Consider the following 72089-nt stretch of genomic DNA (forward strand, 5'->3'; position numbering starts at 1 on the left):
TATATTTTTGTAAATATTCGTCCATATCTCCTAAATTGTTATATTTATTGCCATATAATTGGGCAAAATAGTTTTTAATGATTGCCTTAAGCTTGACTTTTATAAAGCTTCCTTGTTATTCTCTCCCCCAGCCATCAAGAACCCACAGAGTTATAACTGTTTCCCTGGCTTTAGTGAATGTCAGTTACTGTTTGTTTACCCCAGCATTGTGTTTACTCTCCCTGTATATCTGCTGTATCTCTTTCATTCCCAACCTATTTCTCCATTCCCCTTGAGTTTCTATTTGTTATTACCCTTTCCCCAAGGTACTGTGGGTGATTTTTTTCTTTTTTCAGTTCCCTTCTAACTCTGAGAATCTATAAATCACAAATCTTTTTTTAAGTACAAAAGCACATATCAATGAAATATGCCCCCTTTTTCACCCACATGTGAAATGTGATGTCTGAAAGTTCTACAGAACAAAAACCTTACACTTAGACAACTTTAGTTAGTCTAAGTGAGTATCACCACAAAACTAATCATAATTTAAAATCATTATTAAGATGAAATTTTACCAAAAGTTGATCATTTGGTATTTTCAATTCACATTGGAATTTTATTTTGTTTTGTTTTTCATTAAAAATAATTGGGTTGGGGGCAGCTGGGTAGCTCAGTGGATTGAGAGTCAGGCCTAGAGATTGGAGGTCCTAGATTCAAATCCGGTCTCAGACACTTCCCAGCTGTGTGACCCTGGGCAAGTCACTTGACCCCCATTGTCCACCCCTTACCACTCTTCCACCTAGGAGCCAATACACAGAAGTTAAGGGTTTAAAAAAAAAAGAGGAAAAAATAATTGGGTTGGTTTTTTTTAATGTGCCATTTGAGGCATATTACCATGTAGTTTCAGGGCACTGATATCTCAAAATTACATATAGCTTACAATTTGATGTAGAGTATTATTTATGATTTCTAGAAATCTACTTTATTATATGATCTTGAGAATATAATCACTAGATATATTTTCATTCCTTTTATCCAGTGATTCATCCACTGGAAGGCATCTTAAAAGCACAATGAATAAAGAGCTGGACCTAGTGTCAGGACCTGAGTTTAAATCTGACCTCAGACACTTACTGGCTATATGACCCTAGGCAACTCACTTACCCTTTTGGTCTAGGGAGAAAAAATACTATTAAGATTTCAGCATTCTCTCTCTTCCAGGGGAATGTCATGAGCCCTGGTGTAAATAAGTTTCTAACTCAAAAAGACCCTTAAGATTCTTTATACAAAATGCATAATAAACCCTTCAATATGTATTATTAATGACTTATCAACTTATATTAAAAACATCTTATTAGGATCAAACCCTGAATTATCACAACCAATCACAGCAAGTCAAACTGTTGACTTTTTACCTGAAAGATCTGAAATCACTCCAAACCTGGAACATGACATGTTAAAAAAATTAGCACTCGATTTCAAATAGTTTGCCCTTTTACGAACTCAGTTTTATTATTCAATTTTGCTAATGAAGTTGTTAAATTATATACTTGAAATGCTATGAATGACAAAATATATTCTGGGATTCTGGGATAGTGCCTGTGAAAATGACATGAACTACCATGATACACAATTCTCAGTTTATATAAATTTCTGTTACACAAATCAACATAAAGAAATCCACATTAAAAAAATATGAAAATTCCTTACACAAAGCCAACAAGCTGTATGATTCTGGCAGCATAAATGGTGGTGGGAAGCTGAGAAGCATCTCTAAGTCAGTTCCCCTGTGTCTCCAGTCAGTGAGTGATTCTGCGCCTCTCCCTGGGTTCAACAGTCATCCTTTTCACCATGACTGACAGCAAAAATGTGTTCTTGAGAGGGAAAATGAACCATCTCATAACCATAAGCCAAAAGATTTAGAAATGAAAATAATTAGAAAATATGAAGAAAGACAAAAATTGTCATCAATAACACATGACCTGTGAGCCTTGTGGTTTCAACTGTGAACAACATAGTAAAGGATGCCGTATGGATAAAGGAACATGTACGAAGACATCTTATCTGTGGGAACAAAGAGAAGGGACTATTTTAGAGATGGAGAAGCTATTAACTATGCAGATAGAAGACTAGATTCAGAAGAATATTCCTTTAAGCTTATAGACAATCCAAGCCAAGGCTCAAAGCTTCTTGGAAGATTTCAAAGTAAAGCCCCTCAAAGAACAAAGGCATTTATAGCAAACGGGTTGGTTTGCACTATTTAAAAACCAAGCCCAATTTCACAATGTGCAAATGTCAGGAAGAGACTGCTAGTACAGAGACGGAAACAGCAAAGAAATCCCCATATTTCTTACAAAAAAAGAATAGATGAAGGGTGGTACTTGCCATAACAAATCTTTAATGTAGATGAAACCCGCCTATTTTATCAAAGAATGCCATCTGGAACCTACATCTCAGAGGAGGAAAAAACTCTGCTGGCATAAAGCTTTGAAGAAAAGAGTTACTCTTCTGCTTATAGAGAATGTATCTAAGACTTGAAAATTAAAACCCAGCCTTGTGAACCACTCAGAAAATATTGAAAGGAATCAGCAGGATTATTTGAGGATAGCTAGGTAGCTCAATGGATATAGTGCCAGACCTGGAGGCAGGAGGTCCTGGGTTCAAATGTGACCTCAGATACTTCCTAGGGGTATGACCCTGCACAAGTCACTTAACCCCAATGCCTAGCCTTTACCACCCTTCTCCCTTGGAACTGATATATAAATTCTAAGAGAGAATACAAAGGTTTAAAAAAAACCTTTTTTAGTTGTGTCTGATTCTTCATGACTTCATGGACCACAACATGCCAATTCTGTCTATGGTGTTTTCTTGGCAAAGATACTGGAGTGGTTTGCCCTTTCCTTCTCCAGCTGATTAAGGCAAATAGAGGTTAAGTCAGGTCTTCCTGACTGCAGGCCCAGCAATCTATATTGAGCCACCTAGCAGCTTCCAAGGCAACACTACCAGTGCATTATTTTACCAACCCTAAAGCTTGGATAACTCTTATCATCTTATATCTTAAGATCTTATCATTATCAATAATGATTTATGCATTGCTTCATTCCCTATTAAGAGAAGTTTTATAATGCTAATGGAAATCCTTTTGACCTTGAACCCTACTGCATTATTACTACTTGAGAATCAAAAAGAGATTGTGAATATTAAGGCATGCTCTACAGTGGACTTGGAGAGATTTCTAGAAATCTTATAATGTTTACCATGCAATCTGGAATCATGCTGAGGCATGGGAAGATGTAACAAAAACATGGATGAAGAGAGTTTGGAAAAAAGTATGTCCACAGTTTGTTCCAATTTTCATATATTTGACAAAGACTTCTTTAGAAGAAATGGGTAACAAGATTGTAAAATTAGCAGAAGAAATGGAGCAAGTGGATGAGAATGATGTAAAGAAGTTGATTGAGCTTCATGGAGAAGAACTATCCAATTAGGATCTAATTGAGCTGCTAGTTGCATAGGTTACAGAAGAAGAAAAGGAAGCTTTGGAACTAAAGGTCAAAAGAAAAAGGTCCACGAAAAAACAATGTAAATATTTCATCATTTGAGTGAATTTTTTCCTTATATTGAAAAGATGGATCTGAATATTTCAAAATTTTTTTAAAGTTCAAAGACTAGTTAAGGATAATATTTCTTGCTGCCCTCTGATATATAAGAAGAAAAAAATAGAGAGAATCACTGTCCAAACATCTTTCTGTAGCTTCATTTAAAAAGTTGTGCAGCTGACCCTGTGATAAAGGCTTGATGCAATGAATAGAGAAGGAATAACATAAGGCATACATATGTATTAACTTTACATGTGTTAACTTTACTGTACAGTACTGTGGATACTTTATAATTACCTTCAATTCCATAATTGCATTTATTATCATGGTACAGTGCTTAGTATATCTGTGTTTTACAGTATATATTTAAAACCATTAGCAAGCATCAGGTGAAATGGGGATAAATTAGAAGCCTTCCCAATAAGATCAGGCGTGAAACAAGGATGCCTCTCACCCCTATTATTTAACATTGTACTAGAAATGCTTTTAGAGAATTGAGTAGCAGTTAGAGAAGAAAAAAGAATTGAAGGGATTAAAGTAGGCAATAAGGAGACTAAACTATCACTCTCTGCAGATGATATGATGGTCTACTTAAAGAATGCTAGAGAATCAATTAAAAAGCTAATGGAAACAATCAACAACTTTTAACAAAGTTGCAGGGTACAAAAAAAAATCATTAGCATTCCTATATGTTTCCAACACAACTCAGCAGCAAGAGTTAGAAAGAGAAATTCCATTTAAATCCCCACAATATAAAATGTTTAGGAATCTATTTACCAAGACAAACACAAGAATTATATGAACCAAGCTACAAAACACTTTTCACACAATTAAAATTAGATCTAAAGAATTGGAAAAACATTAGTTGCTCATGGGTAGGATGAGCTAATATAATAAAAATGACAATCCTACCCAAATTAATCTATTTTGTGCCATACCTATCAAACTACCAAGAAACTTTTTTACTGAATTAGAAAAAGCTATAACAAAGTTCATTTGGAAGAACAAAAGATCAAGAATATCAAGGGAAATACTGAAAAAAATTTGTGAAGGATGGGTGTCTAGCAGTACCAGATCTTAAACTGTACTATAAAGCAGTAGACATCTGGCTAAGAGACAGAAGGGAGGATCAGTAGAATAGATTTGGGGTAAATGACCTCAGCAAGATAGTATATGATAAACCCAAAGAGCCCAACTTTTGTGACAAAAATCCACTATTTGACAAAAACTGTTGGGAAAATTGGAAAACAAAGAGACTAGGTTTAGATCAACATCTCACACCTAATGCCAACATAAATTCAGAATGGGTGAATGACTTAAATATAATAAAGGAAATTATAAGTAAATTAGGTGAACATAGAATAGTATACCTATCAGATCTATGGGAAAGAAAAGATTTTAAGACCAAGCAAGAGATAGAGAACATTACAAAATGTAAAATAAATAATTTTGATTACATTAAATTAGAAAGGTTTTGTGCAAACAAAACCAATACAACCAAAATTAGAAGGGAAGCAACAAATTGGGAAAAAATCATTATGACAAAAACCTCTGACAAAGGTCTAATTTCTCAGATTTATAAGGAGCTAAATCAATTGTACAAAAAAATCAAGCCATTTCCCAACTGATAAATGGTCAAGGGACATGAATTGGCAATTTTCAAATAAAGAAATTAAAACTATCAATAAGCACATGAAAAAGTGTTCTACATCTCTCATAATTAGAGAAATGCAAATCAAAACAACTCTGATGCACCACTTCACACCTAGCAGATTAGCCAATATGACAGCAAGAAAAGTCATAAATGTGGAGGTTGGGACATTAATGCATTACTGATGGAGTTGTGAATTGATCCAACCTTTCTGGAAGACAATTTGGAACTATGTCCAAAAGGGTGTTAAAAGACTATCTGCCCTTTGATCCACTGCTGGGTTTATACCTGAAAGAGATAATAAGGAAAAAGACTTGTACAAAAACATTTATAGCCGCGCTCTTTATGGTGGCAAAAAATTGGAAAATGAGGGAATGTCCTTCGATTGGGGAATGGCTGAACAAATTGTGGTATCTGTTGGTGATGGAATACTATTGTGCTCAAAGGAATAATAAACTGGAGGAATTCCATGTGAACTGGAAAGACCTCCAGGAATTGATGCAGAGTGAAAAGAGCAGAACCAGGAGAACATTGTACATAGAGACTGATACACTGTGGCACAGTCGAATGTAATGGACTTCTGAACTAGTAATAATGTAAGGATCCTGGAAAACTATGAGGATCTTTGAGAAAGAACACTATCCACATCCAGAGAAAGAACTGTGAGAGAAGAAATACAGAAGAAAAACAACTGTTTGATCACGTGGTTCAATGGGGATATGATTGGGGATATAGACTCTAAACAATCACCCTAGTGCAAATACTAATAATATGGAAATAGGTCTGATCAATAACACATGTAAAACCCAGTGGAATTGCTTGTTGGCTACGGGAAGGGGTGGGAGGAGTGGAGGGAAAGAACATGATTCAGATAACTATGAGAAAATATTCTTAATTAATTAATTAATTAAAAGTTTAAAAGATATGTTTGCATTTTCATACATTTTTGACTCATGTAAAGATATTATTTTGTATATGCCTTTTGTTATATATAGGCTAAGCGAAGGGGATGAAAATTATTAAAGGTTAGTGGAAAGGTCCGCTTATCTAAAGCAAGAATTGTCTATATAATGAAAAGCTCAATGGGATCAAATCCTTCTGCTGATTATTGCCTGTGAAACCTTTAAAAAATCATTTAATGCCCCTGGTATTCAGTTTCGGTAAATGAAAAATGAGGGTTAAACCAAGTAATCCTCAAGCTCCTTTCCAATTCTAAATTTATGATCCTATGGCTAGTGGCATAATACTAGTAAGCCTTAATTAAGACAGTGAGTCAGATGAATGCAAAACTTCCCAGAAGCCACAAGTCCTACATTTTCACCTGAACGTGTAACCCTCTTTATGAGGTTCATTGAATCTTGATTCCACAACACATCCCTGAGAATACATTCATATATATTATATTTCTACTTAAGTTCTCAGCACCCAGGAGGAGCTTAAAAGTCATAATTTGTTGAAAGATGTATATTATGTTTCATAAAAGAGGACTATATCAAAGGCAATAGAATATTTGGGCATTGTGTGCAGGCTACCCAAAGTGAAGAAAGAATCACTGAATTTTAAAGTTGAAAGAGACCTCAGCAGCTATGTAGTCCCACCTATACCCAAAAGGAATCCACAGGTTAACTATAGAAAAAAAAGATCATCCAGCCTCTGCTTTAAAGGCTTCAACTAAAGGGGAGCCAACCATTTCCAGAGGTAGGCCATTCCATTCTAATAATTAAGGAGTTTTTTTTTTCTTACATCCCACCTTAATTTGCTTGTTTAATGAATCCTACCCAGTATTCTAGATCCTGCTCTACAGGATAAATCTTCCATATGATAGTCCTTTAACTGTTTAAAGACTAGGGCTTTCTCCCCATAAGTCTTCTCTTTCTCCCGCTAAATATCCCTAGTTCCTTCAACTAAGCCTCATAATACCATGGAATCCAAACCCTTTGCCATCCTGCTTGTCTTGTGGACACTACCCAGCCAACCAATATTCTTTTTAAACCACGGTACCCAGACCAAACACAGTACTTGAAATGCGCTCTAACCAGGGCAGAATACAGAAGGATTATCACCTCCTTAATTCCAGAAAATATGCCTCAATGCATTCCAAGGTCCCGTTAGGGTTTCTTTGTTTTTTGACTGCCATATGATGCAGACTAATCATAGAGTTTGTGGTTCAGTAAAACCCTAAGATCCTTTTTAGACAATTTTCAGCCTCCTCAGTTCTTAATGCTAAAGACAATTTTCTTGAACCCATGTAGGAATTTCATCATATTAGATTATGCCCAACATTTTAGCTTGTCAGGAGCTTTTTACATTTTAATTTTGTAATTCAATGCCTAACCTATCTTTCCCATCACCAAATCATCTGCAAACTTGATGAGAACGCCATCTATCCTTGTATCCACGTCAGGTTAAAAATGTTAAAAGTGTAACATGATTAAGCACAGATCTCTGGGACATTCCACTGCAGACCTCCTGCCAAGCTTGAACTCTTAATAATTACTCTTTGATTACAGCCTTTCAACCAGTTCTGAATCCATCTCATTGTAGTATCATCTAGTCCAGAAATATCAAATATACCACAGAACATGTTATACTCTGAGTAGGGTTGAACCAGATTAAAATGTAATTGGAAAATATTAACAAAATAAATAAAAACACAATAAATTATGCAGCCCACAAGGATCCTTATGTATGATTTAATCTCCTCCATTTCTTTTTTAACTTAACTCTACTGCCAAGAGAGATGTTTCTTGTTCATGTCTCTCCATCTTTTCCATATAATTGTATTAAATACTTGATTGAATATTTTGCTAAAAATCTAAGTAAACTATATTCACAGCTCTTCTTTAATCCTCTATAACCTTCGTGAGAATTTATTTTTTTTCTACTGTATTAAATCTTATATCAGTTTCTGTGTTTATTATCATTTGTTGTATATATAGATGCAACATATTGAATGAAATATTTATACAAAGAAAAAAAAGAGTAGAAACTAGAGTAGAAACACCCAAGTTCCTGTATATTAGGGATAATTACCAGGTATTCTTGTGTCTGGGATTTGGGTCAGAGATTATACTCGGTCTACTGCTTTATGCATTTTATTGGTCCTTAGGAATCTCAAAGAACTTCCTCCTTTTTAAAAGAATTTGGTTGATAATTGAAGGGAACAAGGATTCTTTCCCAGCATACATGCAAATCTTCACCTTCCCACCTGTCAGTGAGGGTTTGGTGGATCACATCCTTCTTAGCAAGTTTCCAATTATAAATGTCTTGGGATATTCAAGGGATAGGCTGAATAATAAACTCCTAAAATTCTATTTATTGAGTTACCTGACCTAAGTACAAGGTTGGTGGTCATTCAAGAGGGTCATCGACCTATATGTCACTTTATTGGTTATGATGCTAGCCTAACCAATAAACATATATTTAATAAATTGATATTTCTTACCCAAAATCAGTCTTTTGAGATAGTTTTAATCATAATACCTTCCTGTTTTCCATAGTTTTTCAAAATATCACTGACAGTGGCTCAGCAATTATATCTACAAGTTCCTTCAGTACCCAAGTAACTCAAGTTCCTTGAATTCATCTAGTCACAAAGTAGTCTCTAATTATCTCTTTATTCATGAGGATATCAATTTCTTATTAGCTATGTTTGTTCTGTCATGACAGATCCTTTTCCTTGGCAGAGAAAGCAGAAGCAAGATGAGAATTGAGCAGCACTGTGTTGTCTCTGTTAGCAGTTATCATTGGCCCATCCACCCCAATCATCAATTCTATCTATCCCTACTTCAATCTTTCTCTTTCCCATAAAACAGCCTCTCTCAATAGCCTCAGCTCATTTTGAACTTTAGTACTCCCTAGGATAGTCTTATGAAACTGTGCTTTACTAAGGTGATTTTGGTGAGTTCCCTATGCCTCTACCCTGGTCTCCTCAGACAACTCCCATTTTTTCATTTCTCCAGAATTATTCCTTTATGTCTTTAGAATTTCATTCTAAAGCATTTCTTATCCCTTGTAGAACTAATCTGTGGCATCCTACCTATCGTTTTTCTGACACCTTTGAAATCTACTCCTCAAAAATCCCAGGTGCATATTAGACTCCCAAATGTCCACTTTTTTCTCTGCCCTACCACAAACCCTAGAAAGGAGTAGTTACTTTCCCCCAAAGTTCCTATCATTTCCACCTTAAGAACCAGTTCCTCCTTGTTAATGATAATAGTATTCAATATTGAATTTTCCCTTGCTGGTTTCTCCACCTTTGGAAGGATGAAATTATAATTAAGGCATGTGAAGTGGTTATTAGATTCTTAGCTCTTGGCAGAGGGAACACCCTCCAGCAGATGTACAAATAATTGATGTTACACAATCCTACTTTATTATGCCTCTGTGTGAAGCTTGTGATCAATTTCCCAAACTTCTTTTCTATTTCCTCTTTTCTTCAGATATGTATCAGCTCTGTAGTATGCTGATGGCAAAATTTATTTTGTTTCTCCACTTCTTTGATCTTCACTGCAATGTTCTCCACTGTATTTCTCCACTCTGGTTCCTGGTTTTCCTCATCTGTACCTTCTTAATATATACTTTTTTCCTACCTTCTCTTTTACCTATGCCATTTCTTTTGAATAAAGTATTCTTATGCAGAGTAATATTCTAGTCATGGGTTTCATCCCACCAAATCTTAATGATGAGTATAAAATCAAACTTGCTTCCTTGATTGAGACTTCTCCAAGGGTGGTTAATTGGCAATCTCTTTAAAAAAAATTTTAATATTTGCTTTATTTTTTTCTCAATTGCATGTAAACAAAAAAAATCTTTAATTTGTTTTTTAAATTTTAACTTCCAAATTATCTCTCTCCCTTTCCTCCCTCCCCACTCTTTGAGAGGGCAAAATACTTGATATAGATTATACATGTGCAATCATATAAAATATTTCCATATTCACCACATTGCAAAATACAAACAAAAAAAAACACAATAAAATTAAGTTTTTAAAAGTATGTTTCCATTTGCATTTGGACTCCATTAGTTCTTTCTGTGGGGGTAGATAGTAGCTTTTATCATAAGACTTTTGAAATAATTTAGAATCATTGTATTGCTGAGAACAGCTAAGTAATTCACAGTTGATTTTCATACAATATTGCTCTTACTTCGTGCAGTATTGCCCTGGTTCTGTTCACTTGACTTTGCATTAGTTCTCCCACATTTTTCTAAAGCCATACTACTCATCACTTTTTATAGCACAATAGTATTCCAACACAATTATATACCACAAGTTTTTCAAACTGTCATTCTCTTATAGACACCTTCTCCATTGCAATTAACTGTCCAAGTCTCTTCAGGAATGAAGTTTTGCTAGTTACTTTTCTATGGTTCACACAGTCTCTACCAAAAATGCCAGTTATAGAAGCTCACAATAGCAAATATATGGTTCAGACTCCAAGAACAAAGCTGGGTCTTTTTTTTTATCTTCTAGATCAGCTTAAAGCCTGCAGCAAAATAACCAGGGTAAGATTACCAGACCAAATGGGAGCCTAAGACGCTGTCATGATAAACCACCAGAGCTTTTCAGCTGGCTAATAGTACCTGAGACTAGGAACAATGTACTAGAATTCCACCTGGATAAGCCCACAGACTCAACCAAATTCAGGGTAAGTTCACACCAAAAGGGCAGAATCAGACTTTGCCCTAGATCAGACCACTTTAGGGGTACTAAAAGTGTGCAAGTCCACAGTAATAGCTGATTCTGAGATCTTGATATAATAGCCATTACCCCAAGAAAGCAGCAGGAACATTCTTAGTATTCCCTATAGAAATATGGTGAGGCCAGCAGACTGGAAGATTGAACAAAACAACAAAAAAAGAATCCCACCATTAAAAAGCTCTTATGGTGACAGAGACACTCAAAGCACAACCTAGAAGAAAAGAATCACCCTAAAACATCTACAAGTAAAACTCCATAGGAAAACAGAGCTTGGGCACAAGTTCTGCTTGAATTCTTGGAAGAGATTAAGCAAAAGGGTTTTTGTTGTTGTTTAAGGTTTAAAATATTTTTATAAATAAATGAAAGCATCATAGGAAAAATTTTTTCAAAAATAATGAATTATGGAACAAAGAATCAGAAAGAGAATTAACAGCTTGGCATTAAGAGATCTTGCCTGAGCAACAAACTCCTTGAAAATTAGAATGGACCATATAGAAGCCAATTACTTCATAAGACAATGAGAAATAAACATTAAAATGAAGTCAAAAGGCTGGGAAAAAAATAGAAAAAAACAAAACAATTGACCTGGAAATAGATCAAGAAGAAAAAAATTAAGACTACCTCAATACATGACCAAAAAAAAAAAACCAAAGTTTAAATATCATACTTCATGAAAATAAACACGAAAACTTCACGAAAACAAAATTGACTAATTCTCTTAGAAACAGAAGGCAAAATAGAAGGAGCATCCACTTATAAAAGAAAACCCAAAATGAAAAATCCTAGGAACAGGATAGCCAAAATCCTGTTTCTAGGTCAAGGGAAAATATTGCAAGCAAGCAGAAAGAAAGAACTTAAATTAAGAAGCTATAATCACAATCACAAACAATTTAGCAGTCACTACTATAAAAGAATAGAGAATTTATAATACAACTATCCAGAGGGCAATGAATAACCAAGAATAACTTATCAACCAAAACTGATTATAATCCTACAAGGGAAAAAATTGATCTTTAATGATAAAGAGGACTTTCAATCATTTCTGATTAAAAAGATTGGAGCTTCATAAAAACTTTGATGTTCAAACATAAGAGTAAAGAAAAATAAAAATGTAAATATTAAAGGAGAATTATAAGGAAATAAACAAGGGCAAACTGTTTATATTTTATATGGGGAGATGATACATGTGTCCCCTCAGAACCCTATCACTAGGAATCATAGAAAAAGTCTAATTAGACACAAAGGGTATGGAAGTTGTTCTGTTATATCTTAATGGTCTTAAAAGAAAAATGGAAAGAGAAGGAAAGAATTATGGAGGAAGAGGTGAAGGGAGGAGAGAAGGATGGGAGAAAGTATAATAAATAATTTGGGTTCACAAAGTATACACAAGCTAGGAGTAAGGAGTGGGGAGAGAAGATATGTTTGAACCTCATTCTCATCTGAACTGGTCAAATGAAGAAAGAGTACCCACAGAGCGATACATTTTCCAAGGTGGGAAACAAGAGGAAAAGGGGAAAGGGGAAGGGGTGGGGGGTGGGGGAGCAGAAGGAAGATAGATCAAGAAAGGAATTAGTCTTAAACAAAATAAATTCTAACTAAAGATGTACCCCACCCCCTATCACAAAAAAGCAGGATTTTTTTGGTTGTAAAGATTTGAAAACTGAGGGGAATAAATATGATGGAATATTGTGCGGTCAAAAATTATGGAAGGGATAGTTTCTGAGAAACCTGGAAGACTTGTATAAACTAATACAGGGTGCAGTAGCAACTCTAATCATCATAATGACCAACTCCAATTCCAGAGGACTCATGATGAAACATGTTATCCATACTCCTAATAGAGAAATGATTGAAACAGGGTGCAAAATTTGAAATGTAATAATTAAAATTAATTAAATTTAAATAATGTAAAAATTAAAATTGGTTGGCCAAATGTAATAATTAAAAATTTGATTTGATAATGATAATAATTTTTTTTAATTGGTGTAGTTTGTGAACTGGAATGACCTCCAGGAATTGATGCAAAGTGAAAGGAGCAGAACCAGGAGAACATTATACACAGAGGCTGATACACCGTGGTACAATTGAACATCACAGACTTCTCTACTAGCAGCAATGCAAAAATCCAGAGCAAGGCTGAGGGACTTATGAGAAAGAAAACTAGCCACAGAGGAAGAACTGTGGGAGGAGAAACACAGAAGAAAAACAACTGCTTGAGCACGTGGGCTGATGGGGATATTATTAAGGATGAAGACACTAAACGATAACTCAATAATATGGAATTAGGTCTTAATCAATGATACATGTAAAAGCCAGTGGAATTGTGCGTCAGCTAAGGGAGGTTTAGGGGGGTTTGGGGAGAGGGAAAGAACATTAAACATGTAACTTAGGGGACTTAGGGGGGTTTGGGGAGAGGGAAAGAACATTAAACATGTAACTATGGGAAAATATTCAAAATGAAAATAAAAATATAAGTAAAATTGTTGTGGTTGCCATTTATAATAATTACAAATTAAACTATGAGTATATTAGTAGCTTTAGTAGCTTTATCACAGCAAAATCGTGATACTAAGAGAGGGATGTAGGAAGGAGAAAAGGAATTTTCTAGCCTACCACTCTAAGTCTGCTCGGAAGAAATCTAGCTTGCTCCCTCCAACAAGAGCCAAAGACATTGAAAAACCTCCGAGAACCTTCAGCTCACACTCTGCCAAAACTTAAGAGCCAAGAATCCAAGAATGAAGACCCTGAATCTCTCTCACGATCCCACTTATATACAGTTTTCTCCAACCATCAATTCTCCTCAGCACATTTCAGGACTCAATCACAGCCTTTCAATTTGCCTAGCACTGGGGTAGGGGAGGTGGTGGGGGGTAGTGCTTATGTCTGTTAGGGCATGAACTTTCTTTGTTAGTGACTAAGTGTTAAGTAGGGATACTTTGAGTTCTTGATTGGTTAGTTTAAAATAGACAAAGGGAATAAAAATTCCCTTTCACAGATACATCTTTTTTTGGAGAGTGCCAACACAGGAATTTATTTTGCTTAACTATAAATATTTGTGATCAAGATTTTGTTTTTCTCAATTGAAGGAAAAGAAAATTGGGAGGGAGAAGGCAGACTTTTGCAGACTGAAAAAAATGTAATTAAAAAAGATGACCAATGTCAGTCTATCAAGATTCTTTATGGTTTCTTAAAGGCACAATTAACAGTATTTAAAGTTTCTGCGAGTAGGCCTATTTAATCTGAGATATGAAAAATTGCAAATTTTCAATTCTTGGTTCAGAGTGCTTATATTGCAGGAATATTTGGGCTAGATTTCCTAGCATTGTCAGAGCAAAAATTTTTAAGGCCTATCCCAATATTTCAATTATTTTTCTACAGCCTTGAAGATTTACAAAACACTTTATTCACAACAATTATGTGAGATAGATAATGTAAGGTGCATTATCTCAGTTTTACAGATGTTCTAGGCCAAAGAGATCAATGACTAGGTTAGTCAACTAATTAGTGGAAGAGCTAACACTCAAACACAAGGCTCTGCTGACACACATGACCCCCTAATTCTTACTCTAGGATAAAATGATTTTGCAACAATTCTTGGAGATATTTGCTCCTTTCCCACTTATATGTTACCCCCTCGCCCCCCATTATTATTATTAATTTTTTGTTTTGTTTTGAACTTAATCTTAGTGACTTTTTAACTCTCTCCCCTTTGGAGTCTGATGCGGTATCAAAAAACTAAGTCCCACTTCCCTTCTTCCCAATCCCTTTCTACTTCCCCAAAATAACAGCTCTTGAACAATCCTTCGGGGTTTGCAAAGCATTCAATATAAATCATTTTATTTGAACCTCCCAAAAACGTCATGGGAGGTGCTATTATTCCCATTTAACAGATAGGGAACCTGAGGCTGCGAGATTAAGAATCATGTCTAGTCATAAATGTCTTCAACAGGATTTGCAACCATGCAGTTCTCATTCTAGGTCGAACATCATCTCCACAATTCCAGGGCGCCCTCTCCTGCCTCCGTCTGAGCTTCATTTTCAGGCTTTGCTCCCCTCCCTTTCAACCTTGCTTTCAGGATTCCTCCTTCCTCCCTCCTCCCTACTACAGGGCGCAGGCGCTCTTTACCCCGCGAGCACGCGCTCCGTGGGTCACATGATTGTCTCGTGGGAACCGCCTCCCGCGCCTCACGTGACTATGCTAGAGGAGAAAACGCCTGCGCTGAGCTGAGACTGAGTTGCAGCGTCTTTCTTTCTCTTTCTCTGTGGCTTCTCGGCAGGGGTCTGCCCCCGAATCTTCACCTCCCAATCCCTCTTACTTCTCTCCAGCTAGCCCCGGCGATGCCGCTCGTGGCTGCTCATGCCTCAGGCCGCCTTCGGCGGGGCTGCTTCCTCCGGAGCCCGACCCCGCTAGGGTTGTGGCTGCTGTTGCTGGGCTCATGTCTGTGCGGCTGGCTGCAGGTTTCCGAAGCGGCGGGCTCCCGGAGGCCCAATGTGGTCCTGATTCTCACCGACGACCAGGATGACCTGCTCGGAGGCATGGTAACTGTCCCCCGCACACCTCTCACCCTGGAGCTCCCCAAACCTCTCCCTGGCCCCGGACTGGAAGGGTCGGTGTAGCCCCGGGCGCGAGCGGAGAAGCCTCCCCGCCCCTTCTCCCTAGGCCTGAGCATCTCTTCCACCCCGGGCCGCCTCCATCTCAGCATCCTTATAGCCACTGGCATCTCCTCTCCTCCTTGATCCAAATCTAAATTCCGCTGGTTCTGCCTTTGCAGCAACAGCTGCGGGGACTGAGTTCATGTTTTCCAAGGGTGACTGGTAAGCAAAGTGCTTCCCAGGGAAGAAGTTAATCTGATGAGCTTTAGAGAAGCAGGTGCTGGTCGGGCGGTAGCTGTGCTCTTGCTTTGATTTTTTTTTTAAACTTATTTTCTGGGGGCAACTAAGTGGCTCTTTAGATTGAGAGCCAGGCCTAGAGATAGGAGGTCCTACGTTCAAATGTGGTTTCAAATACTTTCTAACTATGTGACCCCCTTGGAATTAAGACACAGTATTGATCCTAAAATGGAAGGTAAGAGGGTTTTTTGGTTGTTTTTTTTTTTTTTTTTTTAGTTAAAAAAAAAAAAACTTTTCCTATCTTTTATTCACCAGTCATTGTCTGTGTCATCCCACTCTTTGGCCTTGATGTTTGTGTCAGATGTTTATTAAATAGGGAAGTATAATTAGACTATGTAGTCTCAGGAGAAGACTTGTTGGATTTAGCAATAATAATAGCAGCAAGTATTTATATAGTGCTTTAGTATTTGCAAAGTGATTTATAAATATTTCATTTGATGCTCACAACCCTGGCAACTTCATGTTATTATCTACATTTTATATTTGAGGAAATCAAGGCAAAACCACTTGACCAAGATCAGGTAGCTAGAAAGTGTCAGAGGTGTTCCTGAGCATTTGTCTATTTTAGTTTCCTTATCTGTAAAATGGACATAACTATAGGACCTATCTCCTTGGCGGTTGTGAGGATAAAATAATTGTAAAGAGTTATGTAAGATAGAATTCAAAATTGTCCATCACTTTTTCCCCTTCACCACCCTAGCTGCTGTCCTCTTCTCTCCCAGTAAAAACTAATTATCCAGTTTTACTGAGAACTTAATAGTGCTGGGCCCTGGCCAGGCATTCCCATTAATATTATTGAAGGCTTCTTATTTCTCAGAATACTTTTTTTGCTGGTTTATAGTAAGATTTTAAACTTTTGGAAATCGTCTATCTACCCCGATGTCTTCCTTTGACAAAGGAAATAAAGTATAGAGAAATGATGAATTGCCCACATTCCCAAAAATAGGATTAGAACCCACTGCTTTTACTAAGCTTATATTATTGTTGTTTAACATTATCCCAGAATTTGAAGAGACCTGGCAGGCCAGCTAATACAACCTCTACTTGAGTTCTGAGCAAGAATTTCCTCTAAAACTTAACTAATAAGTGGTGGTTTGGCCTTTGCATGAAGGCCTCTGGGAAGTCTACCACGGCAGGCCATTGTACTTTTGGATAGCTCTAATTATAAATCTCTGCTTCTACAACTCACACCTGGTGCTCCAGGTTCTACTCTAAGGAGCTGAGCAGCACAAATCTAATCCCTCTCAAATACTTGAAGGCAGCCATCACATACTACTCCTTAAGTCTTTAACTTAACTCCAGTTCCTTTTAACTGACATTGACACCCTTTACCATCCTTTCAGGTTTCCTTTTATTTTCTATTTCATTCTAGATGTATGAAAATATTATAGGCTTTTCATGCTAAAAATATTTTTGTGCCATACTTAGTACTACTGTAGTTACAGTAGTCATACACTCTGTAATCCCTTAGTTTTCTTACCCTTACTCCCCCTCCCTGCCCCAAACAAGACCTGACTTTTAATTAGGAAACAGTTTCTTTCATTTTTCTCTGAGCATATACAGTGGAAACCTATTAGAATTTCTGTTTGAGAGTTACTTTTTTTGGCTGTCATTCTTTAAGTTCCACCAACATTTATCATTCTAGCTCTCTGATTCTCAGGAAAATAGGCATGCTTTCTCACAGAGTTATTAGGACCATTGAGATTATAACATGTAAAAGAGTTTTACAAACTTTTATTTTTTAAAGGTTTATCATATAATCCATGATCACCTCTTAAAACTAGAATTTGACCTTTACACTAAAATTCAGACTTCTTGCTTATACCTTCATACTCTGTTCTTTCACCATTTCCCTCCCTTTTTTTCTGGGTATTTTTCTGGACAGGTTACCCTCTGCAGTGTATGACACTTTGCTTGTGGAGGGTTTCCACTGACTTTTAGTCTCATCATTGGACAGTAAAGGAGAATTACTTCTGGATTCCCCAAGAGTCTATTCAATCAAATTATTATTTCACAGCAGTAATTTTCATATGTCTTTATTTTTTCCATTTATATTGCTGTAGTTTGTGTGTATTGTTTTCCAGATTCTATTTAACATGATTTTGCATCAATTCATTATGTCTTCCATGCTTCTCTATCTCTATCAGCATCATGGTCTTGGTATGGACGGACACTATAGTCATCTTTTAAGTATAATTCCAGTGCCTTCCCCCCCCTCCCCCCTTTGTTCCTCTGTTAAAGTTATGCTAAATTCAGATTGAGGAGTTTACGGATAATAGGGTCCAGCACATTCACATTGTTTCCTGATAGTGTGGGAAGAAGGCAATTGGTTTAGTCTTGGATCCAGAGCCAAACTGCAAAATGGCAGGAATCTGTCAGGAGTACCAAAACTATTGGCATTGTAGAACTGGGACTGTCACTGCCAATGAAGCTTGACTTTTTTACATTTTTACTAGCTCTTGGCGCAATCCACTCTTGGTGCAATCTGGACCATAACCAGTCTTGCTTGGGTAACATTTCTCCAGAATTTTGTGATATTTACAATGGGATATTAGAAGAAAATGAGTACAAAAAACATAGTCTCAAAGAAATAAATATAAAGAGCTCTTTTTAAATTTAATTTAAAAGCTTATGTTGAAAGGATCTTTAATGAATAATTTTTTCTCTTATAGACACCACTGAAGAAAACCAAGGCCCTCATTGCAGACATGGGAATGAGTTTCTCTAGTGCTGTAAGTTTTGAAGCTAATTTCATTTTTCTTTTTAACTAAAAGAAAAATTTTTTTATTTTGCTGTGCCCTCATTGAGAGAGGAGGACGGTTTTTGTTCATTTACTCACTTAAATATTGGATCTAGTCATAGTTGTTAGAACAATGGTATTGTATTTTGTTAGTGACTCTAGGTTTGAAAAGTTTTACTGACTGGATAAAACTGTATCTTCTAAATCCCTTATTAAAGTGCACAACCCAAAAATAAAGTGTAAATTGGATATTGACCTGATTTTCTTGAAGATCTAACTAAATTTGAGGTTGTTACAATGTAGCATTTTCCTGTTCCTTAATCTAGTAATGCTGTTAAACTAACCTCTCTCTTTCAAACAAAATAAAATTCTAGACTTTTCATTTCCTGCATTTGTCATTTCATGTACCTTCAACTGTCCTACCTTAGGCAACTGGCATCTGAATCATCTTCTTGGCTTGTTCAATGATGGGATTTTCTGTTCTTCCACTAGAAAACCATTCTGGCAGACTTTACAAGAAATTTCCATTGCTTGTTGAATTTGTGTCTTTTATAGTTGTAGCTTCTCATCTGCCTAGTAAACAAGTGACCTAGCTACTTCTGTGTCAAATTAGTTAACTTATTTTTTGGTTTGGAAAAACAAATCTTTCACTTAGTTGTGATACTTATCCTATTCCTTTAAAATTAAATTGGCCTTAGGTACTGAGCATTGTTTTTAGGAATGGTCTCCTTGATCATATAACGAAGAATTATCTTCTAAACATTCTAAAATCTCAGTTTTCTAAGAGCTAGGCCTGGTAAAAGCTCATTTTTGTCTAGAAGTAGAAACATCAAAAACCAACTTCCCTATATTCTATTCTGATTGATATTTTGCATATCTCAGGGGATGGGGAAGCATTGGTGTCCCTTAAGTGAATATTTAGAAGGAAATTTTGAATAAAAATCTTTGACCATTGTATATAAGAATGGGACCATAAATCATAATTTCTGGGGGGGGGGGGAACTGCAATTAAGCAAGTATGTGCACAATTTATAGTTTGCATGTAAGTTTTTTATATTGTTATTTCAAATGAATTTTGAAATTTTGAATTCAGGATGCTTTCTTTGACTTAGTTTCTCCTAGATCCTGTGTAGAGCTACAAATATGATCGTCTATTCATTTTTTTCCTTTTACTTAAAATTGTAGTTTCTTGGACAGTAGTAGAAAATTTAGTGAAAGGGCCATCTACTTTATTTTCCTCAGCTTAGTAATTAGAGTGATTCTGAAGTACCTTATTATTGAAAGATTATCCTTTTTAAAAATATGCTACACTGATATAGCTTCAGAGTGAAATCTCCTTCTTTGATTTGATCTTTTCTCTTCTCTCTGTAGTATGTTCCAAGCCCCCTCTGCTGCCCCAGCAGAGCCAGCATTCTGACAGGGAAATACCCGCACAATCATCATGTTGTTAACAACACTTTGGAAGGAAACTGTAGCAGTAAGCTATGGCAGAAGATTCAAGAACCAAGCACCTTCCCAGCAATCCTCAGGTCCATGTGTGGCTATCAGACATTTTTTGCTGGGAAGTACTTAAATGAGGTATGGAATATTAGTATGTTGTCATAGGATGTACTGTAACCTCCATAGTTTCTGATGTCTAACCCTAAACAAGCATTTACCTACTTGCCATAGAAACACAAGATCTAGTAAGTTCTTTCTTTCTCTTTATAGTTGCTTCTATTTCTCCATATATTCTTTGAAACTTTTTTCCCCACTAGAAAACCTGACTCTGAAGTGACTTCTGGACACCCCCTCTCTTTCCCTCATGACCACCTGCCCCTCACCGCCACAGATTGTATGAGGGCGTGACTGCTAGCTATATCAGTCTCTTTTCTCCTTGTTCTCTCTGGTTCCATTTCCCTTTTCTTTTCCCATACTCATATACTGTTAGGATTGTGCTATTTTTAACTTATTCTAAACTGTGAAATTAACTTAAGCCAGCTAGATAACATTGTTCTTCTAAAAATCTGGGCCAAACATAAGCATGTGATAAACTAGTCACCTAGACTTTTGAAGCTTAAGACAACTAAGCTATTAAAAGACTTTTTGTATCAAGTTGAGCCTAGTTTGGAAAGCATTTAATTTTCCCATAATTTGACTCGACTTTCAGGGTCACCCTCGAACTAGTTTTTTCTAACCCATTTTAACTTTTAGCCTGAAGACTAGATCGAGATATAGGATATGGAGAAGAAAGGGTATTTGGGGAGGTATTAGAGCTAAGTCACAAGTGGAAAGTTAGAGAAGGAAAGATATTCCTTTATCCATCCTAATTATAATTGGCCCATGGTAGGTAGAAAATCTTTAAGGGTGTGAAGATTCTATTTCTAGTTCTAAACTCTATTGTACCAAAACTTGTCTTAGGTGAAAACTGTTTAAATTTCTAATACAGTTTTTGGCAATCTTATCACTTTTACATAAAAATTTAGCATAAAGAAATTAATTATACCATCATTTTTATCTAATTAGGGACAACTGAAGTAATGACTAATTGTCCATATGCTTGAATGATAGGCTCCACACATCCTTTAGGTGGCTCTGCAGATGAAGTCATGTAGATATTGTTTGTAATAGGACTAAATTTTCTTGGGTTACTTGTTGAGTGCCAAATACTTATTTTTTCTTTTTTTAAAACCCTTATCTTCTGTCTTAGTAACAGTGCTTAAGACAAGCAAATAGAGGTTATTGACTTACCTTGGGGTCACATACTGTTAAGAGGAGAAACTAGATATTTAAGGTATGGTCGCCAGGAATCTGATCAACTCGATTCCAAATTAAAATAGACCCAAGTCAGGATGGCTTTTATGGAAGTTTATTTACAATTAGGAAGGTTGAAGGTAGGGAAATAGAGAGAGAGAGAGAGACTCTGGCCTGGACCAGAGGTCTGGACCAGATGAGAATTTAGAGGCCCCAGCAGGGGAGCACAGAGGTTAATTAAACAAGGCTACTAGCCACAAGGCCTTTTACAATTAGAGAGGCAAGAGAGGCCTCCTTGAGGGTAGAGACTCCAGAAACACCAAAGGAGGAGAAAGGAAGTCAGCCTAACTTACCCATGTGACAATTCAGAGGGAAGCGGTTTGAGGTCTCTCCAGAGATCCTTCAGCACCAAGTTCAAAGCACCAACTGCCACCACAGGAAGTTACCATCATATTTAAAAGACAGCAGCTTTCCTCACTTCCTGCATCCACTTTCAATTTCAAGTGGACAAATGGCAGCCTCAACACTGTTTTGGACTGCCCCTTGTTCTTGATTTGTTACACGTGGGTAACTGATCTTCCCCTCCCCACTAAGTTGGGTGGGGTGACATTATTTCTGATGGCTAGAGTCTAACAATGAATGAGGATGAGCTAATTCCATTTACACAATACCTAGGGAATATCTGAGGCTAGATTTGAATCCAGGTTCTCCCAACTCCAGGCCTGGTGCTCTAACCACTGTGCTACTTAACTGCCCTGCTCCTTCACTTTTTTTTTTCCAAGTACTTATTTTTGGTAGTTATTTATAACTGAGTGCTCTCTTAATTTTTCTGTTTTCTTTTTAGTATGGAGCCCAGGATGCTGGTGGAGTGGAGCATGTGCCTCCAGGGTGGAGTTACTGGTATGCATTGGTAAGTAACTTGAATAGTCACAATCCTAAATTACCCTACAAGGAGAAATATCTCCAAAATGTCTTTTAAGAAATTTTGTAATTGTATTCCTATGTCTCTAGATTTATTTTTATTTTGCTGGGGCATAGGCTAACTTTTCGCATGATTGGTTGCCTCTATGTTCCCGTTATCTATATTTCTTTCCCAATTGTCCTGTTCTCCCCTAATCCTGTCCAAAAATCAGTCTTTTTCTTTTCAGGATTTATTTCTCTAAAACATCAAGAATGACTCTATGAATAACAATTTCAAAAATATACCTACAGTATTGACTTGAGTAATTGCCTATCCTTTTAACCAGTAATAATAATTTTCCAGCTTAGTTTCAGAAGGCTTTTTATTTCTTTGCAAATCCCACAACAAAATTTTGTTATTGTTTTTGACCCTTTCCCAGGAGAAGAATTCAAAGTACTACAATTATACTCTTTCAGTCAATGGAAAGGCATGGAGGCACGGTGAAAACTATAGTCTGGACTACCTGACAGATGTGTTGGTGAGACATTTCACTTATTCCCCATTGTAGCTGTTGTCCATGATTCAGAACTCTGTTGGTAACTCAGGACAAATAATATTCTAGCTATAATAATTTTTTTTCTAATGTATAAATGAGACTTCTAGAGGAAATGTAAAGCCTCTTTTAGTATTTTAAAATGTAAAAAGAGCTTTCTATCTTAGCCAAAATTATTGCATTCAGAATTCTGGTTCTGAATTCTTTTAAATTTAAAAAAAAAATTGTTTTGATGCAATAGACACTTCCTCTAAAATAATTAAGCAGAATTATTGGTGATGATGGTGATGGTATAGGTAACTTTATACTTTTGTGGCATATTCATTGTTGGAAAGAACGATGGTGTACCAACCTGACTTCCATATAATCTTTAATCCTCATATCCTTGTCCTTATCAGATATGTTTACCCCTGCTGTCTTACCTAATAAATTTTGCCTTATTTTCTCTAAATTCTTCATATTCCTAACTCCTTATACAGTAATTGTTGCATTCATATGCCAGTTTCTTCAGCAATTTTGAGGATGGCTGTGACCAATCCATGAACTTTTTCTAAAGAAGGTTAGATTCCTTCTTAAGGTATTAAAATAATTCATTTCACTTTCTATGTCGGAGGTATTTTACCTTTTGGGGGGGGGGCGGTATAGATCAGTGATGGGCAAACTATGGTCTGCAGACACCTGAAATGTTCTATCCAGCCACTTGACATTATTCCTAATCTGATGAATATACTGAGTAGGATACAATACAATGAAACTTCGAAAGAGTTGCCTTAGAAACAGACTGACAGATGAGCATTTCCTTTCCTTTGGCCCCCTCTTTAAAAAGTTTGCCCATCACTGGTATAGATCTATTCTAAGAATAATGCTTTTTAATTATAAAATACGTGGGATGACAAAGTAAACCAAATGTATTGAAATAGTTATCAAAATATTTAAACTAGTTTATGGGCCTCCCAGGGGTTCTATGGACTGCTGGTATAGAGCCTGATATAGTGTCCTGTTTTTTATTGAGCTTTCATTCCATTTCTATACCTCAGCCCCTTTTTTTTCCCCTATGCCTTTGACATAGTCCAGACTTCTCACCAGGTTACCGCAAGGTCATGATGATGAACTACTAGTAAGTTGTATTGGAGTTTGTTTTAATTAGTGATGGTCATACTTACAAAAGTGAAATCATAGATTGCCATAAGTTCTCCAGTCCATCAAGGGTCCAATCCAGTGACCCACTACATTTGAGACTTCTAACTTACCCCAAAAATATGAAATGTTTCCAATCTTCTCTACCCCTAGACCCAACTTGATGGAGGAAGAGAAATCTTGGACTGTATCACGTTGTACAAAACATTGGAAGAAAAGTCATCTAGCTAGTAAGATCAGGAAAAGTAACATCTACTTGGTAAAGGAGAACATAACCTGTTTTCTACCCTTTTGTCATGTGATTGACAAAATATATGTCTATGTGTCAGTAAAACCTGGAAAACTGGAGGCAGCCATTTCATTTTGTAAAAAAGGAAACTTCAGAAAGAATACCACTTTATTTCAAACTTCCACTTTTCACATTGAGAGTTTGGGTAGTACTTAAGAATAAATCACATCAGGGAACAGCTAGGTGACTCAGTGGATAGAGAGCCAGGTCAAAATGGGAGGTTCTGGGGTTCAAATCTGGCCTCAGACACTCTCTAGCTTTGTAACTCTGGGCAAGTCACTTAATTCCGTTTTTCTAGCTCTTCTATCTTGCAATCAATACGTAGTATTATTTCCAAGATTGACAGTAAGGGTTTAAAAAGAAAAAGAATAGACTATATCACACTTACCCACTAACTATTGATGTGTCCCAAAACTTTGTCATAAACCCCCTTATCTCTAGACTACCTGATCAGTTTTCATGGGTTTAGTTAGCATCTCTATACTGACTTCTAAACCCAGTCCAGTGCTCTCTGTTCTAGTCCCTCAGGTTCCTATTGGACATTTCTAATTGGATGGCTCATAGGCATTTCAAATTCAATATGCTCAAAACCTAACTTGTCTTTTCTATAAATGCACCCTCTCTTCCTAACTTTCTTTAATGCTTCTGAGAGCACCACCATTCACCCAGGGGAGCAACCTCTGAGGCATCTTATACTTCTCCATTCTTCCTTATTTTCCATATCTAATCCTTTGGCAAGTCTTACCTCTCTATCTCCATAAATTCTACCTCCTGTCCTTACGCATGGTCACCATCTTCATCCAGACTCTCAATACTTCTTGCCTAGATTGTCGTATTGGTCTCCTAATTGGTCTTCTAGCCTCAGGTCTCTTACCTCTCTAGCTTATCTTCATACAGTCGCCAGAATGATATTCCTGAACTGTGGGTCTGACCATGGTCACTCCCGTGGTCCAAAATCCATATACTGTTATCTATAATATAAAATGTAGGCATCGCTGTAAGTAATTTCAAAGCTCTTCACTCTGGCTGCAGCCTGCCTTTCCACACTGATTATACGTCAGTCCCCTTCACACATTGTGGTCCAACCACACCAGCCTACTTACTGCCAACCACACTTGATGCTCCATCTCTGTTCCTGGAATGTTCTTTCTTTATACTCCAGCTTCTTGCAATCTCGGGGTTCTCTCAAGATTCAGTTCAATTTCTATCATCTATGTGAATGTTGTTTTTTTTTTAATTCTCCACCCCCAACTACCTTGAATTCACAGATTTATATTGCTCCTTAGATAGAATGGAAATTCCTCAAGGGTACACAGACTGTCTCACCTTCATCTTTGTGTGTCTAGCACTTAGCAGAGTGCCTGGCACATAGTGGGTGCTGCTTACTAAGTGTTTGTTGATTCATTGTATCCACAGTATGCTTTTATTTCCAGGCGTGTGCCCTTTAGATGCTAAACTCCTTGAAGGTGAGATTTGTGGACTATCCATAGTCTCTGAATTCTTCTAGTACTATTCATCCTACGCTTGTGCAGTGGATAGATGATTAACCTGAGAGATGTCGCATTTTGTTTTTCAGGCTAACATCTCTCTGGATTTCCTGGACTACAAGTCAAACTCTGAGCCCTTCTTCATGATGATCTCTACTCCAGCCCCTCATTCCCCTTGGATAGCTGCTCCTCAGTATCAGAAGAGCTTTCAAAATGTCAGCGCACCCAGAAATAGTAACTTTAACATCCATGGGAAGGTGAGGGCTCACCAGGGCTTTCCTTAAAATTCTATTCATTGTTGAACAGAGATTGTAGCATATTTATTAACACAGTTATTTTCCTTTTAGGTCTTAGAAGGTTAGAATAACTGTTGTAGATGGATTTGGTTCAGAAGCCTAGATCAGGTGTTAATGATTGCTCAGCCTGCCACTAATGAGCTAGCTTTGTTCCTGGGAGCATATGAGTCTGGTTGGTAAGAGATGGAGGCAGACAGGAAGAAGAGACAGAAGGGTGAAAAGAGGGGAAGTGAGTGGGCATCTGAAGAGGAGTCATACTTTTGATGCTGTTTACTCCCTTACCTTGAAGTAAGTTGGCCAAGATGACTCCAGAGATTCCCAAGTTAGCCAACTCACCTGCTCCTTAAACTTAATTATGTGGCAAAATGAATTCCTGACCTTCTATCAAGTAAAGGGAACATGAACACAAATAAGACAAAGCTATGGATAAGTAAAAACTTAATTTCAGCTATTTGTTGTAGTACTTTTTCACCGAAAAATATTTCCTATCCGACTCAAGATTATTATGAAGAATATAAATAGTATTTTTTTAAAAATAAAAAACATTTTTGGGCAGTCACCCTAGTGATCCTGAATGAAGTGTCCAAGGAGTTTGTAACTTTGGTTAAAATGCAAAAATTGTTGACATTCCTGCTGCTCTCTGCTATTGTTTGCCATCAGTGGCACTTTGGTGTTAACTCTTTTTCTTACTTTTAGAACAAGCATTGGCTAATTAGGCAAGCCAAGACCCCAATGACTAATTCTTCAATACAGTTTTTAGATGAAGCATTTAGGAAAAGGTAGGCATTCCTACTTTATCTCTACTCCCAAAGTATTACTCCCTGCATAGTAACCACTGAAGCTCCTCTGGGTGGTACTGGGACAGATGGGCATGATCCAGTCAAAACTCATCAATGGGTACTAAAGGCATCTCAGAAAATGGTCCACTGTTCAGGCAAATTGGCTATTGAACCCTTCCTTGGGCTGACTCGGGGATGATGAAGAATTATGGGACTATAGAACTTGTTAAATGGTCAATTTTATGATTTCTAGGTCAGGAGTAATATACCATAACCATGTAGTAATGATAAACTTGTCCCTGTCTTGAAGGAAAGCCACTTATTACAAAATCTAAGTAGTAGAGACTCCTTATCCAATATCAGGAGAAAATGTTTGTCATTAGGATTTTGAATTTTTCTATGATAACTCAAGCAGAAGGATGGCTGTAAAGAATACCAATTTTTTAAAATTCCAGGACTGTCTTCAAGTATAGCATGATATAACATAATCAGAATGTTATAATTTTGTGTTCATCTGCTTTATTGAATATGTATCTATATCCTTTTAACACCCCCCCCCTTCTAAGCAATGAGGCCATCTGATTGAAAAAAGTCTGTTTTAAATTTAAAAAATTCATGATCTAATAAACCTTATGAAATCAAGCAAAGCATTTAAAATTAGGATTAACTGATTTAGAAAAATCATACAAAACAGCAATCTTTTAAAAATTTTAGTTAAAATATTGATACACTTAAATTGGTAATAACTAAAAATTTCACCTCATTAATTATCTTCATATTTCAGGTGGCAAACTCTACTGTCAGTGGATGACTTAGTAGAGAAATTGATAAAGAGACTGGACTTAAATGGGGAGCTAGATGACACCTTCATCTTTTATACATCAGACAATGGCTATCATACCGGTAAGGGGCTGTTTTGGTGTTTATTTAATTATTGTGAAGATGCTAGATCAAATCTCCAGCCCTAAAGAGGCCTGCTCTGCCTTTAAAGGTAGAAAGATAAGAGAAACACATAAAGAAATAATCAATGAGAGTTAATTATATTAAGTGCCATAGCAACTCTGAGGAAGAAGGGTTCTTTGTAGAACTAGTCAAGGGAAACTTTGAAGAGGACATTCAGAGGATAGTTAGCAATTTAGGGCATTCTGAGCAGGAGGCTCAGGGGGAAGAAGATCTTACCAGAAACTCCCTTCCTATAAAACTTGAGTTGAATCACTGAAATAAGAAAATCTTGATACTGAATCAGCATGAATCAGCTTCTGTCTTTTCCTCTTCTTAGCCCTTCCCCTGCTTGAACTTTTCCATAGATCAGAAGAAAGGAGGCAAATCTGTTCATCTAATGATTTCTCTTTGAACAGCTACTATCTGAGGCTTGCTTTGCTGCTGTTGTGTGCATGTGAGACATCCATTTGGATGGATAAAGGAAATGGGCCATGCTGTGAAACTTGAATTTAGGGTGTCCATCATTTATGTTTTCTTAACCAAACTCTAAAACAAATCTGTAAAATAAGAGTTGTGGTGAGGTTCAGTGAGAGGAAACCTATTAAGCACCTGGCACAGAGTAAGCATTATATAAATGTTAACTCTTGTTATTGTTACCATGAAAATGCAGTGAGAACATGTCTGTTCAGTTTAATGCAGAAGACCCAAACTCAGTTTATCCCCTTTCTATCAATCACTATTGATCTAAAGTAGATTGAAGGAGGGGCGCTTTCTTTTTTCCTAAATTGATGACATCCAGTGCAGGCTGAGTTGGTTGGGGAGTCCATCTTCATGTGTGTTTCTGTGTTTCAGGGCAGTTCTCCTTGCCTATAGACAAACGACAATTGTATGAATTTGACATCAAAGTGCCGCTGCTGGTTCGAGGGCCTGGTATCAAAGCAAATCAGACAAGTCAGGTGAGAAGATGAGAAAAGGGGGTCATGTTGGCAGCCTCCCCCACAGCTCCTGCCGCACAAACAGGCAGTGAGTCTTCGAGAGTCCATGTTTATGGTAGACACGTTTTGTTCCCCCCTTCAGAGGTTTTACTTTGTCTTAAGCCTGAGCATTCTCGGGAGCTCCCCAGCGAGTCTTCCTAGCTGAAGCCTCATCCCCTCCAAGTGTGGCATCTTCCAGCTCACACTCATGCTCTTTGGATGGGGAAAGGCAGACGAATTCTCAGAAAATGAGCCACCTGGGCTTTGCAGGTCAGCCCTCCCTGGTAGCTGACGTGGTAGAGCAGTCTATAGCTCACAGCCTCTGACTGTTTCAGGAATTTCTCTTAGTAATTCCAAGATGTGAAGCTGAAAGGAAGCAAAAGAGTTTGACCCAAATGGACTCCAAAGCAGCAGCCTGAGTGTGAGGCAGCAGCGCTGGCTCTGTGTCTGCCCCTCTCCACCAGAGCTGCCCCACGGAAGCACAGATCCGGCTTGTCACTGCTGCAGGCCCATAGGACATCGGGACTTTCGCTTCCGGCTCTCCAGGCTGGGCCGTTCCCTGAGGGACAGTTTGGTTGATTGCCTTAGAGGCCCAGCCAGCCTCTTCTGTCGTCAGCGAGTGTCAGCCATGCAGGGTGGAGGGGGCTCAGGGAGAGATCTTCGGCCAGGCGCACTCCTCCTCTTACCAGATCTCCTAAGCTGGCAACATCGGAGGAATTCTAGAATTCTTTGAGGCAAATAAATGTCGGTGACGCAGCGCAATGAAGCAGACCCCAGCCTTTAAGCATGTCTTCCATGTGGTGAAGGGAGGCTTCCTGGAGGCAGCCTCGCCCAAGTTAAGCCTTTAGCGGGAGCAGTTTGAAGAAGGGAGAAGAACGTGTTCCACTTATGAGGAAGGCTGAAAAGTAAAGACGGGGCAGCCGGGTGGCTCAGTGGCTAAAGAGCCAGGGCCTGGCTTCCAGTATGGCCTCTGACACTTCCTAGCTGTGTGACCCTGGGCATGTCCCTTAACCGCATTGCCTAGGTCTTACCATTCTTCTGCCTTGGAGCCAATGCATAATTCTAAGATGGAAGGTGAGGGTTAAAAAATGGTCATTGGTGAACTTGGGTAGGATCTTCAGTCAAGTTTTTCAGAATTAACTAAGACTTGCACCTTGGATACTTTCTAAGCACAAGGGCAGCTTTGCAGTCTGCTCTCTGGGGTGGCTCCCAGTGTGAGAGTTGGGCATCTCCCATGAGGGAGAGACACCTAGAAATCCTGCACATGGCCCAAAGCCGCAGCGTCCCTCGATCCTGGGCAGTTCTGGCGCGATTTGCCCAGCAGGCCTGGGAGGATGGGACAGAGCTTGGATAGTTGTGCTGGGATTTGGCGGTATCGAGTGAGAATTTCCTGGGCGCCAGCAACTGCCGAGGCCAAGACGAGCCGTCAAGGGACACTCAGGAGGCCTGAACTGCCCACCGGCTCTCCGTGTGGCCGCCCCCGTGAGGGCCTCCTCGGTGCTGGTGGGGAAAGGGCCCCCTCTCAGCCCAGAGAGCAGCGGGGCTCCTTGGGCCATGGTGGGCTGGGGCAGGAGCTCTGGTGCGTGATGGCACATTGCAAGTCCAGGTGCTCTGGAGCCACGTCCTTTCTCTTGTCTCAAGTGACTTCTTGTAAGGGTTTATTGTTCAATGTTAACTGGTGGCAGCGTGAGGTCAGGATGAGGTTTGACAGGTCTGACACATGCACACACGTGCTTGCTGAATGGCCTCCAGCCTGCAGTTCCCTTGGGAGCTGGGTGGGGAGAGCTCTGACCTTAAGATTGATGGGCCAAGTACCGCAGAGCTTGAGGGGGGGTGCTGGGGGCCTTGGCAAGAGGGTCTCTTCCAAGGAGGAAATGCAGCAGAGATGAGGCCCTGAAACGGGAAAGGCACTGATGAGTTAAACAAAAATGCGTTTCCTGCTTTCCCCATTCACTTGAATTCTCAGCAGCAGGGACGAAGTGGCCCTATCTGGGAACTCGAGGTGGCCCTGTTCCCATTCCCTCGATTTCCTTGTTTCTTCAGCAAATATTGAACTCTTTTTCTCTCAGAATAACCACTTCCATAGGGCTGCACTCATGTCTCAGTTTTGCAAGACCCTTTATTTCCTCAACTCTGTACTTCAACGCTTAGGGTTTTCTCATTCTTCCAACTATTTGTCAATGCATGATTTATGGAGGGGAAATTTTCCTTTTCTTTAGAACCTTTTCTTATCCTAACCAGTAGAAAATGGTTAAATTCATACTTCACACATACTTTCTGGAGTTTGGAGGGGTTTATTTCCTCTTTGTTTTTCTCAGGCTATTAATTAAAATACAGTGGGTTCTGCTCACAGAGTGCAGACCCCCTAACCCCCATCTACCTGTGTCTCTAAATCCAGTGGGAGAAGGGGCAGCAATGGGAGGTGCTCTGCTCCTGTCCTCAGGATCCAGGAGGGCCCCTCGTCTCCCTGGTCCCCACTCCTTGCAGTTTTCTCTCTCACACATTTATTAAAATGAAACTCGAATGAAGCTACAAGTTTAATATGACCAAAAAAGGCAGCAGCCCTTGAGGTCTTTACCTTAGTAGTAGAGGAGCTAACATCTGTGATTTAGATTCCCCCCACCCCCACCCCCAAAATGTGGATGAGCAATTTGACATTGGTAACATTAGCTCCTAAATAAAAGAGTTAAGACCCAAACCCAGTCATGAGTGATCCCTACGACCTCATGTAGTTCAGAATCCTCTGATCTCGTGGCTCCTACTCTTGGCCTCTTTGTGCCCCATTTGTTTCCATTGTGGTTATGCGGGAGAGGGGGTGGGGGGGGGATGTTCAGTTTCTTTGGTAGTCTGATTTGGCATACTTTTTTTTTTTTAGATTCAACATTGTGTATTGGTTCTAAGACAGCAGTAAAGGCCAGGCAATGGGGACTTAAGAGATTTGCTCAGGGTCACACAGCTAGGAAGTGTCTGAGATCACATTTGAACCCAGGACCTTCCATCTCTGGGCCTGGCTCTCAATCCACTGAACCACCTTGCTGTCCCCTGGCATACATTAATGAGTTTCTGCCCAACCAGTTATATTTAAGAAAAGTTGTAAACAAATTGGCACACTCTTATGTGCTTAATTGTGACTTTCCATTTCCCAGGCCTCCTTTTCGTAAAGTGTCTTATCAAATATCAAGCACCCAGCTTTCTTACTCTGCACCATTGATACTTGTCAGCTTTGATTACATAGCTCCCTGGGAGAATGGGGGTGGCAGAGCAAAAAGTCAAGAAGTTCTCCATCTGCTGGAGATCTTCCTGTTTTTCTCCTTCCTCCCCTTCTCCCATTTCTTCCTTTTTTAATAGTATACCCACAGAAAGAACTTGTAGCTCAGCTACACTAGTGTTGCTGATTCCATTGAGAGAAAGCCATTACTGTTGAGATCTTAACTTGCTTCCTGCAACACTTAGAGGCCTTCTAAAAAGACTGATTGGACATTGGGACTAATTCTGTGGTTTGCCTCTTAAATTCAGTAGTCATTGCCCTTCCTTCTCCCTGCCTCAAATCGCATGAAGTTATGCCCTATTTAATTTCACAGAGTTGTCATGTATATATACTATTCTACTTGTCTAAGTGTGGGATTTACATGTGAAAACTGGCTATTAATGCTTGTTGAGTGATACCATTGTGAGTGTGTCTAAAAAAAAAAAGAATGAAAGTAAACAAAATCGAAAGAACTTGAAGCTGTTTTTAAAAGCAAAAGCAGAAGGTAGTGGTGAACTGTGGTAACTTAAATCCTGGGGATATTGCCCAGTAGGGAAAGGAGATAAACTCTGTTTCTACTCTCACTTCTCTATGCTAACTGAACTTTTGTCATTAACTATCAGGTTTGCCAACCCTTAAAGCTGCTGGGTTTTTTTCAAATTATTTTTTAGGATCTCAGGTGCCTTGAATATTATCTCCCTTTTGTTTTGTGCAGACTAGTAGACACTAATTTCCAGTGCATTCTGAGTTATGCTAGGATTTGTACCAATGAAATGGAGCTCCAAGGGTAGAATATCACTTTGGTTCTAGAAAACATTACAGCTGTCAGAGTGAAAATTTGATCCTAGGTGGATCTGTGCCTGATAAATAGACGAATAGAACAGTAGTCTTTGTTTAAGTCTTTGCCTTTGTTCCCTTAAATATAGAAAATAAAAGTGATAGGGAAGCCAGATGTTTCCCCCAAACTCTCATATTTTCTAGCAACAGCTCTGGCTTCTCCCTCGAGTTAGAAAACTATTCTTTCCTTTGTGAGATGAATAATCTATTTACTTTGATCAAGCTCTTTTTGATTTAACATTTGTTAACAACTTTGCTCATATTCTTGAAGAGTTTACAAAGTTAGCTAGGGCAAGAACTAAGAATGAAGTAGCAAAGCTTATGTGTGCAAATGAGTGTTGTTCCTTCATGAAGCTTTTGCACACATTCTAATGAAATTATAATTCAGCTATTTTTTGAACTCCTTTACTCATTTTTGGTTCACTTCAAATCTTCTGTTACATTCGTTTCAGTAGCCTTAATTCTGGTAGATATTTCCTTTTAGAGTTATAGATTTTTTGTTTTAAAACAATGTAGTTTGCAGGCCTAAAGACAGGAGGTCCTAGGTTCAAATCTGGCCTCAGACACTTCCTAGCTATGTGACCCCCATTGCCTAGCCCTGTAACAAATAAAATTAATATAGAATTATATATATATATATATAAAAGATATTAGGGTTTAAAAATTTTAAAAAAGAAAAAAAGATAATTAATTTTAAAAAAAATGGGGCGCTGGGTAGCTCAGTGGATTGAGAACCAGGCCTAGAGACGGGAGGTCCTAGGTTCAAATCTGGCCTCAGACACTTCCCAGCTGTGTGTCCCTGGGCAAGTAACTTGACCCCCATTGCCTACCCTTACCACTCTTCTGCCTTGGAGCCAATACACAGTATTGACTCTAAGACGGAAGGTAAGGGTTTAAAAAAAAAAAACAATGTAGTTTGGAACCAACTGCATTTGATGCCGGATCCATACAAAGTATGGCTTTGACTGGCAATATATTTCCTTCCTGCCCCAACTTATCACTCATAAGTTGGTTCTAGGAATATTGTGAGCAAGGATGGCCTTAGAATGTTAGTCTTCCAAGATGATCACTTTTGGAAAAAGTGAGCTGTATAACATTTCTATGCAGTCGTCTTTTTATCCCCTCCCCTCTTTTAAAATAATTAGCACAAAAGCATAATATAAGCAGTGTGCAAGGAGTACTTTTTGTGAATCAGTCAACAAACATTTGGAAACAACCAGCTTTGTCCTACCCTTAAATTTTCTCTTTTCATACCTGTAGATGCTCATTGCTAACATTGACTTGGGTCCCACTATTTTGGACATCGCAGGCTATGACTTGAACAAGACCCAAATGGATGGAAGATCCTTGTTGCCCCTCTTGGTAAGTTTATCATTTCCATGAGAGTGATGGAGCCCATTTTTTCCCTGCCTGCATTTTCTCTCCTAGAGGTTATTATAGTCAAAGTGCACAGATAATTTTAACTTGCATCTCTTTACAACAAATAGAAAAGCTCTAAAGCCAGGTGTGTCCCCTAACTAATGAGAGCTGGATGGGTACTTACTCCAGAACCCAGTGGTGGCCACCCTTCTGGAGAAGAACTTTTCTGAACTTTATCAGTTTGGACTTTCAACAAGAAGACTGCCAAGTCTCTAGACAGTATTTAGCTTCCATGCCATAACTAGCCATTGACATCGAGTTTGGAGACTCTCTTTATCTCAAGTGTTAGAGAGGCCTCGAGAGGAGCGTAGCGTTTATAATCACTGAATACAAGAGCTGGTGGTTATATAGTGCTGTAATATTTACAAATCACTTGACAAATACTGCCTCATTTGAGCCTCACAACTGCCCCAGTGAGTAGGTACTGCTATTTTCTCAAATACACACACACACACACACACACATCCCCCCCCCCCCAAATAGTTGAAGAAACTGAGGCAGACTTGCCCAGGGTCACCCAGCAGCTCTCTCCACTGGACTTTTCAGCTCCCTCCAGAAAGCTCAGTATATGGATTTTTTAAAGACTCATTCCTATAGCTGTGCTCTCCAGCACTCTCCAGGGACTTTTTCATTTTTGTTCTGGTTTCCCTGTCACATAGCACTGTGCCAAGCATGTGGTGAGTCCTTAATGCTTGGGTTGTCTTTTTTGTTTTATGGTTTTCTTTTTTCCTAAAGATGACTTCAAATTTAGTCATTAGAAATTGAGACCAAATAGTGTGGGAGCCAAAAGTAATTTTCTGCAGTTGGATAAGTAGATTTGTGTTTCTTTTCCACAATAGACATTGATTCCTTAACAGAAAACAACGGTTTCCTTTTCAGAAAGGAGCCAGTAATTTGACTTGGAGATCGGATGTCCTGGTGGAATATCAAGGAGAAGGATATAATGCCACCGACCCAACTTGTCCTGCTTTAGGCCCTGGAGTCAGTGTAAGCAGTCACCTTGGTTTTCTCTCACTGTGCAAAAGCATCCCTTGCTGAAGCCTTTGATTTCCCGGTCCCCTTGGGAAGGAGTGCGGCCTGTTGGGCCTTTGTCACTGGAACGAATGGTCTTCATTGTTTTTATTTTTAATCTTCTGACAGCAATGTTTTCCAGACTGTGTGTGTGAAGATGCTTATAACAACACATATGCTTGCGTGAGGACGATGTCAAAGTCGTGGAACTTGCAGTATTGTGAATTTGATGACCAGGAGGTGAGAGGCTTCTCCACAAGCCCAGTTTCTTTTTGCCAGGGCATTGTTTGTTGAGTGTCCCCCCTGCATCTGCTCTAGGATGATAGCCTGGGGGACCTCTCTGTGATAGCATAAGCAGAAAGATCACGTAGATGGACTTTCAGAGAGGTGCCCGCAGCTGAGCTTTCCATGACAAGGTCTTCTGCCCCCAGCCTAATTCTTGTTGGGAGCTGAGGGGAGACCTCATTCTAAGGGAACGAGCCCCCCGCCCCCTCCAGAGTGGTGACAGCAGAATGCAAAAGAGAACCAGCCTCAGACCCAGGTGGTCCATGTGTGTCTCCGAACTTCTTGGCACCCCAGGTAGCTCTCTAAAATGTGCATGTGGAGAAGGTGCCAGCTTGCATTGGGAAGAGAATTAATGCGTCAGGGAGTTCCCTTTCACTCGTGAAGTCACAGATCCATCCCCTACCCTTTTCTCCAACTGCTGAAACCTCCCAGAGTTTGACTCTAGAACTGTTCCCTGCCAGGATATCATTGTCGTGCCATCATTAGGGCGAAGGTGGCAGGCTTCAGCTCCATTCTTGGGGATGAAGGGATGATCTCTGTGACAGACAGGAATTGGTACGAATCCTGGAAGAGCCATTGGTTGGTGGTGCTAGTCAGGGTCAGAGGCTGCTCTAGGATTCGAGCTCTTTATCATGGCATACATTGATGGGGCATCTTTCTACATAAAGTTGGGCTTCAGCCAGTAGCCATCACACGCCTTTTGACTGTCGTTCCGTCTACAGACCTGTTGGGAATTATGCTGGCTGCACGTAGGCTGCATTCTTAAGATATGTGAAAGAAAACCACACAGCCAGAGAGCAAAGTAACTGAACAAAATATTTACTACAGAAATTGGGTGATTCTATAGCAAGGTGAGAAGTGATGATCCATCCAGTCTAGATTAAGTACATAACCCTGATGGATTCTCCAGCTACATCCCAATAGGGGTAGACAGTATGTTAACCAGTGCCTGTACAAGGCAGTCCGAAGTAGAGTGAACACAATCCCGCCTGAGCATGAAAAGCCAGACAGGGAGCTCCCTGGTAAGCAGAGACTCCCCCCCCCCCCCCCCCCCGCATAGGTGGTGGTGGGGGAACCCAGAGCCCTCTCTGTGGGCAACGTACACTGTCGCCCCAGCACAGAATTCACCAGAGCTATTACTAATGGGGGCTGGGCTGCTCCCCTCCCCATCTCCACGGACCTGAAGACATTTTGCACGTCACCCGCCCCAGGTTATTGCTTTAATCTGGTAGTGCTGAGGAAGGCCAACATAGATTTAGTTGCCACGACATCAAACATTAGTTAGCCTCAGGCTGGAGGAACTGGGATTTTCATTTCTGTTTTTTTCCTTACTCCAAATTTTGAATATACATGTATTATTTTTCATCATTATGAGTAATTTTAGAAATGATCAGCCTGAATATGTTGATAATTATAATTCACATAAAGTAGTGTCTTCTCCAAATTAGCCAGGATAAGCCATCCTATCTGAACAGTTCTGGTAATTTTCTATTTATTCTATTTGTGAATAGGACTGATCTACTTTTAATACCTTTAAATTTTTTTTTCAAATTCTCTCTTTTCTAATCTTATAGGTATTTGTAGAAGTCTATAATCTGACTGCTGACCCACATCAGATTGACAACATTGCTAAAACAATAGATCCAGATTTCTTAGGGAAAATGAATTATCGACTAATGATGTTACAGTCTTGTTCTGGACCAACATGCCGTACACCAGGAGTTTTTGATCCAGGGTAAGTTGTTTTTCTTCTTGCAGTTGATTATAAAATAAATCCTTGGTAAGCATGGTGGCCTACCAAAGGGACACTTGGTTGTTCACCACTTTTGCCACAAATGGAACTATCCAAAAAATTATAAACTGTGAAATACTGCATTTCTGATTGTTATGCCATTAGTAGAATTACACATGTATCTTCTCCCATTTAGCAAAATAAGCTATTTTACCATCTTTTTTTCTTTCCTAATGCCACACTTCATTTAGTTAGAGCTTAGAGACCTTTCTTAAACATTGAGAGGAGCCTAGGGATGGCCAATTCCTGGATCATTGCACGGTTAGATAGGGAGATGCTATGGAAAAATGAGTGGGCTTTTTTATAGAATTGCTTGGGGTTCTGAATGCTCCTCACCTGCAACCTGACCTAAACCTCTCTTTTCAGCACATTCTCGGAGCAAAGGGCTTGTGCCGAAAGTCAGGGTCACCATCTCCAAAGAGCACTGGAGAGGCTTATGGTGGACACATGTAGACTGTAGCATTTTACAAACTGATCATATACAGTAATTGGCATTAGAAAAATCAGAGAAATAACATGAACTAAAAAGGGAATGGGCTGGTCATATAGTTTAGAGGGATAGGCCAGCCCTAGAGGTACCTGTATTGATAAAGAACTTGGCTGAAGATATTCAGGTGGCACAATGGCTATAGCCTTGGATTTGAGTCGGGCAGCTCTGAATCCAAATCTCCCATAGACATTCCGTAGTGAGGTGACCCCAGTCAAGTCACTTAACCCTCTTTGCCTCAATTTCCTCAGCTGTAAAATAGGAATAATTGCACCTTCCTCCTGGAGTCACTGAGCCTCAAATAAGATCCCCTTTGTAAAGTGCTTTGGGAACTTAAAAAAGCTATATAAATGCTGGGTGTTGTTCGATAGATACTGTATAGATACAAGAACCTCACAGAATAAAAAGGCATTTGTCCTTTGTTCTTTATACTGTACTAATGGAGGAAGCACTTATTTTGGTGGAGTGCATCTATCAATGATATTCTCTAGAGCAGAGGTTCTTACTTTGGGGTCCATGGATTGATATGGGTGCCAACTGGGGGAGGAGGAATGGATCTCTTTCACTAACTTTTAACGGAAACTTAGCATCGCCTTCAGTTATAAATGTAGACCCCAAACCATTATTCTGAGAATCAGTTTCACCAAACCCCACAAAAATATGGAGAGCTCTTGCTCTAGAAATAAGAGTGATTTGGCCTTTCAGGTTAGGTTGATCTTACAGCTGCTCTAAGTTGACAGCCTGGGGATGTCACTGAGAGAGGCCTCTACAGTGCAGCGTGAAGGTATTTCAGCTTTTGGCTCCGCATTCTTTCTAAGTCTTAGACCTGCCACCATTAGCCCTGGAGCCCCCCATGCCCATAAATGGAATCAGACTGCTGGCCTCGTCGGATCATTCCCTGGGACGCTTCTTCCTCTTACCCCCTCCTTAAACATTTCATGTCTAGAAATACATAGTATAGCTCCCAGAGTTAAGCCATAATCAAATTTAAAACTTAACGTTAGCTAACCCTGAACTTCTTATTCCATATTTCCTATCTTGGATACATGGATAACAAACCAAAAGTCCTTGTGAGCTAAAACTCTGCTTTATGAACATAGGCCATTCTTTCTCTAGGATTTTTTCTTTCTTTTTTTAAAAATTATTTTAAATTTTATTTTAAAAATTTTTTCCGTGGTTACATGATTCACGTTGTATCCCTCCCCCCTCCCCTCTTTCTTCCCACCTCCCAGAGTTGATAAAGAATTCCACAGAGTAATACATATATTATCACTCAAAAACCTATTTCCATTGATTCATTTCTAGGATTTTTTTCAAGTTAATGTGAACTAACTTAGATCCTGCAAAATCAGAAAAATAAAACTTGTATTCCATATTTGCTGTAAAAGTATATTGAGCCCAATGCCCTTTGTCATAAAAACATGGTTTTTAAACTTGACTCAATTTGAAAGTATCATCCCTCTAACATCCCCTATATGTGTGCCTAACAGAAGAGTCATGATTACAGATACTTCATGATATCGAGTTCTTATTCTTCCTTTGTGGCTTGTTGAAATAGTATATAAACCTCTAAGACACCAAGAACTAGATAAAACGGAGGCCTCCCCGAGTATTTTCTGATCTGTTGTGGATAACGATGCTCCCCTGATGAACTCGCATCTCTTAGCTTGGGCAGATCGTGCTCTGATCTCTGGGCCTTCAGTCAGCGGTGCCTGATCCATAGACAGTGGGGTCTGAGAGACACTCTGCCTCCCCTTTTTTCCCCTTAGTAACGTGGAGTTCAGAAACTGGGTGCTTTTTAGAACTTACTTTTCTTCAAACAAGTGTCTGTTGGCCAGGGAGCTTCACCAGCCCTGCCTTGGATCAGGAGCCGTTAAGATTCCTAGAGTCAGAAGAGCAGAGCTTCCGAACTGATCTCATCCAGCATCCTCATTTTGTAGTGAGGAAATATTCAGCAGTAGCCAAGCCACTTACCTGAGATCATCCAAGCTCATGACAGAACAAGGCCTGGAAGCCGGCCTGAGCTGTAGGGGAGGCTGGTACTGTAAAATGGTGTAGGAAGAACTACACGAGCTCACTAAAAGACTGCTTCAAATTTCAGGTTAACTCGTGTTTTATTTACTGTTACAAGATTTACAGAAGATTGCAAAATATCAGAAAAGGAGTGTTACATTTCTGCACATAATAGGAGAAAAATAAGATAAAATATTACTGGAATAAGTTTTTTAAAAATAAGGTTTGCAGAAAAACAGTTTTGTTTGACTTGGTGACTTTAAAACCAAAAGTCTCTCACTGCTTTTAAAGAATAGCAAGTGTGAGGGATAAGATAGGCCAAGTTATACCCTGGCAATCCCTGAGGTAATGAAAGAGCCTGCAAAGAAGAAGGCCTCCGAAGGGTGGGCGAAGGAGGTAGGAGAAGTCGCAGAGGGCTGTGATCCAGAGCCCAGGAGGGAACGCTGCCCGCCAGAGAGACGACCCAAATCCAGCATATATTGTCTTTTATCACACGGGCGTTGGACCGTCCGTGGTTTCACTTTACTCCGGGATGCTCCAATTCTTCCTGATGGATTGTGACAGTTCAGACACGGAACAGTCACCAGGGATGGGGTGCAGCCCTTCTCTCCTTCTCTGTTCCTGCCCCTCTGTGCTCGGCCCAGGCCAGAGGAAGCGCAGCTAAGGGAGTTGTTGGCTTCGTAGGAAGCCAGACCTGCAGAGTCAGTGGATCCACTGACTCAGCTGCTTCTGCCCTGTTTTCACTCCGAGTAGCGGCCATTTATCAGCCTCAAACACAGCCGCGTTATCTACAGCAGCTCACGCTTTGGAAAGGAGTTTTTCCTGGCCCCTCACCACTCCAGCCATTGCATGACTAGACCTCAAGATGGCTCCAGTGGGCGCTTCCCGGCCTCTGCCAAATAGCATCATCTTTGGGGAACGCAGTCCCTCGGCTAGGCCCCAGCTCCTGGGACTCTCCAAGGCTTTATTTTGTGTCTCAAAGAAGGCAGCAGGTGTGCAGACGGACAACAGAGTGTTGGGGTGTCCAGCCCGACTCTTATTTGACGGGCAAAGAAATGAGACACAAAGTGGGTCTCCTGACTCTTTTAAGAGAACACATGAGTGTCTCCTCACTGGTCCAGATGTCTGACGTGGTGGTGCTGTTAGTGTGAAGCACAGAGTTGGGTCTGAAATTTTTCAAGGATCTGATTTTTTTTCATTTCACAGAATGGACTTGCAGGATTTCTTGAAAAAAGTTTGAAAACTAATATCCCCAAAGCATTTCTTATGTATGCCTTCTGTCTTACATGGCTTCTCCTCACATTTATTCTATTCCAGTTTGTGCTTCCCCTCCTGAAAAACCCACCTCGGGCTTCCCGTTGTGTCTCTCATCCACATCCTGCCAGTGCCCTACGTTAGATCGTCCTGTGTGTCCGGAGGGTCAGTCCTCTTAGATGCGTTCCCTTCCCAGGTCTGGGCTGTTCCTCTCGTGCCTTCTTCCAATGGCACTTGTTATTGTCGCCTCAGAGGAGGAAGTGGTTCTTCAGGGTGACTGACTAGATATTTTTTCCCTCTGTCTTCATTCAGGTATCGGTTTGACCCACGGCTCATGTTCAGCAATCACGGGGGCAGTATCAGGACTCGAAGGTTTTTAAAACCGTCTCTGTAGTAACCTTACCTAGCCCATGCAGTGGGATTCCTGCATTTCTCTCTGGAGTGACTATCGTGGGTCTCTCTCCAAATCATCGAGAGCATGCCTGGACAAGATTCTGGACTGGCTTCTCATTTTAAATCCAATTTGGGAAAAAACCTAATCAGCTGACCTCCTTGCGCAATATGTTTTTAAAACTGTGAACTCCAGTTCCCACCACAGTGAGAGGTGGCCAGTCTGTGATCGATCCATTTACTCAGCATTTTGAGGTTTTTGTATACCTTTCTGAACCCAGAGTTCCTGGTGATCACCCGTGGTTCAGGATCTGAATAACAACCGAAGAATGAGTTTACAAATGAATTATATAGAGAAATATTTCACTTTTTTGCCCTTGTTGGTACAAAAGTTAATCTACACATCTCTCTGATATCATTTCAGATTTTTAGTGTTTTTGTAGCAGAAATACCAGCCCAGAATTCTAATCGCCATAATATCACTCATGATCTGAATTGAACAAGTGCCATAGTCTTTGGACTATAAGCAATATCACTAACTCTCATGAGTGTGGCAGCATCCCAGACCTCATAGACTAATTAGTCTTTTCCTGTTTTTTGGGTGGTGTTTTTTTTTCTTTCTTTTAAATCCTGGACTAATGCTTTTAGACATATTCCCTAGAAAAACAGGCTATCTCAATTCAGCAGCAAGCTTTCATTAACAATAATAATAATTCCACATAGCTGGTATTTTAAAGGTGACCTCTTGAGCTGTTGGTAAGTAAAACAAGTGCTGCTATGTAGTTAGGATTACCAGTCCCTGATTGTGCCCAGAAATGGCTGTTTTCCCAAGAAAGCAACAAGTGCGCCCCTTCTCCCTGCGCTACTGAGAAGTGGCACATAGCCGGGCACTGATGAGAGCGCCAAGGCAAGAGCCTGCCAGAAGAAGCTAGTCTTAGGCTGACGTATTCGAATACTACACTTTTGACTACCTGTCGAGTAGTTGGTTCTTTAGTCTGCCTTGACTTGTCGTTTGACTCCTCTGTGCCAATTTATCGGCAAACCTGTTTTTCACAACTTTCCCATTTCCCACCCCCTCTTCTTCCCTCAGTGATTGCCTAGAAGTATAAAAATTCTGCCCCTTTCCTGTCTGAAATCATTAAGTAATTTAGAAGTGTTAGAATCTCCTGTGGTTTAACCCTGGTTCTCACTGTGGAGAAAAACTAACCATTGTCATGCTTCCCACCCTGAGAGATCTTAACACCATGCAGTATTGATGTTTAACTTATATCTACTTTTTAAAAGCGAGAACCAATTTATAGGAGAGTAGGCAGAAGGAATATGTGGTTCGCAATGGACTGACTTGTCTCAGGCAAAAAAAAAAAAAAAAAAAAAAAAGATTTTTAGCTTTATTTAGGGTTGTACATGAAGCTTTAAATGTCTTGTTTTTCATCCTTAGTTAGATAGCAATTCTGGGTTAATAGCCATAGGATTTATCCCTTTACATGATTCCCATTTCATGTGGGATTCCCGATTTATATATGTAATTCAGATTAACCTCTGCATGTTATCCCTGTGGAAAAACTCTTTAAGAGGAGGAGATGTCTAGTTAGTGTTTTTTGAAAAGCCATTCTTAAAGCTGAAATGACATAAGACAGACCAGGAGGTCACACTAGAATGGGGGATGACTTTTTGTTCTTTACATTTGATTCTTTACAAGAGTGAAAAAAACATATAAGCAAACTGATTCTCATCTAACACAGTATACAGTACTTACTAATAAAAATAAATACTACCATTTTTCCAGAGTAAAAAGAAATATATTTTCCCATTCAGTCATTGAGAGTATCACTCCCCTATTCCAGTTTCAAAATATAGGAACCTATCACACAAAACATTAAAATCCAACTAAAGCGGACTGCCTACGATGTTGCTGCCCCATTCCTCGCAATATCCAAGGGATGAAAGAAGCTCCATGGCTTCTTTCCCTGCCATCTCCCAAGTTGTGTTCATTGGTTCTCCATCCTTTGTAAAAGCGTGCAAAGGAACTAATGGTGTTTTTGGAGGGGAGGAGGGAGTAGTATTGACGATCCTAAAACCTGGTGCCGTATCCAGGGGAAATCAGATTTGATCCTCCCAGGAGGTTTTTCTCCACCACCGGTATTGATCATCCATGTTGTGGCTGGATTTCGTGCTCCTTTTTCTCGAGATGACTATGCCCTGTGTGCACCTTTTATTACCAATGAGCCATGTAACTCAACACAAATAGAGACCTTGCCTTACGACCCTTCCCTTAGGAAGCTGTTTCTCAGTCAGTAATGGGACAGATTCAGACACTTCACCAGTTTACTCTGGTCTGCAAAACAACAGATTTTGTTGGACTAGCAAGAGAATGTGGGCAGCATGCGTGTGTTCCTGGCCTGGCAAATACACACATGTAACTTCTTTCAATGGTATGTTATAACTTATCTCATTTCTGGGGAGATGTCATCCCAGGTGTCCGTGAGGAGAAAACGAAGGCTTTACTTGACCAGGATGTACACTGGAAGGCGGACTCAGTCGACCAAACAACCAAAGCAGATGCTCCTTTTCAGTCCTTTGGTTATGCTGCTGAGGTCCAGCCATCGTGTCGTTTGACTCTGTCTTGTTAACCTTGCCCCTCCTTTGTTGTGTTATTTCATATGGTTTAGAAGTGCCCTTCCGAGGACCCTGTTCACTGCTGCACTTTTCAATGAATTAAACTATCTAATGGAAAAGGTCACTTTGGTTTCTGTGCTTTATTCTGTGGCTTCTGCTAGAACCATGTCCTAGTTTAGGCGAGGAGGGTCCTCCTTATGGTGACCTCCCCTTTGTAGTGGAGGCTTTCTAGGAAATCCTCTCAGAAGGCAACACCCACCCCATATTGACCAATTTTCCCTGTAACGTCTCTGAGGCTTCTGTTATCAATAGCGACGAGTGTAGCCGAGGAACGTGGCCAAGAGCAGAGAGAAGGTCATGCTTGCTCTCCAGATGTCAACACGAACCCTGGACAGGAAAAGAAGGCCTCGTGGGCAACGTGAGGCTGGGAGATCCACCAGGAGCCAGAAAGGGAGCCAAGATCCTGGGACTTCTCAGTGCGAATTCTGCTGCTCGCTGGGACCTCCGTGGTGAGTGGGGAAACTCGGGCCAAGAAGCTGTGACTTGCTTGCGGTCCACACTTTTGAGGTTTCTGGCCTTCCTCCTAGGCCTGCCGTCTCCCCTGTGCCGCCCAGTGGCCTACGGAGCAAACGGTTCCGTTGTACATCTTGATCTTAGTGTCTCCTCCAGGCCCCAATGATCTTGCCCAGTTTGGTGTCTGATCAGATCGGTAGAAACAAACATCTCCAATGACGGCCCCTCTAGGACGATGGTCACAGAAGTAGCATTTCCAATGACTTGTCGTTTTCGCACTCAGAAGTACCATCGTTAGGATACGGGGCTCCACGCAGGGCTCCCAAGGGGAATGGGTGTGGGGGAGGCCCATTCCAGGCTCTTCCTCCCCCTTTGGGGGCCACCTTTCACCCAGCTCGCCCGTAGCTCCAAGAAGCTATATAACACGTCCAGACGTCCTGGGATGCCCACTTTAAATGGAGAACAAACGCGACTTCCCAAGCATTGGAAATACAGATGATGAGGATTTAGAGCCAAAGAGCCAAAAAAAAAAAAATTTTTTTTAACCCTTAATTTTTGGTGTATTGTCTTATAGGTGGAAGAGTGGTAAGGGTGGGCAATGGGGGTCAAGTGACTTGCCCAGGGTCACACAGCTGGGAAGTGGCTGAGGCCGGATTTGAACCTAGGACCTCCTGTCTCTAGGCCTGACTCTCACTCCACTGAGCTACCCAGCTGCCCCCTAAAAAATTTTTTTAAAAATGAGAATCAATATGTTGAAAAAGTCCAAAAATGCTTGCAATATGCAACACTCGTGGACTGCCCTGCTCTGCCAATGGCTCTCTCTCCTTCGAGCCATGCTAACTTCTTTTTTTAGCCCCTTACCTTGTGTTCTTAGAATCAATACTGTCTTTAATTCCAAGGGGAAAGAGTGGTATGTCTTAGGCAATAGCGGTTAAATGAAGTGTCTGGGGCTAGATTTGAACCCAGGACCTTCTGTATAGTCCTGAGCCACTCAGCTGCCCCCATGCTAATGCTTTATCATTTTGAAATTTTGATTTATATGTCTGGTTCTTTACATTGTTATAGTCAGGTCCATTGTGTTCTAGGCTTGCCTCTACCACCATTCATGCAGCTCTTTCCAGGTTTCTCAGCGGGCATCCTAGATCTCCTGCTTATAACAGTTCTATTCCATTCTATTCATGTGCCTTTGTGTTTATTCATCCCCCAGTTGTTTGCTACCATAAAAAGGGTTGCTGTAAATATCTCGGTGCGTTTGGGGATACATGGCTCTGTTTTGTCAGTGCAGGAGGAAGCTCGCTTCCTAGCCCAGGAGAGGCGTGGGACACTGGGGAGGAAGGAGATTGGAAGTCACGAGCTCTGCCGGGAAGGAAGCCGGAGAGCGCCGTGCTGCTGGGACGGGAGGCTGATGAGAAGAGCTGTCTGCCCAGTCCAGGTGGCTGTGAGACGTCCTCCAGGGGCTTGTGAGTAGGAGGAGAGAAGGCAGATAGATGGTGGAAGTCATTTAGGGCCAAAGTTTGGTAAGAGGACACGGGGGCAAGGGATTGGAGAGCCAAGGACGGTGCCTGGCCCTGGACCGAGAGGAGAGCAAGTGGATGCACCCAAGAGAAGGCACCTCTTCAAGGAGTTTAACTAAGAGGAGGTGATAGTGGGTCTATCAAAGGTTAGTGATAAGTTTTTGATTTGTTTTAAAGATGGAGGAGACTTGAGCTTGTTTCTGTGTAGGCAGTGGGGAAGGATCCAAGAGAGTTTAAGAATTATAAAGGTTGGAAGCAGTTGCTGCAGACAGGACAAGACAGGATTAAAAGTTCTTGGGGAAGGGCTGACTTCGCTAAGGAGAAGGGAAGGGTCAGCACTTCATAAAAGACTAAAAGAAGAAAGAATGAGAGTTGATATCTGGAGTGTTAAGATATAGAGAAGGCATCTGGATGGCTCAGTAGATTGAGAGCCAAGGTGGTCCTGGGTTCAAAGGTGGACTCAGACACTTCCTAACTGTGTGTCCCTGAGCAAGTCACTTAACCCCCATTGTCTGGCTCTTACCACTCTTCTGCCTTGGAACCAATACACTAAGGGTGTAAAAGAAAAAGTTCATGTAGAAGGATTGACCTTGGTAAGAAGAGTCACCTCCTCATCAGAAACTAGAATAAATGAAGCAAGAATGAGGGTGGATATCCTGGTGTTAAGATATAGAGGCGTGGTGAGGAAACAATTCAAAGCAAATAATTTCTGTTCTTTCAGTAAAATAAAGAGTTCTGGTCCTAGGAGGCTTCATGGCAGAAGAGAAAAGGTGGAAGAATTGATTAGGAAAGTAGGACAATTGCCTTGTAGCTGTGAGGACCCAGTGGAAATTAGATAACAAAGTTGTAAGTGATGCAATCCATATATAATATATATATTATGTTACATAATATAATCAGATGATTATATACCTTTTTTTTGCCACTACATAAATAGGAACAGAGGACAAGTGCGTTTTAGCTGGGCACACATTGCCATAGGACAGGAGGAAAGGAGTTTTAAAGCAGAAAATAGCGTAAAGTTGAATTATTTATAAGAGTCAAAAATAGGAAGGAAAAAAATGTGAAGTCAGCAGAGGTGATATCCTAGGAGAGGTGGAGGGACTAGAGGCCATTGCGAAAAGAATTGGTTTAAGAAGACTGAGGAGATAAATGGAATGATGGTCAGTTATTGTCATATAGCAGAATTTCAGAATTCTTGACCAAGCTAGTGGAGTCCTTCTGAGGAATGCTAAGATGAAGGGTGTGACCATCGCAGAGTATTGCTGAAGTAGAGTCAAGGTATTGGTCATGAGAGTTGAGAATGCTGATGGCTGGTCTTTGAGAAAACACGTATAAAGGAGAGACAAAATATGGTATATTCCAGGCAAATCAAACCTTCACCACTTCTGATGGAGAAAAGCCAGAATCCTGAGTTCTAAAGCTCAGAGAATATCAGTGCTGGATACCACTTTGGCCCTGCTTCCAGCCTGGCTCAGCCCCAACCGACCCCCAAGCCATCACCTAGGGAATCAGTTCTGGTGGAGGTGTCACCTAGCCACTGAATATCCCGAAATGAAAGTCCTCAACCACCAAAATCCTTGGTCAAATGGTTCAAAATCAGAAATGGTCGTGGTTGTAGCAATTAAAATAACATTAGAGGGGGGCAGCTGGGTAGCTCAGTGGATTGAGAGTCAGGCCTAGAAACAGGAAGTCCTGGGATCAAATCTGACCTCAGACACTTCTCAGCTGTGTGACCCTGGGCAAGTCACTTGACCCCCATTGCCTACCCTTACCACTCTTCTGCCTTGGAGCCAAGACAAAAGGTAAGGGTTTAAAAAAAATAAATAAAATTTTTAAAGATAACATTAGAGAAGATATGTTCTTGCCTCCTAACTCCCTTGGGGTCTTGCCTTCTAATTTATAGCTGAAACTTATATGTATTGTCTTCCTCAATAGAATGTGAGTCTCTTGGAGCAGAAGCTGTCTTGCTTTGTGGTCCTTATTTCTTAGCACAGTACTTTTCGTATAATAAGTCTTTGTCAAAGTTTTTTTTAATATTCATAATGGCAAGAGTTGGGGTGATAAGAAGGACTTTGAGTCAGGCACTGAACCCCTTGGGAAAGAAAGGAGAAAGACGTGGCAACTGCTGTGAGGATTTGGGGTAGGTGATAATATCTGAACTGGATGAACCTCAAAAGGAATAGAAGTTACCAAGGAAAGACTGGAAGTAGCAAAGGAGAGCAAGACAGACGCCTGCTCTTCCTTCTGAACAAATAGTTTAGGGGGCAGAAGAGAAGGTCCAACTAGGACTGGACATGGCGGCCAGAAGATACAAGGAATAAGAAGGAAGCTAGGATAGAGGGAAGTGTGTTAACAAGCAAACAGGGCATGCAAGGTATGGGATGGCTCCTCATAGGATGGGAGAAGGAAGAGGGTCTGCAACAGCTGCCAAGAGTAATATATATTTGGAGGAACAAACTCATTGCTAAGCAACGAGGGTTTCTCTAAAGATAGAAAGATCGTTACTGTCAGCTGTTAATAGTAGGTGATTATGTTGAGCCACCACAAGATGGGGAGGGAGGTCAAGTCAAGAATAGTTGTTGGGGGCCAACTTGAAATGAATACTAGGAGTCTAAATCCCAACCAGGATTCTCTGCAAAAGTGTGTGGGAATGCGAGGAGCTAGAAAAACTGCCTTGCATATTTCTGATGTTGAACCATTTGACAGTCATCTCAGTAGGTGGAGGGAAGAGATTCTCCCCCAACAAAACAGGTCATCTAGCCTTTTGGAAGCAGGTTGACCCATTAAATGTATGACAAAAGACATTTTACAATTTAGCAAGCATTCAGTAAGCACCTGGTAAATGCTGGACAATCATTCAAAATTCTGGTGATACAAAGTCAAAAATTGGAAGAGAGCCAGGAGAGAGCAAGGGCATGAAAACCCAGAGAAGAGAGCATCCAGGAAGAAAAGATGGCTAACATTCTGCAGAGAGGTCAAGAAGAATGGAAATTGGGAAAAGGTCTCATTGGATTTGGCGACTAAGATGGGACCAGCAAGTGTCATTGTGGAGGTGCTGCAGAAAGAAATACTTCTGCACTGTTGTGAGCAGCAGTGTCAGAGATCAATTTTATTCATTTTCATTAGCTGAATCTATTCCTTCTGTCAGAGTGACAGAATCTCCTTCAATATGCCTTTGACAGATTTCTTCTCACAAACCATTTTGAAGAAACATTTTCAGGATTCTTGAACAAGGAAATTTCAGAATTTGGGGGAAAAGATACTTGCATAACCCTACTGGTAAGATAAAATTTCACATCATATTTTGTTTCTCCAGTCCTGAACAGTGGTCAGTCAGTCTTGGAGAAGCATTTTCCTAAAGCCTCAATCCCTCTCTGACCACCCCCTGCCCCCACCCAAAAAAAAAAGCTGGTAACTGAAGTAATCAAGGGAACCTGGAAATTATTTTAAGTAGGCATGAAATATTTCTGGTTTTAAATCCAGTTATACCTCTTAATCAATTTTCTGGGGACTTAACTTTCATTCTTGACCTGCTACAAATTTTTCCAAAAGAAATTAGGTGGACAGATGGATGGATAGAGACAGACAGACAGCTAGATATAGAGATGATAGTTACATACATATGTATACATACACACACACACAAAGCATTTATTAAGTACTAGCTACCAGGCACTAAGAGAAAGGGGGGAAAGGATTTTAGTGGATGGCATTATTTCCTGAGAAGTTTAAGTATTGCTCAAGATTCCTTCCTTCAGGCAAATGTAGAAATGACTTTAGACTAAAAAACATTTTTCTTAATATTTACAGTTGAGCAAAAAAGGGAGATTTTAATATGCTTCCACAGATGGCTAAATAAGACTTCTCCCAAATGAAAAGAGGAAAAGCTTCTTCTCCAGACCACACCTGCCTCCTTCCATCCAGTGGACTTAGAGGCAGAAACTTGCCCTTGATCACCATCCCCTCTCCTTCACTCTTTCCATCAGATGGTGGAGTGTGCTATAGCTCCCACATTTATGGTGTCCCAGTGCTACTAGGTAAAAAGAGCTTATGCAGCTTTAACCTAGGGCCAGTGGCTTGGACCAAACATGGATTCCTTCTTTTGCTAGCTTAAAGAACTTAAGAATAGAGGTTATTTTAAAAAATTCAAAACCAAATTCACAATTAGGGAAACCCCAATAATGTTTGACTGGTGATCTTATAGTATAATCAAGTTCAAAGGAAACACGGAGGTCCAACCTTTCCCATGAATGGGAAAGATGAGGCCCAGTGGAAGTTAAGTGACTTACCCAAGGCTATACATCTAAGTGCCTGAGGCAGAATTTGAATTCGAGTCTTCCTGACTCCAGACCTAGTACTCTGTACCACCTAGCTGCCTCCCAAATTTAAATAAAAAATAGCCAGCATTTATATAATTTACTATGTGCCAGTCATTGTGCTAAAGCTATAGTTTTCTCTTTTGATCCTCACAAAAACCCTAGGAGACAGATGCTGATATTATCTCCATTTTTATAGATGAGGAAATGGAGGCAAACAGGGTTAGGTGACTTACCCAGGCTCACACAGCTAGTAAGTATTTGAGGCCAGATATGAACTCAGATCTTCCAGGCCTACCACTCTATCCACCACACCACATAACTGTCCTAGTTGCAATGCAATGACTTTAATACAAAAAAAGCTTTTCAATTTCATGACTTCATAATCAAAATTATTGTAATTGCCTCTTTGATGGATAATTCCCTTTAGAAGATAACCATGAGACAACTTTATCAGTTCTCTTCTATTAAGTTGCTTATCTGTTGCTTTGACATTCTTTATTAGCTGTTCTGTGTGTGTCTTATGGACCCAGAGTTTTAAATTTAGGGCTGTGCTGGGAGATCCGCTGCACCAAGAAAGCTTGCTTTGGACCCCAGTGTGATGTAGTCTTTTGAGCAGTGGTCAAGGCAGGATGGTATCCAGAACACTGCACTCAAGAGGGTTGGTTTCTGTGTCCATCTTTGACTAGTGACTCAGTAGACCTTGGGTGAGTCACCGCTCCACCACTCTAGCCTTCTGTTCCCTCCTGTAAAATTATCCATGATTTCTTACTTTGATGGCGCCATGATCTCATTCCACTGGTCCTTTGAAGAGTGTGAGCTTCTAGAGGACAAGGACAGTCATTTCCCTTTCTCTATGGCCCTAGGTACTTTGTCTACCTGACTCATAGTGCAGGTGTTTAATAAACACTTGACTACAGAAAAAAAACTATCTAGACTTCTTCATCCTTCAAGAGTGTGATCCATTTCCTCCCATAAATCCACTCACGTGTCATCTCAACACCCTGAAGGCTGTCCACTAGGGGGCAATTTTTTTTTTTCCTAATGAGTCAGGGTAGGAAACCAAGGTGGGGTGAAAAAGAAGAGTCAATGAGACAACTTTTATTTTAAAAAATACAGTGATGAGAGCAAAAGGCAAGAACAAAAGAAGCACAGAGATGCAGGGTAGCTTTGAAAGCTTCAGTTCATGCTGGCCACCTCTGGTAGGTAGGAAGGAAGGAGAGAGGGAGACAGTTTGGATCGTGTAACGGAAAATTTATGTGGAAATTTGGTAATTGGTAAAATTGAGTAAATTGATAAAAATAAATTGTTAAAAAATAAAAATTCATGAAAGTTTCAGTTCAAACTTATACACTTAAAAAGCAAGCTGTACATTATATAGAAATGGGCAATTTCACATACAATTCTCTTTTTCTGTGCATAAGGGAATACCCATTTGGGTACTTGAGTTCAGATTAAAAATAAATTTTAAAAACTATCAATAGCATCTTACTTCATAGTACTATTATGAAGTTCCATGGTAATAATATGTATAAAGAACTTTGCAGATCTTAAAGAGATATAGATGTATGTTGGTTATGGTGATGGCGGTTGTAGTGGTGCCAATGATGATAATGCCAGTTGGCTATATTGGAGGCATAAGGCAGATTGATCTGAAAGCCAACAGTAAGATTCCCCAAGAAGACCATGTTTTAGCAGACAAGATGACCAAGTATATGGAGTTTCCCCATCTTTAGAGAATCCAGCCCTGACAGGAGGAAGAAAACAAGAGCTGAGAGGCAATAAAAGTTCAGACCTACAAAGGATAAAGAGGCAGCCCCATACAAGGGCCCTGTAACCCTTGGGCCCTCCTGATTTCGGGCATTTGCAATTCTGAGATTAGACACCAGAACTAACCCTTTAAGGAAGGAGGAGTTTCTCTTGAGGCAGACCATGGTTTTGTTTTTCCCTCAGATAGTTTATTTGAAGTTTTATGGATAGTGTGTAGACTGTGCATGTTTTAAGTTTAAAACATAAAATTTGAGCCTAAAGGATTGTACCCATTCCTTGTATGTTGGGCTTTTGTTGTTTTTTGATGATTCTTTTATTATTCTGGACTTCATTAAAATCCATGGAAAGAAGGTCCTTAGTCATCGTCAGTGTTTCTTCATCAGCAGAAAATGTGATTTAGTCCCATTGGATTACATTACAAAATCTGAAAGGTTTTAGACTTTGTCATCACCAGTACTTCCTCAGTCTTGAGATTTGAAAGCTGCAGAACACCATGTTATTGGGTTATTTTGACTCTTTCCACCTTTTGGGGCTGTGTCGTCATGCTCATTAGGGGACCTATGGTCACCTTGGCTTGCAACCAAAGCTAAATTGGGAAGACCTGCTAAGTTCCACTGAGTCATATATTTTCTTCTCTCCTATTGTACAAAGTAGCATGGGGCCAGACTCTCAGGAAATAAAATGTCTATTGAATGAATAAAAGAAAAAGAGTCATTCCTTGTGTGGACTGAAGGGAGAGAAGAAGAGGACATATCCTCTGCGGGTGCAAAATATATATATATATATAAAATTTTGCATATTATATATATATGTTATATGCAAAATTTTAATGCAATAAACTTAAATTTTAAAATAAAAAGTAATAATCAAAGCAGGAGACACAAACAAAAACCCAGACCAAAGTGGGAATTTCATAATGAAATCTGGGTTTAAAGAACAAATTATAGAATAAGGATCAAGTGATAACATACGTATAAGCCAGTGGAATTGCTTGTCAGCTCTAGGAGGGGGCGAGGAAGGGAACAGGAATCCTGGGAAAATGTTTTTAAATAATTACTTTTTAAGAAATAAAGACCAAATCATAGAAACAATAACCATGAGGAAAAGCGTGATAATGATGAAACTACTTACCAAGATTCTTAACATATATTTTTGGATATATTTAACAAATAAGAAAAGGGAAGATTAATGATGTGAATGTGTACTTTTTAAACACCGGAAACCCCAAAAGCAAACAAACCCAAAGTAAGCGCAAAAGAGCAGTGACTCTCCCAAGGTCTACAAAGCTGGGTGTAGAAATGCTAGGTCTCCTGAGTCCGGCGTTCTTAATACCATTCTGCCTGGACCGAAGATGCTCAATTGAAATTTAGAGGAGAAATAGAGCAAAAAAAAACAAAAAGACTGGAAATGGTAAAGCTAAAAGCTAACGTATATATGTGGGGAGGAGGGCGCTGGGGAAGAAGAGGTCAAGAAAAAGGAATCAAGGCATATAGACACCTCGATGGGTCACCAAATCCAGAAGCCTGGCAAAGGGGCAAAAATGTCACTAAGACTGAGTAACCCGAAAGAGCTGAATGGCTGTAACAGCTGATGAGGGCAGCGCTTCCCGCTTGGACCAGAGTGCAGATAAAGCAGATTACACACCGCTCCTTTCCCCATGCCCGTCCCAACGAGCAGAGGAGCAACGACCTCGGGTTTGCGGCTCCTGTTACTAAAAATGCTCCCTGCAATGGAAAACTTTTGCTCCAACGACTCCTTCTTCTATTTTTCTTAACATACCACCCGCCGGCAGATGCTCTTCTAATGGGCTTCTGGCCGCCAGGCTCTGGGCGTGAGCAGCCTTTCTTGGCAACTCCCAGAAATCAGTGTGTGGGAGAACAGAAGCCCTGGAGGGAGCGGAGGAACGCCCCTCCCAGCAGCTGTCCGACCTGGGAGTGGGAGCCGGAGCACGCGAAGATCCCGGAGGCCCTCCCCGCCACCTGTCGTCCAAATCAGAAGCAGGAGCCCGCATTCCCCGCCTCCTCTCTCTCCCCGAAAAGGGGCCCTCCGCGACAATGGCTTCACCTCCCGTCCGGACGCGGAGAAACGCTTACTGAACACGTGCCAAGTGCCAGGCACCGCGCGGAATGCTGGGAATTCAAATCAAACTAGAAAGAGAGGCTCTGGCATGAAAAAAGAAGTTGAAGGGGAGGAAGAGAAGGTACGAGGTGGGGGAAGGAGAGTCTAGAGCAGGAGGGGCTTCACTTCTTGAAGTCAGGGACCCTTTGGCGGTTCGGTAAAGACTGCGAACCTTTTCTCAGCGTGGTGGTTTTTTTGAATGTATAAAACAAAATACGGAGGGTTCCAGATACACCAGAGCAATAGTCTAGAACGCTTTTTGATCATGAACTCCTAGCAATAGAAATCTTTGGAGTGTACTTCCCAACATATGAATATTATTTACTGTTATGTTTTATAGCATATCTATTATATACATCAATATGTTACAGTTAATATGTTATATAGACTATTCATAGTATATCTATTGCATAGAATATATTTTATATGCTATCTACATACATTATAAAATAGAATTTTAAATAAAATAAAATTTTATTATCAACAAATTTAAATAAATATTAAAATTCATGAATAAATTATAAATAAAATAAAATTTATTGCAAATGAATTATAAACAAATTTTATTATCAATAAATGTTAAATGAATAATATAAAATTTTATTATAAATACATTTTAAATAAATAAAAATGTTAAGGATGAGAAATGAGGAAATAAATATTTTTAAGATAATTTTATTTTATAAAAAACTTCACTCTTCCTAAAAATAAAATATTTAATTATTTTAAATTACAAGCTTTTTAGTGAGAGGGCTAAGTGGTGTAATGGGTATTGTGCCAGGCCTTGATCTGAGTTCAAATCCAGCTGCAGACACTAGCTGTTTGACCCTGGGCAAGGCATTTAACCCTATTTGCCTCCTTTCCTTCATCTGAAAAAATGAGCTAGAGAAGGAAATGGCCAACTATTTCAGTACCTTTCCCTGGGAAATGCCAAATGGGGTCACAAAGTTAGGCATGACTGAACAATAAAAATGAGGGTAATGTACTTGAATATGCTTTATTATCTCTTTATCCAGTGATCCTAATTTCTGGGTTCTCAGTTCAGGCATTCTGTTTTCTTTTTTTGGTACTTTCTATTAAAGGCTGTTAAGACCTGAAAAGCAGACCTCCCAAAGGTCTGGAGATCCAAAGGGTATCACTGACTGCGATTATTAAATGGTGGTTCTCTCTTTTCAGTCTCAGCCCCACCAGTTTTACTAGGGCTCTTGTTGAAATTCAACCGTAAATGTCTATCCTCCCTGATGGAGAAGGGGAGAGAGGATGCAATCTCTGAAGGCCAGTGGGTCCATAGTGTGCCAAAGGAGGAAGCAGCAGGACAGATGGCAGGAAGCCCAGGTACTCTATTTTGTGGGTAAAGGAATACCTTCATTTGCTTCCCAGCTGGTTGATGTGCTCAGAGTTGGGACGGGAAGACTCTTGGGAGCAGGACTGCTGATCTGAAACAGTTCTCTGCTTTTGTACTTGAGCCCAAAGCCAACTGGCAACAGCACTGGTGCTGCCTCATGTGAGCTACTGCTGATGCTGGTTCTTAGCTTCCTCTGGTATGTGCCTACTTTCATCAATAGGACTCTTCCTGGGCCACTGTGGGCTTTTCTTGTTCTTTGGGGAGAGCAGTGATGCTAGAGGAGAACCCAGGTAAGCAGCAGGAAGCCCTTATCCTCCAGATGTATTTAAATTTCTCTCCCTGCAATCCTTAGCTCCCCCCATTTTGTATGCCCTGACACTATCCAAGCTTCCCCAGAGGGTGACATTCTAGAATGGTCTCTGAATGGAAGCAAGATCTACCAGTCTTTGTTTCAGCAAGGGTCCCCCAGGGCTCCAGATGGTGTCCAACCAGGCAACAAGCAAGATGTGCTCTGCTATCCAAGTGAGTGGGGATTTGGATGTGTGAAAGGAAAGAATGACTGCCTGCCTAGAGAAGGATGCAGGGGACTGGCTATCATCTAGCACGGACTATGCTGGGTGCAGGCAGAGAGAAGGAAAATGGCAGGTTACCAGGAAAGAGATAACAAGCCCTTCAGCACTCAGAATAGTTTGGGGTGGGGAAGATGGAGTGGGGGAGAAGAGAGAGAGAAAGAAATAGAGGGAGAAAGGGGGGAGAGAAGGAAGGAGAGAAAGGGGGAGAAGGAGAGAGGGGGAAGAGACAGAGAGATACAGAGAATTAGAAGGAGAAAGGGGGAAGGGAAGGAAGGAAGAAGAGAAAGGGAAAGAGATAAGAGGGAGAGAGAGAAGGAAGGAGAGAAAGGGAGAGGAAGGAGAATAGGGAGGGAGAGGCAGTATGTATAATGGTTAGAGCATTGGGTTTGGAACCAATAAAGTGCTAGATTTGGATTCTGACTCTGACCTTGGGCAAGTCACTTAACTGTAAAATGAGGGGAGGGGGGCAGCTGGGTAGCTCAGTGGATTGAGAGCCAGGCCTAGAGATGGTCCTAGGTTCAAATCTGGCCTCACACACTTCCCAGCTCGGTGACCCTGGGCAAGTCACTTGACCCCCATTGCCTAGCTCTTACCACTCTTCTGCCTTGGAGTCAAAGTATTGACTCCAAGACAGAAGGTAAGGGTTTTTTGCCCCCCAAAAATAAATGAATAAATGGAAATGAGGGGAGGACTTGATGGCCTTCAAGGTCTTTTCCCTCTTTAAATCTGATTTTCTTTGTGCCTTCAGATACACATCTTGTGTAGCTTGGGGGCGCATTCACTCCAGTTTTTAGTGATGACTGCTCAGAAGGAAACATCTGTTAGCACTAAGCAGCACCACAATACTTGAGTCATTAATTCCTTCCTCATGGGAACTCCCAGAAGCCCCAGCAACACACTGAATGGAGTCTCTCGCTTGTACAGAGCCAGTTCCCCAGACATTCATTAATTCGTGCCAACTATGTAAAAGGACTTATGCTCCATGCAGGTGAGACAAGGACAAAAGCAGGACCAGTCCCTGCCCTCTTGGAGCTTATGTTCTAGAAGAAACAAATGCCGAAATTAAGACTCAGGAGGCTTAAATGATTTGCCAAAGTGAATTCATGGCAGGATTGGAGGAGAGAAACTCAGGACTCTTGACTAGTCTAGTACTTCATCCTTCACAATTTGACATTTGTTATATTTAAAGGAGGTCACTTGTATCTATTTGAGATAGTAGAAATGATGTACAGAGAGGATAAGATGGCACTTTTCCTTTATAACAGCTGCCCAGGCAGGATCCTTCGGGTCAAAGAGGTTTATCCCTTCAGGACCCACCTGAGGTTAATTGATATTATTAATTTGGGCTCTCCAGCTAGGATAACGTTGATATTCTGACTGCGTTGACTCCCCTTCCCAAATGAGCTTTGGAAACCAATTTAGGAAGGTACTTTATATATTTAACTTTATATATTTAACAAGAAGGATAAGGGTAAAGGTCTGAGGTATAGGAGACCCTACTTTGATTGTTACTAATGAAACTCTCACTATTGGCAAATGAAAAATCAATGTTAGCTTCCCTCTGGTTCAGCCTGGCCAGGGCTAAACCAGAGTAGGTAAACTGCTGGGAAGTCTTCAGCTTCTTCTTCTGTAGATCTTAGCCTTAACAGTTGAGATATATCCACCCTTTTCCACCCTCTTCTTCGTCTCCTGCCCACTTCCCGGATCCCTCCCGGGCCCTGGGAAGCCTAGATAACTAGATGATGAAACTCCTAATATCTAGGGGCAGTAGACACCGAGTACAGGTTGATAATGGTATATCAAGGACAGGAAGAGCTGGCAGAATGGTGTTTGCAACTCTCTCACTCCAAGACCAGGATCCACACTGATCTCTAGCCTCAGGACAGGTAAAAGACCCAGAACTTCTCCTCAGGGTTCTCAACCGACCCTTCCTGCCTTTTGCATGCCTCTCTGGGAACATTCTATCCAACTGACTTATCTGTCAATCACTGAATGAACTTCAAGCTCCCAGAGATACAATATAACACATTTTAGGAATTTGGCATCAATCAGTACAAATTTCCGGCTATCTCTGTGCCCCTGAGGCGATGGTGCTTTTGTTTTTTCCATTCTCTCCTCATTGGTAATGGTTCCCTTTGTGTCTTGAACATTTCATACCTCTCTGGGTTGCCTTTCCCTCTGTTATTTCACTCCATAGGCTGCTCTCTATTCTTCCCCCATCTCCTTGAAATCTCTTTTTCCAAAATCTGAGGTGCATGTATGGCAATGCTTGGATTTGCTCTGTAACAGACTCTAGGAGGGAACAGTCACTTCCCATCATTCCATCCCAGGAAACAGTTCCTCCCTGTTACTGAGAATCAGATCCAGAAGAGAATTTCAGCTCTTGGGAATTTCTCTACCTTTTTAAGGATAGAATCATCACTAAAGCATGTCAAGAAGTTTTTTTTAGCTGCTCCATTTTTGGCAGGGTCACAGCAGATGGCTGTATAATCGAAGTCTTCCACCATCATGAATCTTAGTGGCCTTAGAAACAAACTCAGCGACCTTGGTGTCAGACTAGGGGATCTTGGGGCCAATAGGCTCAGCAGCCTTAGGACTGGTGGTTCTAGCAACCTTAGAGGGGCTTTATGATTTGGGGACCTGGGTGCTTGGGGGCCCCTAAATGGCCAGTGGGCCATTGGAGATCTTGGACCTAAGGAGCCTGGTCTTGAAGGACCTTTGTGTTCAAGGGCTTGGCTGCCTCTGCTCAGACCTTTACGGTTTTGGTGGTGTTGACCCTGGAAATCATATATTCAAAAGAAATGGCCTCAGTCCCAAGCAGCCCCTAGCTCTGATTGGATGGCTCCTTCCAGAACTTCCATTTAAGGAGGGTGTCCGGGCCAGCCTTGTCTCTCTGGTTCCTCTCCAGGATATACTCTGGACTCCCTCTGCCATTGCCCCCTTTTCCTCCTCACTCTTCTTCTCCACTTCCTTGTTGGTATTTTCTGCCATTAGAATATAGACTTTTTAGGGTAAGCACTGTTTTTCTTCCTACTTGTATCTATATTTAACACAGAGCTTATTGACTGCAGACTCACTTCATTTTTCCTAACAACCAGGAGTGCATTTCTGAATCTCTTCACCTCCTCCTGGAGGCAGTCAGCCTCTACTTAGATGTCCATCTCTGGTTATGGAGGAAATAAAAAAAACTACACAATCGATACAAGTCGTACTGGTTCCCTATGTTCTGTACTGTTGAGATTTTCAGCTTTCTTCTTTGAATTATTTGTAGGCATTAACAACCCACCCCTAAGAACCTGGTTAAAACTGGTACAGCCAATTACCACCCCTGAATAACTTGGCATGCCCACTCAACTTTCTTTCTTTCATCTCAAAATCATAGTCACACCCATCTCCCCTACCAGCCTGTCTCATCTGATTTTCCCCTACCCAATAGTCGGCTCTCTTCATTTACTTTAAGTGGTTCCATTTGCTTTTTCTTCTTTACTTTTCCTTGTTTCAACTCCATTCTCTTCTCAAATCTACATTCAGATTCTACTTCCTAATCCTCCTTGATACTTTTATATCCTCTTTAATTTTCCTTGGGTCTGCTTCTTTTCATTTAGAGTAGAATCTGGACCTGGAATTTGTTCTCCTTCAGTTTTTCCTCAATTTCTCTGAACTTCTCCTTCCCAAATCCAGCTTCTGACCCACTTTCCGAATTCAAAATTGGAGCTTCAGATTACCATGATTCCCTTTTACTTCTATTTTCTTCTTTTGCCTTTCTTTGTACACCAGTCCTTAGCACAGTGCCTGGCACACAGTAAACAATTAATAAATGATTATTGACTTGATGTGCTCCTATATGAAATGTAAATTCACTACTAAGTCATAGAGAAATCCAGATAGAATTCCAAATAAAATCTTGAGTATACCAAATGGAAGGCCAAACTCTCCTCCCCAATTAGCCTGATAATAAGAGTATAAATGTGAAAAAGGCTTTCTTTGAATCAACAGAGTTCTTGGGATTGTAGATCTAGAGCTGGAAGGGATCCTGGAGGTCATCTACTTTAATCCCTTCATTTTATTGACAAGGAAAAGTAATATATGGGGCCTTTCAGTCTTTGGTGTTGATTTATATCCCTTGTAGTGGGATCTCTGGGCCAAGGGTCACTAACAATTTACTGACCTTTTAAAGATAGGATTTTTCTAAGTAGCTAAGAAGAAAAACATAAGATCACCATAAACTTAGAACTAGAAAGGCTCTTTGAGGCTCTGGACCAAGGTAGGAGTCATGAGAATGGAGAGAAAAGTTTGGATTCAAGGGATGTCGTTATGGTAGATTTGGAGATTGGGTCAGATGGAGTGAGGGAGAGTTAGTATAGGGTAATGCCAGGATGATAAGCCTGAGAGACTGAAAAGATGATAGCACCTTGGATAGAAATAGGTAAATTTGGGGGGTGGGGAGCAGAAAGATTGGGGGGTAGAAAGTGAGTTCTATTTTGGATAGGGCGAGTTTGAGAATATGAAATGTTCAGTAGGCAAATAGTTGTTCAGAACCAAACTTTTGGGGAGAAAATAGCTGGAGATACACCTTGGTGGAAATTCACCCTTAGGCACCATGATAAGGATGATGAGCCAACAAAGGAGACCGAGGATACAGATAGGAAGAAAACCCAGATAGAGTAGAGTCAGGAAAGTCTCTAGAGAGGAGGAAGCAAGTATCAAATTTAGCAGGGAGATACAGAAAGGTTGGGGAAAGTCCCTGAAATCTGACAGTTCAAAAGACCATTGGCTAATGTGGAATTTTTTTTTGCATGGCTTCCTATGTAGAATGGATATTGGATTTTTTGCCTTTTCAATGGGCAGGGGAGGGAATGGAGGAAAGTAGTGAATTTGGAATTGAAGATAAAAATTTTAATGAAAAGAAATTAAAATTAAAAAATTTTAAAGATCATTGATAACTTTGGAGAAGGCAATTTCAACTGAGTGCTGAGATTAGGAGCCAGATGACAAAGGGTTGAGGAAAGAGAAGAGAGGAAGTAGAGGCAGTGACTGATCCCAAGGAATCTTGGTTTTGGCAAGACACTAAAGCTTGTTGCCTCTTTCTGGAAGCAAGATGAACATCGCTGAACCTGTAAATGCACAAGACCACTAAAGCAAAGACTCCTCCCTACAACCCTCCTCTTCAAAGGAAGCTGCCACAAATGCCTTAATTAGTTCAGAATGTCCTGTCTCCCTGAACTTGAAAGTTGGGTTGTGAAGGGCTGGCAAATGGAACTACATACACATGTGCTAGGTAACACAAACCAGATCTCCCTCATTAAAGACCAAGGTGCCTTCTAATTAACAAATGGACTGTCCCAGAGAAAATAAGACCCAGGCCCCAATTAACCAAAAAAAAAAAAACCCAAGCCAAATCTCAGTCTCTTGAAGTTTGAAACAAAATCTTCATGACTGTCAATCAGAAAGAATGAGATAAAGAGAGAGTTCATAAAACCTGGTTTTCTGGGAATGGGAAGTACAGACATGGAGTTCTCTTGCTACCATGAAGCCAGATTCAGTCAAACCCAAGAAGAACAGTCCAACTATCAATAATATGGAATTAGGTCTTAATCAGTGATACATGTGAAACCCAGTGGAATTGTGCATTGGCTAAGGGGGATTAAGGGGACTTGGGGAGAGGGAAAGAACATGAAATATGCAAGTGTGGGAAAATATTCAAAATAAAAATAAAAATATGATAAAAATTAAATAAACAATTTTAAATTAAATTAAAAAATTAAAAAAAAACAAGACCATCTCGGAATTTTAAGACCAAAAAGATCCTCACTCAGCACCTTTCATTTCCACCCTCCTGGAACGAACTTAAAAAAAAAAATCAGCACAACAACTTTTTTAAAGCTACAGATTTAACAGGCAGAAAATAGTTTCTAACTTGAAAGGCTTCTCTTGCGTTAGTTCATTATTCTCAGTTCTTAGTCTCCAACCTGATCTGCCTAAAGCAGGTAATGAGTTACAGATTTGCTTGGATGTCCAATCAATACTCGTTGAGTAAACATGCAACAAATAGTAAAAAAAAAAAAAGTCATTTTCCTTATTTAATTCCATTATTTAATGTCTTTTCTAGAGGATGGCACCATTTTGTTTTGTATTTAAGTGAGACATGTGGGAAGAATTTTGTGTTTTTTGGTGCACCAAACTCACTTTTTAAACAAAGTTGCTGAAGTTCTCTTTTTTTAATTTACTTTTAAAATTTATTTAAAATTTTTTAATATTTTCCCATGGTTACATGATTCTTATTTTCTCCCACCCCTCTTCCCTCCCCGCTTCCGGTGCTTACAAGCAATTGCATTGGGTTATATGTGTGTTATCACTTGATATTTCCATATTATTCATTTTTGCAATAGAGCAATATTTTAAAACCAAAACTCCAAATCATATACCCATATAAGTAAGTGATAAATCATATGCTTTCCTTCTGCATTTCTTCTCTCACAGTTCTTTCTCTGGATATGGATAGCTTTCCTTCTCATAAGTTCCTCAGTGTTGTCCTGGATCATTGCATTGCTATTAGTAGCAAAGTAGATTACATTTGATCATTTCAGTGTTTCAGTTACAGTGTATAATGTTCTCCTGATTCTGCTTATTTTGCTCTGTATCAATTCATGGAAGTTCTTCCAGTTCATATAGAAATTTTCCATTTCATCATTCCTTACAGCACAATAATATTCCATCACCATCATTTACTACAATTTGTTCAGCCATTCCCCAATCAAGGGACACCCTCTCATTTTCCAATTTTTTGCTACCACAAAGAGCATGGCTATGAATATTTTTGTATAACCCTTTTTTATTATCTCTTTGGGGTACAAACCTAGTAATGGTATTGCTAGATCAAAAGGTATGCATTCTTTTAAAGCCCTTTGGGGATAATTCCAAATTGCCTTCCAGAATGGTTAGATCAATTCACAACTCCACCAGCAATGTATTTAAAGTTCTCTTTGTTTTAGACTTTTTTAGCCCTCAACTTGCTTATTTCCATCATATGACAAAACTGCTAAAAAGCTTAGTCAATAAACAATCAATAAATATGTATTAAACACCTACTATGTGCTAGCCACTGTGCTAAGTTCTGGAGATATAAAAGGCAAGAGACAGTTCCTTTCCTTGAGGAGCTTACAACCCAATGGATCATAAGTGATTATAAATAAAATTATGATCTCCATATTATGGAATTATGATTTATAATTAGAATTTATAACTTAAAGGATTATTTTGGGCATGGCAACTTCTCCAGTTTTAAAAGAATTTTAAAATATGAACTTAATCATTAGCACATTCAAACATATGAAACTATGAACTTAGGTAGTTTGTTTAAAAAACCATGTGTGGAATTTAGCAAATTAGTAATCTAATTGTCTAGTTTGTATTCCATTCTGAACCTTTTTTTTAACATTTATTTTTTCATTTCTTCCACATTCTTCATTTCCCACTAACTCTATATAGACTCCCACCCTTGTAACAAATAACTATAACAATCAAAGCAAATCAATATTGACTATGTCTGAAAAAGTATGTCTCACCCAGAACTTTTCTTCCATCACCTTCTTTTTTGGGTTCATTATCGCTCCTTGGAAGCCATAATTGGTCACTGCATTCTTGTTAAAAATACTGATCCAAGACTTTTCCCTTGACTTACATTATTAGGGTCATCATAGACATTGTTCCCTCACTTTTGCTTATTCCCTTTCTAGTCCAAATTGTTCTTATTTGTCATTTCTATTAAAATAATATTCCACTACATCCATCTACCATCACTTATTCAGCCAGTCCCCAGTTGATGGAACATCCACTTTCCAGTTATTTATTATTACATGTTGCTGTAAATATTTTTATATGGATGGATCCTTCTCTATCCTTGATTTTTTTTTTAACATTTATTAATATTCATTTTTAACGTGGTTACATGATTCATGCTCCCCTTTCCCCTTCAACCCCCCCCCGCGCCCCCCCCCACCCTTGGCCGATGCGCGTTATCCTTGATTTTTAAAATCAGTTTCTTTGGCAGGTCCACAGGATTTTGAAAGTTTGATTTTTTCCTTTTGTTTTTACACTAGCTATTTCTGCCTTTCCCCCCACTCACACTCTTCCTGTGTAGCAAAGAAAAACAATGGAGCAAAATCAGTCCCAGGTACTGTGTCTGCTGTCCTAGTTTATTTCACATTGGGGAACCCCAGCTCTCTATTGAAGGGTGTTGTGGTGGGGGAGGAAGGGGGTTCCCTTATTACTCCTCTGAGGTAGACTGGCCAGATTGCAGCTCTGCTGCCTTTTGAGGTGGTTTTTGATGTTGCTTACAATGGTGCAGTCCTTAATTATCTTGCTTCTGCATCGACTCAGGTAAATCCTACCCACCTTCTGAATTGTTTGCATTTGTCTTATCTTGTCTGGGTGCAACAGGATGCCGTTAAATTTGTATACTGTCATTTGTCCAGCTCTCCCTCAGTCCATAGACACCCATTTTTTTCCAGTTCTTTTGCTGGGGAGGGGGAGGGGGTAGTTCAGTCTATCTTTGATTTGCTTCAGCTATATGCCCAGTAGTGAGACATTTAGATTAAAGGGTATGGACAGCTTACTGTCTTTTCTTATATAATTTCAAATTTCTTTCTAATTAATAGTTCCACCCACAGTATATTTAAAATGCCTGATTTCCTCTACTTGTTCACAGATAAATACCACAGATGTGTGTATGGGAGGGAACTAATAATTGAGGGGATGAAGAACCTCTTGAAAGAGATGGCACTAGAGTTGAGCCTTGGGTCCTCTGAAAAGCCTTTGGAAGCAGGTGGCATAACATATCTGGTAATACATAAAGTAACTGCACTGTGACTCAGTTTCCTTAATAGTAAAATGAAGGGGTTGGACTTGATGGCCTCTAAGGTCCAAATCTATGGCCCTATGGTTCTTTTTTCTAGTTCTACTCAGTCTTAGTCTTCCTTAGAATAACCCAACGGAGCCAAAATTGTCATTGTACTTGGGAGGAGTAGAAGACCATTGGGAGAGTGGGAAACCACTCATGGTTTGGGTCACACTAGAGAAAATCTCAGTGACAACATATAGAGTTGAGCCCCAGGAGTGCTACCAGGGAAGCTAAGACTAGTGGTCCACTAAGCTTGGGAATTCTGGGTTGCAGAAAGTCTAAAGCCAATTGGGCGTCCTCATTAAGTCCAGCCCCAATAATGTGAGCACCAAACTGCCTAAGGAAGGACAGACTAGCCCAGGTCAGGAGCAGTAGGTCCAGGCTTCCATGCTGATCAGCAGTGAAGACAATGAACGAGTGGCCACCACACACTTCCAGCCTGGGGAAGGGAGACAGACCCAGTCTCTATCCACAAATAAATAAATGAAGGGAAAATAAATGTCACTTTCACCTTAAATGCTGACTGTAACAAAATGGTAGAGAAGAAAGAACCCATTTCTATTTCTATTCTAAGGGTCCAACATGGAGACTTTGGGGAAAGCAAGCAGATCAGAGCCACAGTCAGGATTTTAATAATAATTCAGGGATGACCAACTAGATTATCGTTCCTAAAAGGGTAGTGAAAGTGCAGTATAAATATACTCCATTTGCTACATCCTGGTAAAGACTCATCCAAATAGGTCAGAAATTCCTCCCTCCCACCCCATGAGGTTTAATAAAAACACACAAACAACAAAAAATACAACAACTGCAACTTTTAATAAGTGGAACCACAATTTGCCATTTCAGAAACAATTTAAAGGGGAAAGCATTTTCCCTATAAAAATAAAATTAAAGTTGTCAAAATTATAAATAGTATAACTTTAAAAAATGTTTTTACTTTTACAATTTAAAATGCTTCCCTGCATTACCACCACCTTATTTTAACTCTTTCCTGTACCATCACAAACTGAATATCAATAACACTCCAGCAAAGCTCAGATCATTTAATACAGTCACTTGTAAAAAATAAACTCAGAACATTTCTTTGGCTAGATCTGGCATTAAAAAAATGTCTCTCTCTTTCTTTAAACATTTAAAAGCTGCTGCAGTAAGTAACCAGTGTTGGAAGGGGCCAGGCACCAGGGGCCACAATGAAAAACAGTCTTTTTTAGAAACTTCTGCAAAATTTCGGCACAGGAAGCTTTCCAAATCATGACTTAGTGCACAGAAGATAACGACTGAGGTTTCTGGATAATATGAAATGGGGATACCGATTTTACAGACGATCTACTTCAAGTAAAAAAGAATTCACAGATACCCACTGATAGATTCTAAGAGCATTCAGATACGAAAAGTCAAAGCTGCAGCAACAGAAATTTCTCATCAAAATGGGACAGGTTAGTCAAAACTCAGATGGTGGTTGCTAAGAGAATACTCAAACCCAGGCTTGGTTTGAAGGCTAAAAAGGAAAACAACAGCATTCCCTGAACAGTAAAGTGTCTGATGATAATGGCACTTAAAACTTCATACATGCACTACACAGGTTCATGCAAACTAAAAAGACGAGTCTTTTTTTAATATCGAGTATATTTTTATATCAAGTTCTACTCTGAAAAAACTCTTCCTTAACAGTTTCAGAAGATACGATTGTCTCAGGAACTTGGGGGAAGATAACCGACAAATGGTCAGGACAAAATGATTGTTCTTCGTCTTCAGCCCCAAAATCTGGAAATGAGAAGAGGAAGTCACAAAAAGGCACAGTTTGCAGATTAAAAGGCACAGGACTGAACCACCTTGGAGTTTCGCAAAGAAGCCATTAGGTGTCACTACAGTGTCAACAATTCCTTGGGAATTTATAATCAATGTCTAGAGTAAAAATGGGTGGCACAGGCTCTCCTGAACTTAAGCAAATTTTATTTTTTTCCCCCTGTTTCCACAGGACTAAATCATATATGTTCTGATGACTCAAGAACTCGAATAAGGAAGGCTTCTATTGCACACCCATCCATCTCTTTGGTTGGCTGAAACAAGCTTGTTTAAATAAATATCTTGGTAAGAATACCAGTTTACGTTAGCAAATACAGACTTTTCCCCCTCCTTCTCCCTTATGTGCTTTGATTATGTCAGGGACCAAGAGGTCTTAGGTGGGAAGGGAGGACTTGGCAACTTTACACATCCTAGTCCAGTGCTGGAATATCACAGACTCCAAAAAGTAGAAGAAAAGGAAGAAAAAGAGGGAGGAAGAAAAGTGAGTGTGAATAATCCACAGGGTTTAAATAAAAGATTTTGGCTTTATAAGCCTAGAAAATAAGCATCAGAGGCTCCTTCTGACCTATTTCTTTCCTGAAAAGCCAGGTGAAATAGCTCATTTTCTGCTAAGGACAAAGAGAGATCTGCCTGAGAAACAACTTCACCTAAAAAAGAAGCCACACAAGGGCGATACAGGACTCCTTGGTATCTAAAATGCCAAGAGGACACCATTAGGTCTGGCCAAAGAGCTCCCAAACCCTTGGGAGCTGGTGTGTTTAGGTCTCTCTGTTTCTATTTACTCATAGACCTACCATTCCACACTACTGTTCTGTTTAACCAAAAACCAGCTTTATGAGAAGAAACAAGGCAACCTCGGGAGTTCCCTGGCTCTTTTTTGGCTCCCTCACATTAGTTGCTCCCCAAAATCTCCGTTTCCCCAAAGAAATCAAGTCATACTATACCTATAACATCTTACACCTTAAAACTGTATTGTTTTAAAAGCAAGTTACAAGAAAATTCCATTTCCCTCTCATCTATAATAGCCCAACAATTCACGATTCCACCATTGGCCAACATATTGGCTCCCATTAGTCTCTCCCTGCTCATGTCTTCTTTCTGACTTACTCTTTTCTTTCCTTAGGTCTGGCTCCATCCAAAACCCTTCCAAAATTACTCACTTCCTTTAGCCTTCCATCATACCTGGCTTTTTTCATGCAAAATTATAGACTTTAACAAAAGGAAGAACAGTAGAGCTCAATGTTTCAAACTCTTCAGATTAGATTCTTCTTTCAGCCTTTAAAAAAAAACAAACAAGAACAAAAACAAGCTGTATGGGCTAAAAGCCATAAATCTGTTTAAAAAAAAAAAAAAAAAGGTGGAAGGAGTAACACACTCTATCCTTCATCCTTTAAAGCATCCTAGAGTCCTAATAGCTGCCTGCCTCCAATTCCCAGCCAGCCCACAGAGGATTCTGCGATGGCAGAACGCCGAGAGCTGGTGGGATCCCTTCAGCAGTATTTGGGGGCCGGATGCTGAAGGGGACCAAAGCCAAAAACTGGGGAGAGGTACCCCGTGGTGGCAAGACTGTAAGCCAGCCTGCCTGACAAAGAGTGCGCCTGCCGCTGCCTGGGCATCGTCCTGGGCGTGCCACCGCCGTCACTTGGTTCTTCTGTTTCTGGGTGTCTGTTAGTTTGCTGAAGGAGCCTGCGCCATTCCTGAGAGGTCGGGGGCTTAATCCAGCTTCCATGTTTCCTGGAGGGCTTCTTCAAGTTTGTGTCTGTAAGCGGCGTAGCGCCGCTTGATGCTCTGCAGCTGCTCGTCTTCCTCCTTGTCCAGAATCCGCAGGAAGTTCTGTAGCTCAGGAACACTGAATGCTTCCCACTGCAGGAGAGAAAGAACGGGAACACACCCGGGACGTGGTTAGGGACGGTAGTTATAAATGTTGTCATTATTATATAAATTACATGTATAGGTGATTTTTATGGAAATAACTTACATACCTGTATGATATAAAATACAAGCGATCAGAAATAATACTATCTAAATGTAAACACCAATATAAAATATTTCTATGAATTGCATTTTATCTATAACAAAATTAGTGTTACAAATATTGTAGTAACTAATTTTATTTATATTTATAGTTATAAATATTGTAGTAACTATTTCCACATTGCTACTTATATAAATCATATATCTCATATCATGTATTTACACATATGTGTTTATAAATACTTAAATCATGTTTGATATAAATTATTTTATTTTAAATGTATATAAATTAAAACTATCATAAATTTATTATAGATATTTATAAATAGTATGTGTAAATAGAATCCACTCCTCCACCCCCAGGCTCATCTGGCCCCGCATCCCATTTGCGTGCTTACACTGCATAAGTGGATGTGACCGCACAAGGATGCATGCAGGGAGGGAGCACAAAGGAGGGGGTGGGGGAGTGCCAGACTCTCTACTTCCCTGGACACGGCGCGAGAGGCAGATGGAGAGTCATGCGGGAGGGTCAACATGTAGTCAGACTTAAGAGTAGAAAAAAAGACCTGAAATCTATCTATACCTATCTGCTTTCTTTATTTCAAGTGATTATTAATAAACTCTATGGAAAATAAGTAAATTATATATTTGTATCATATAAGAGTATTATATTTTAAACATATACAAATCTTATGAACAAAAACCATCTTATGAATTTATTATAACATTTTCAAATATGACAATATGCTTAAATCGTTATTTATATAATGAACAAATTATACATTTGTATGATATAAAATCATTCTATTTAAACATGTATAAATATAAACAAAACTATTATAAAATATAACTATTACAATATACTTACAGTGTTTAACTAATGAATTATGTATTTGTATGATATAAAATAATTAAATTTAAGCATGTTATAAACAAAAACTTATAAATTTATTTTAAACATATTTAAAAATATTACAATATACCTACATCATGATATAAATGAGTAAATTATATATTTGTATTATATAAACAGAATCTTAATTTACTTACTTATATACATAATAATGTAAGTATAGTGTAATATTTATAAATATATTTAAAATCAATTTATAAAAGTTTTTGTTTATAATATGCATACATGTATTATTTTAAAACATGTATAAAAACATTGTTTTTAAACATATTATTGTTTAAAATAAATTTATGTTTCTTTATAATATTTGATAGTTTAAATGTATATAAATATTATAAACAAAATTATCTTATAAATTTATTGTAAACATATTTATAAATACTATAATATAATTATATCATTAGTAAATTTTATATTTGTATTACATAAAAAGTATATTTTAAATATATTATAAATATAAAAACTTATAAACTAAACATACTTATAAATATACTTATATTGTTACATAAATGGGGAAATTATAGATATGTCATAAATGTAATATGTAAATATGAGATACAATTATATACATTTTCTTCACCAATAAAACATAGATCATATTACATTTTGAAGCTAAGCCACTATGTGAATGATGGGGATCTTTTTATGTTGGAATAGAGGCAGAAGAGCAGCTTCTGTGTGTTTTGGGTTTTCTCTGCATAGATTTTGCAGGGATAACTTGTAGAGATCCTGATTTGGAGCCATATCATATACCAAAGCGGGTTTGGATGGGATTATGAGTATGGCTTTGGCAAGATAGTTAAACAAAAACAAACCCTAAAAAACCCAAACATACTCTTCCTCTCTTCTACCACTGCTTTAAAGTGGAATGAAAAATTGTTTAATGGACTAATTTATTTTTGAAATGGAGAAAAACACACACACAAAATTTCTTTTCCTACCTGTGCGACCATTTCTCCTGCCTCTTCAATTCTGGGGAGTGACCTGAACAAGGAGGCTCCTTTTGCTGAGCCCCAGCTGGCCATAGATTTGTGGGTACCCAGGGCTTATTCTGGGTCCAGCTAACTTTGTGTTTCCAGTTACCCTTCTGCTTTGGCTCTGTAGGAGTTTTATTAAATGTTTAGGTCACTAATAGCTGTTTACTTATATCTTATAAATATGCTTATGGGCTAATACGCCCTGGTGCCCTTATCTAAATCCTTGTAGAACGTACAAACCTTCCAGAGCCTAGAGGAGCGAGCCCCGCTTGCCTTTCTGTCTCACTCTCCTCTGCTAAATGACCAAAGAAATTTCTTTCTAAAACGATTTTAGATTTGGGGGTCCATTCTCTTGACTAACACATTCAAATCCCAACTCTGCTATTGAATCTCTCTGTGACTCAGGGTCCTCATCTGTAAAATGAGTATTTATTGTAAAATATATTGTAAAAATTGTAATTAGATGACCTCTCAGGTCCCCTCTGATCCTCAAGAGCTAGGGCTGGGGGTCCCCCTTTGAAGCAGATTTTTGAGATCATTAGGAAATAGCGGCTAGTCAGTGGCAAAGGGAAGGGGATTCCAGCTAAAAAGAAATGCCATGAGAAGGGAATGGAGGAGAATGTCAACTGATAAGATGCTATTTTCAAAAAGTACTAAAAAATAAAGGGGATTTTAGTGGGTCTTATGCTTAATACCATTTGAAGGAAGAAATGAGCAAATAAGCTAATATTATCAACTTGTCTCATCTACTAAACTGTCAGTTACTGTGGAATTATTAAGAAGCCAGAGAAATTTAATAAATTTATTTAATATTTACTTAATAAATGTATTTTGTATTTGTTAAATTATTTTTTTTATTTTAAGCATTTATTAATATTCATTTTTAACATGGTTACATGATTCATGCTCCTACTTTCCCCTTCACCTCCCACATTCCCCACATCCATGGCCGACACACATTTCCACTGGTTTTGTCATGTGTCCTTGATCAAGACCTATTTCCAAATTGTTGGTAGTTGCATTGGTGTGGTAGTTTCGAGTCCACATCCTCAATCATGTCCACCCCAACCCATGTGTTCAAGCAGCTGTTTTTCTTATATGTTTCCTCTCCTGCAGTCCTTCCTCTGAATGTGGGTATCATTCTTGACCATAAATCCCTCAGAATTGTCCTGGGTCATTGCATTGCTGCTGGTACAGAAGTCCATTACATTCGATTTTACCACAGTATATCAGTCTCTGTGTACAATGTTCTTCTGGCTCTGCTCCTTTCGCTCTGCATCACTTCCTGGAGGTCTTTCCAGTTCACCTGGAACTCCTCCAGTTTGTTATTCCTTTTAGCACAATAGTATTCCATCACCAGCATA

At 39.7% G+C, this 72089-nt stretch overlaps 2 protein-coding genes across 2 annotated transcripts in view; one reads left to right on the plus strand and one right to left on the minus strand.

The window, feature by feature from the left end:
- Positions 1-15166: 15166 nt before the first annotated feature.
- GNS (glucosamine (N-acetyl)-6-sulfatase) lies at positions 15167-44126 on the plus strand. The gene is made up of 14 exons (XM_044678059.1): positions 15167-15469; positions 18493-18552; positions 19932-20138; positions 22138-22203; positions 22634-22732; positions 25750-25917; positions 26653-26735; positions 27520-27638; positions 28530-28633; positions 33996-34097; positions 35034-35141; positions 35295-35405; positions 37025-37185; positions 41309-44126. Exons 1-14 carry the CDS (start codon positions 15269-15271, stop codon positions 41388-41390), a joined length of 1671 nt encoding a protein of 556 aa, XP_044533994.1. The 5' UTR covers positions 15167-15268; the 3' UTR covers positions 41391-44126.
- A 21726-nt stretch (positions 44127-65852) lies between these two features.
- The window catches only part of RASSF3 (Ras association domain family member 3), a 130172-nt gene continuing 123935 nt past the window's right edge, over positions 65853-72089 (minus strand). The window contains exon 5 of the mRNA XM_044679451.1: positions 65853-68724. Coding sequence (XP_044535386.1) covers positions 68575-68724 — 150 coding nt within the window. The 3' untranslated portion in view covers positions 65853-68574. The remainder of the gene's footprint in view (positions 68725-72089) is intronic.

The sequence above is a fragment of the Gracilinanus agilis genome, chromosome 5, assembly GCF_016433145.1.
Source record: "Gracilinanus agilis isolate LMUSP501 chromosome 5, AgileGrace, whole genome shotgun sequence".
NCBI lineage: Eukaryota > Metazoa > Chordata > Mammalia > Didelphimorphia > Didelphidae > Gracilinanus > Gracilinanus agilis.

Bases quoted from the DNA above. Each gene is read 5' to 3' on its own strand.
- GNS (XM_044678059.1), top strand. From the start codon at position 15,269: ATGCCGCTCGTGGCTGCTCATGCCTCAGGCCGCCTTCGGCGGGGCTGC. The intron at 25,918-26,652 runs GTGAGGGCTCAC...TCTTACTTTTAG, and splicing joins ACTTTAACATCCATGGGAAG to AACAAGCATTGGCTAATTAG. The intron at 27,639-28,529 runs GTAAGGGGCTGT...TCTGTGTTTCAG, and splicing joins AGACAATGGCTATCATACCG to GGCAGTTCTCCTTGCCTATA.